General features: G+C 42.1%; 3 protein-coding genes and 2 pseudogenes across 4 annotated transcripts; 3 read left to right on the top strand and 2 right to left on the bottom strand.

Moving 5' to 3' along the window:
• Positions 1-18965: 18965 nt before the first annotated feature.
• On the top strand, positions 18966-22832 carry LOC127345458 (probable glucuronosyltransferase Os01g0926400). The gene is made up of 4 exons (XM_051371938.2): positions 18966-19456; positions 21241-21629; positions 21745-21986; positions 22089-22832. Exons 1-4 carry the CDS (start codon positions 19357-19359, stop codon positions 22603-22605), a joined length of 1248 nt encoding a protein of 415 aa, XP_051227898.1. The 5' UTR covers positions 18966-19356; the 3' UTR covers positions 22606-22832.
• Positions 22833-27663: 4831 nt separating this feature from the next.
• Positions 27664-30557, top strand: LOC127345457 (uncharacterized). Its single transcript, XM_051371936.2, has 6 exons — positions 27664-27940; positions 28649-28820; positions 28918-29268; positions 29448-29636; positions 29731-29913; positions 30031-30557. The coding sequence occupies exons 1-6, from the start codon at positions 27789-27791 to the stop codon at positions 30277-30279; spliced, it is 1296 nt and encodes a 431-aa protein (XP_051227896.1). The 5' UTR covers positions 27664-27788; the 3' UTR covers positions 30280-30557.
• Positions 30558-31961: 1404 nt separating this feature from the next.
• On the bottom strand, positions 31962-35536 carry LOC127345456 (E3 ubiquitin-protein ligase At3g02290). Of its 2 annotated transcripts, none has more exons than XM_051371935.2 (6): positions 35346-35536; positions 34048-34171; positions 33805-33930; positions 32602-33034; positions 32409-32518; positions 31962-32249 (listed from the first exon to the last, which is right to left on the bottom strand). In XM_051371935.2, the coding sequence occupies exons 3-6, from the start codon at positions 33922-33924 to the stop codon at positions 32223-32225; spliced, it is 690 nt and encodes a 229-aa protein (XP_051227895.1). In that variant the 5' UTR covers positions 33925-33930; positions 34048-34171; positions 35346-35536; the 3' UTR covers positions 31962-32222. The 2 variants fall into 2 exon arrangements, with proteins under 2 accessions (XP_051227895.1, XP_051227894.1); XM_051371934.2 differs by having other exon boundaries at positions 34048-34165.
• LOC139838248 (uncharacterized) lies at positions 35113-37130 on the top strand (annotated as a pseudogene).
• Positions 37131-37371: 241 nt separating this feature from the next.
• On the bottom strand, positions 37372-38722 carry LOC139838247 (uncharacterized; annotated as a pseudogene).
• Positions 38723-72089: the final 33367 nt, after the last annotated feature.

Genomic DNA, 72089 nt, shown 5'->3' with positions numbered 1-72089 from the left:
CTGATGTTCCATACTTGTTTTATGACAATACCTACATGTTTTGTTCACACTTTATGTCATTATTATGCATTTTCCGGAACTAACCTATTGACAAGATGCCGAAGTGCCAGTTCCTGTTTTCTGCTGTTTTTGGTTTCAGAAATCCTAGTAAGGAAATATTCTCGGAATTAGACGAAATCAACGCCCAGCATCTTATAATTCCACGAAGCTTCCAGAACACCCGAGAGCCGCCAGAGGAGAGGCCCAGGGCCACCACACATGGTGGCGGCGCGGCCCAAGGGGGGCACGCCCCCCTATTGTGTCACCGCCTCGTCAGCCCTCCGACTCCGCCTCTTCGCCTATTTAAAGGTCCCTGACCTAAATCTTCGATACGAATAAGCCACGGTACGAGAAACCTTCCAGAGCCGCCGCCATCGCGAAGCCAAGATCTGGGGGACATAAGTCTCTGTTCCGGCACACTGCCGGGACGGGGAACTGCCCTCGGAAGGCATCTCCATCGACACCACCGCCATCTCCATCAACGCTGCTGTCTCCCATGAGGAGGGAGTAGTTCTCCATCGAGGCTAAGGGATGTACCGGTAGCTATGTGGTTAATCTCTCTCCTATGTACTTCAATACAATGATCTCATGAGCTGCCTTACATGATTGAGATTCATATGAGTTTCGTATCACTATTCATCTATGTGCTACTCTAGTGATGTTATTAAAGTACTCTATTCCTCCTTCATGATGTAATGGTGACAGTGTGTGCATCATGTAGTACTTGGCGTAGTTTATGATTGTGATCTCTTGTAGATTATGAAGTTAACTATTACTATGATGGTATTGATGTGATCTATTCCTCCTTTCATAGTATGATGGTGACAGTGTGCATGCTATGTTAGTACTTGGTATAATTGTGTTGATATATCATGCACTCTAAGGTTATTTAAATATGAATATCGAATGTTGTGGAGCTTGTTAACTCCGGCATTGAGGTGCTCTTGTAGCCCTACACAATTAGTGGTGTTCATCATCCAACAAGAGAGTGTAGAGTGGTTTTATTATGTGATCAATGTTGAGAGTGTCCACTAGTGAAAGTATGATCCCTAGGCCTTGTTTCCAAATACTGCAATCATCGCTTGTTTACTGTTTTACTGCATCTCTACTTCCTGCAATATCTCCCACATCAACTGCACGCCAGTAAGCACTTTTCTGGTGCCGTTACTACTGCTCATATACATTCATACCACCTGTATTTCACTATCTCTTCGCCAAACTAGTGCACCTATACATCTGACAAGTGTATTAGGTGTGTTGGGGACACAAGAGACTTCTTGTATCGTGATTGCAGGGTTGCTTGAGAGGGATATCTTTGACCTCTTCCTCCCTGAGTTCGATAAACCTTGGGTGATCCACTTAAGGGAAACTTGCTGATGTTCTACAAACCTCTGCTCTTGGAGGCCCAACACTGTCTACAGGAATAGAAGCGCGCGTAGACATCAAGCACTTTTCTGGCGCCGTTGCCGGGGAGGAAAGGTAAAAGGCACTCACACTCCGGTCCCAGGTAACTAAGTTAGTTTCTGGTACCGTTGTAAGTGCTCGAAGCTATTTCCTTTAGATCCTGCAATTGCATCTTTTTGTTTCTTGTTTTTATTTCACTAGTTAGGCATAATGGAAAGCAACATGGAGCTTTTTAATCTATTTCCTGAGTTAAGACACGGATGGTTTGATGCGAAAATTAAAAAACCTATGGAACCTTATTTGCATGCTAGTAGCAATGATATTAGTATGAACTCTTTGAACATCATTGTTGCTAATGGTATGGAAAATTCTAAGCTTGGGGAAGCTGGTTTTGATGAGCATGATATTTTTAGTCCCCCAAGCATTGAGGAGAAAATTTTCTTTGATGATACTTTGCCTCCTATTTATGATGATTATAATGATAGTGGTCCTTTGGTGCCACCTACTATGGAGAGTATATTTTATTATGATTATACTATGCCTCCTACACTTGATGAGAATAATAATGATAGCTACTTTATTGAATTTGCTCCCACTATTACTAATAAAATTGATTATGCTTATGTGGAGAGTAATAATTTTATGCATGAGACTCATGATAAGAATGCTTTATGTGATAGTTATATTGTTGAGTTTGCTCATGATGCTACTGGATATTATTATGAGAGAGGAAAATATGGTTGTAGAAATTTTCATGTTACTAAAACACCTCTCTTTTTGATGAAAATCTTGAAGCTGCACTTGTTTTATCTTTCTATGCTTGTTGCATTATGCTTCATGAATTTGTTTATTTACAAGATTCCTATGCATAGGAAGTGGGTTAGACTTAAATGCGTTTTGAATTTGCCTCTTGATGCTCTCTTTTGCTTCAAATACTATTTCTTGCGAGTGCATCATTAAAACTGCTGAGCCCATCTTAATGGCTATAAAGAAAGAACTTCTTGGGAGATAACCCATGTGTTTATTTTACTACAGTACTTTGTTTTATATTTGTGTCTTGGAAGTTGTTACTACTGTAGCAACCTCTCCTTATCTTTATTTTATTGCATTGTTGTGCCAAGTAAAGTCTTTGATAGTAAGGTTGATACTAGATTTGGATTACTGCGCAGAAACAGATTTCTTGCTGTCACGAATTTGGGCAGTGTTCTCTGTAGGTAACTCAGAAAAATATGCCAATTTACGTGAGTGATCCTCAGATATGTACGCAACTTTCATTCAATTTGAGCATTTTCATCTGAGCAAGTTTAGTGCTCCAGAAAAAATCATCTTTACGGACTGTTCTGTTTTGACAGATTCTGCCTTTTATTTCGCATTGCCTCTTTTGCTATGTTGGATGGATTTCTTTGTTCCATTAACTTTCAGAAGCTTTGTGCAATGTCCAGAAGTGTTAAGAATGATTGTGTCACCTCTGAATATGTGAATTTTTGATTATGCACTAACCCTCTAATGAGTTTGTTTTGAGTTTGGTGTGGAGGAAGTTTTCAAGGGTCAAGAGAGGAGGATGATATATGATTAAGAAGAGTGAAAAGTCTAAGCTTGGGGATGCCCCTGTGGTTCATCCCTGCATACTTCAAGAAGACTCAAGCGTCTAAGCTTGGGGATGCCCAAGGCATCCCCTTCTTCATCAACAATTTATCAGGTTTCTTCTCTTGAAACTTTATTTTTATTCGGTCACATCTTATGTACTTTACTTGGAGCGTCTGTTTGTTTTTATTTTTGTTTTGTTTGAATAAATAAATGCTTGTGTGGGAGAGAGACACGCTCCGCTGGTTCATATGAACACTTGTGTTCTTAGCTTTACTTTTAATGTTCATGGCGAAGGTTGAAACTGCTTCGTTAATTGTTATATGGTTGGAAACAGAAAATGCTTCATGTGGTAAATGGTATAATGTCTTGAATAATTTGATACTTGGCAATTGTTGTGCTAATATAGATCATGTTTAAGCTCTTGCATCATGTACTTTGCACCCATTAATGAAGAACTACATAGAGCTTGCTAAAATTTGGTTTGCATGATTGGTTTCTCTAGAGTCTAGATATTTTCTGGTAAGGGTTTGAGCAACAAGGAAGACAGTGTAGAGTCTTATAATGCTTGCAATATGTTCTTATGTAAGTCTTGCTATACCGGTTCATACTTGTGTTTGCTTCAAATAACCTTGCTAGCCTAAGCCTTGTACCGAGAGGAAATACTTCTCATGCATCCAAAATCCTTGAGCCAATAACTATGCCATTTGTGTCCACCATACCTACCTACTACATGGTATTTTTCTGCCATTCCAAGTAAATACTTCGTGTGCTACCTTTAAACAATTCAAAATGCTTCTCAATTTGTGTCAATGTTTTATAGCTCATGAGGAAGTATGTGGTGTTTTATCTTTCAATCTTGTTGGGCAACTTTCACCAATGGACTAGTGTCTTCATCCGCTTATCCAATAATTTTGCAAAAAGAGCTGGCACGGGGTTCCCAGCCCCCAATTAATTAACTTCATTAATAATTCTCTTCACATGTTTTGCTCTGATTCATCAGTAAGCAACTTAATTTTGCAAATAGACACTCCTCCATGGTATGAGATTGTTGGAAGGCACCCGAGGATTCGGTTAGCCATGACTTGTGTAAGCAAAGGTTGGGAGGAGTGTCATCCATAAATAAAACTAAAGTACATGTGTAAACAAAAGAGAAGAGGGATGATCTACCTTGCTGGTAGAGATAACGTCCTTCATGGGAACCGCTCTTTGAAAGTCTGCTTGGCAAGGGGGTTAGAGTACCCACTACCATTCGTTGACAACAACAAACACCTCTCAAAATTTTATTTTTATGCTCTCTATATGATTTTAAAACTTGAAAAGCTCTAGCACATGATTTATCCCTGCTTCCCTCTGCGAAGGGCCATTCTTTTACTTATTGTTGAGTCAGTTTACCTACTTCTTTCTATCTTAGAAGCAAACACTTGTGTCAACTGTGTGCATTGATTCTTACATGTTTACCTATTGCACTTATTATATTACTTTGCATTGACAACTATCCATGAGATATACATGTTACAAGTTGAAAGCAACTGCTGAAACTTATATCTTCCTTTGTGTTGCTTCAATGCTTTTACTATGAATCTATTGCTTTATGAGTTAACTCTTATGCAAGACTTATTGATGCTTGTCTTGAAAGTACTATTCATGAAAAGTCTTTGCTATATGATTCAGTTGTTTAATCATTGTCTTTACCATTGCTTTGAATCGTTGCATTCATCTCATATACTTTGCAATAGTATGATTAAGATTATGTTGGTAGCATGTCACTTCAGAAATTATCTTTGTTATCGTTTACCTACTCGAGGACGAGTAGGAACTAAGCTTGGGGATGCTGATACGTCTCCAACGTATCTATAATTTCTGATGTTCCATGCTTGTTTTATGACAATACCTACATGTTTTGTTCACACTTTATGTCATTATTATGCATTTTCTGGAACTAACCTATTGACAAGATGCCGAAGTGCTAGTTCCTGTTTTCTGCTGTTTTTGGTTTCAGAAATCCTAGTAAGGAAATATTCTCGGAATTGGACGAAATCAACGCCCAGCATCTTATAATTCCACGAAGCTTCCAGAAAACCCGAGAGCCGCCAGAGGAGAGGCCCGGGGCCACCACACATGGTGGCGGCGCGGCCCAAGGGGGGGCGCGCCCCCCTATTGTGTCACTGCCTCGTCAGCCTTCCGACTCCGCCTCTTCGCCTATTTAAAGGTCCCTGACCTAAATCTTCGATACGAATAAGCCACGGTACGAGAAACCTTCCAGAGCCGCCGCCATCGCGAAGCCAAGATCTGGGGGACAGAAGTCTCTGTTCCGGCACGCTGCCGGACGGGGAAGTGCCCCCGGAAGGCATCTCCATCGACACCACCGCCATCTCCATCAACGCTGCGGTCTCCCATGAGGAGGGAGTAGTTCTCCATCGAGGCTAAGGGCTGTACCGGTAGCTATGTGGTTAATCTCTCTCCTATGTACTTCAATACAATGATCTCATGAGCTGCCTTACATGATTGAGATTCATATGAGTTTTGTATCACTATTCATCTATGTGCTACTCTAGTGATGTTATTAAAGTACTCTATTCCTCCTTCATGATGTAATGGTGACAGTGTGTGCATCATGTAGTACTTGGCGTAGTTTATGATTGTGATCTCTTGTAGATTATGAAGTTAACTATTACTATGATGGTATTGATGTGATCTATTCCTCCTTTCATAGTATGATGGTGACAGTGTGCATGCTATGTTAGTACTTGGTATAATTGTGTTGATCTATCATGCACTCTAAGGTTATTTAAATATGAATATCGAATGTTGTGGAGCTTGTTAACTCCGGCATTGAGGTGCTCTTGTAGCCCTACACAATTAGTGGTGTTCATCATCCAACAAGAGAGTGTAGAGTGGTTTTATTATGTGATCAATGTTGAGAGTGTCCACTAGTGAAAGTATGATCCCTAGGCCTTGTTTCCAAATACTGCAATCATCGCTTATTTACTGTTTTACTGCATCTCTACTTCCTGCAATATCTCCCACATCAACTGCAAGCCAGCAAGCACTTTTCTGGTGCCGTTACTACTGCTCATATACATTCATACCACCTGTATTTCACTATCTCTTCGCCAAACTAGTGCACCTATACATCTGACAAGTGTATTAGGTGTGTTGGGGACACAAGAGACTTCTTGTATCGTGATTGCAGGGTTGCTTGAGAGGGATATCTTTGACCTCTTCCTCCCTGAGTTCGATAAACCTTGGGTGATCCACTTAATGGAAACTTGCTGCTGTTCTACAAACCTCTGCTCTTGGAGGTCCAACACTGTCTACAGGAATAGAAGCGCGCGTAGACATCAAGGGAGCGGCGGCAATGGTGGCTGTGGAGTTTGGGGGATAATGAGGAAGAAGACCCCAAGGGGTATCCTCCCCGAAACATAACCAGCCGCACGGCCGGTCGGGCGCCCAGTCGACCGGGCCTGGCGCTGGCTGGTCCGGCCCAGAGGCCGGTCCGACCGGGCCAGAGACCGGCCTAGGCCAATCTGCCCAGTTTTGTCTCATTTTGCCTCGTTTTGCCCCTATTCTTTGTGCAAATGTGTATAAATGCTCAGATGATGACATGTGCATATAGATAGATAGATGATGATGAGATGAGCATAGACATGGGGTTGGAAACACAAAGTTCTCTAGGCATACCCATTGGAGTGAAATCCAAACAAGATATAAATAGCAACAATGGGCATGATTCAAAGTATATCAAGAATCATAAAAGATTTTGGAATAGTTTTTGCAATAAAATCATTTAGCCTTATATAGTCAAATTAAATTGGAATTGAGGCTCAATGAGGGGCGGGGGATTACTCCCCCTATGTTAAAGCGCAAATGTCATGAGACCTCGAAGAGACATGCTTGGGTCCATATAATGACATTGGGTCTATTTATGTTGCACACATAGGTATGCATCATACCAAGACATGGTAAGATGACAATCCCCATATGTGCTATGCCTCTAAGCTAGAGAGCACGATAAATGCAAGAATATAGTGCAAGAAGTTAATCAATCCAAGTTTTTAGGATCAAGAATACCAAGTTCTCCTCTCAAGTTAACAAACCGGGCTTCATCCAAAGGCTTAGTGAAAATATCCGCCAATTGGTAGGTTGTCCCCACATGAGTGAGATCAATATCCTTATTGGCAACATGATCACGTAGGAAGTGATGGCGAATGTCAATATGTTTGGTGCGACAATGTTGAACCGGGTTATTGGCGATCTTAATTGCACTTTCATTATCACAAAGAAGAGGCACCATACCAAGAGACACACCATAGTATTTCAAGGTTTGCTTCATCCATAACAATTGAGTGCAACAAGATGCCGCGGATATGTATTCGGCTTTGGCGGTGGATAAAGCGGTGGAGTTTTGTTTCTTGGATGACCAACTCACCAATGACCGGCCAATAAATTGGCAAGCCCGGAGGTAGACTTCCGGTCAACCTTATCACCGGCCCAATCGGAATCCGAATAGCCAATGAGTTCAAAGGTTGACCCCTTGGATACCATAGCCCGAGAGTAGGAGTGAGAACAAGGTATCTTAGAATCCGTTTGACCGCCATTAAATGGCTCTCCTTGGGAGCGGATTGAAAACGAGCACACATCCCTACACTTAGCATGATATCCGGCCTAGAGGCACAAAGGTAGAGCAAGGATCCTATCATGGAGCGGTATACCTTTATGTCCACATCCTTCTCACCGTCACACGAGCCAAGTTGCCCATTTACGGGCATGGGTGTCTTCATTGGGCTTGCATTGGTCATGTTGAATTTCTTGAGCATGTCCTTCACATACTTTTCTTGAGAGATGAAGGTGCCTTTTGCAAGTTGCCTCACTTGGAAGCCTAGGAAGAACTTCAACTCTCCCATCATGGACATCTCAAATTTCCTAGTCATCAATAGCTCAAAAGCTTTGTTATGATTGGGTTTAGTTCCACCAAAGATAATATCATCAACATATATTTGACATATAAATAAGCCACCCCCTTTAACCCGCTTGGTGAAAAGGGTGGAATCGACCGTACCCATGCAAAACCCATCATGTAGTAAGAAATCCCTAAGGAACTCATACCAAGCACGTGGAGCTTGCTTGAGACCGTAGAGTGCCTTATGGAGCAAATACACGTGGTTGGGTCGGCATGGGTCTTCGAAACCCGGGGGTCGAGCCACATATGCGGTTTCTTTTAGAGGACCATTAAAAAATGCACTTTTCACATCCATTTGATATAGTTTGAAATTGTGGAAAGATGCAAATGCAAGCAAAAGACGAATAGCTTCAAGACGGGCTACCGGCGCAAAGGTATCCTCAAAATCCATACCTTCTATTTGGGCAAACCCTTGCGCCACTAACCTTGCTTTGTTTCGTATGACAATGCCATTCTCATCTTGCTTGTTCTTGAATACCCATTTGGTCCCAATGACATTGATGCGATGATCCTTGGGTCTCTCAACTAGAGACCATACTTCATTACGAGTGAAACACTCCAATTCTTCTTGCATGGCAATTAACCAATCCGGATCAACTAAGGCTTCTGTACCTTGAGTTGTTCAAAACTAGACACAAAGGCATGGTGTTGACAATAAGTGATAAGTAATGCATGGTGTCTACGAGTTACCACTCCTCTTGAGATGCTACCAAGGACTTGATCTACTTTCATGTCACTTGCCCTTGTAGCGGCCTTGATCTTCCGAATGGTTCCTTCATGATCAATGAATTCATCTCTTGATAGTACACGATCATGAGGGACCACATGAGCTTGATCATGAGTTGAGGATGTTTCTTGATCATCATCATGGTCTTGCTCCGTGGTATGAGGACTTTCTTCTTGTTCTTCGGAATGTGACTCATCTTGAGTGGAGGATGGTTCTTGAGTTGCACTTGATGGTTCGGCTTGAGTTGAGCTAGGCTCCATTTGAGCCGAGCTTGATACTTCTACTCCATCATCTTGATCATCATTATGGACTTTCATGGGCCGGATGTGTCCAATGCCCATATGCTTGATGGCACAACTTGCTCCACTTGGGAGCCATTATCCTCCAAGAACACCATGTCACAAGATACTTCAATAGTCCCAGTGAACCGGTTGTAGTATCTATAGGCGTGAGAGTTCTCCGCATACCCAACAAATATACCCTCTATGGTTCTAGTTTCAAATTTACCAAGCTTTCCTTTGTTGTTCTTAACAAGACATTTGCATCCAAAGACACGAATGTACATGACATTATGCTTGTTATCGGTAAGAAGCTCGTATGGAGTTTTGTTGTGGAGGGGACGGAGGAAGAGCCGGTTGGAGTAGTGAACGGATGTAGAGATGGCTTCTCCCCAAAAGTTGTGGGGTGAGTTGAATTCACTCAACATGGTTCTTGCCATCTCAATGATAGTCCGGTTCTTCCTTTCAACAACACCATTTTGTTGAGGGGTGTATGGCGCCGAAAACTCATGCTTGATGCCCTCATCATCAAAAAACTCTTGCATGGTGTAGTTCTTGAACTCGGTGCCATTGTCGGTCCTAATTGCCTTGATCTCGGATTCATACATACGTTGAGCTTTCTTGGCGAAAGTGATGAACTCTCTATGGGTCTCGTCCTTAGACTTAAGGAGAAAGACCCAAGAGTATCTTGAGTAATCATCAACAATGACAAGTCCATACTTGCTTCCACCAAGAGTATCATAATGTGATGGCCCAAAGAGATCCAAATGAAGGAGCTCCAAAGGCCTAGATGTGGTGACAATACTCTTGATAGGATGTTTCGTCTTGAGTTGCTTTCCGGCTACACATGCACTACAAACATGATCTTTCTCAAAAGAAATGCCGGTTAGTCCCACAATGTGCTCACCCTTTAGGAGTTGTTTAAGATTTCTCATGTTAACATGACCAAGGCGGCGATGCCACAACCAACCTTCGTCATGTTTGGCCGCCATTAGACATGTGGAGGGAGAGGAGCTCTCTTTCGAGAGGTCAACCACGTAAAGGTTGTTCTCCACATATCCAACAAGGACCAATTTGAGATTGTCACTCCTAAATACTTTCACACAATAATTAGTAAAATATGAATTGTAACCGGCATCGGCAAGGTGATATATAGAAAGTAAGTTATAGCCAAGGGATTCAACAAGCATAACCGTCTCAAGGCACAAGTCCTTAGAGATTGCCACCTTGCCATACCCAAGTACCTTTCCCTTTGAGTTGTCACCAAAGGTGATGCTTGACTTCTTGTTGATATCTTCAATGAATTGATCAAGCACACCTCTTCCTCTGGTCATATGATTGGTGCATCCACTATCAAACACCCATTTTGGACCACCGGAGGAATACCCCTACAAAATCAAGTAGAGGATTTAGGAACCCATCTATTAATGGGTCCCTTTGCAATGGCAGCAATATCTTTTGGTACCCAAATTGAGTACTCTCTATAAGCATAGCCATTAGGAGGGCCAACATAGTTAGCATAGACATCACCATAATAATCAAAAAATAAAGCATAGTGATTGTTTGGCCCCGTGCGGTCACCACTACTGGCTTTGCCATTTGAAGCTTTGCCATTGTTAGTGACCTTCTTGTTCTTATCTTGAGCGGGTTTCTCCTTCTTGTAGTTTTTCTTCTTGTAGGACTTGGGAACATATCCAAGTCGAAACTTTTGATTGTTTGACCTTTGCTTACTCAAGAGGTCATCCAATCCCATCTTGTTCTTGGCGGTGGTGAACTTTGCAAGTTCCTTTGTTAACCTAACATTTTCCACAAGAATAGATGCTTGCTCACAAGAAGATTCATTAGGATGATAGTCGAGACCATATTTGGTCACCAAGGATTCAAGATATGCATTGGTCTCAACATGCAAAGAGAGTTCCTCTTGTAAACGAACATGTTCCTCAACAAGTTTAGCATGCTCACTAGTAAAGGAGGTGGAGGAACAAGCAAGCTTTTCAACAACAATGGGATCCTTCATTGATCCAAGAGCCTTTTCGTAGGTTTCTTGGAGTAGGTCATGATTCTCTCCAAGTTTCTTGAGCTCATCCTTAACAAGCTTGTTAGCTCTTTCAAGGTGGTCAAGATCCCTAGTGAGAGAAGCATGAGCAACTTCAAGTTCCTCCTTTGAGGCATTGAGCTCTTGAGTCAATGATTGAGCCCTATCAATGGTTTCTAGGTCCTTAACTTTATCAAGTTCATAAGTTTCAATTTGTTGCTTAAGACCTTGAGATATGCACCTTTCGGTTTTTAGCTCTTGTCTTAGGAGATTGAATCTCCGATCTTTTTCATTCAATTGATATTCTAATTCCACAAGGGACTCATCCTTTTCTTTGAGGGAGTCCATCAAGAAATCAAACTTGACAAGAGCTTCACCACGAAGGGTGCATCTAACATTATAAAGTTCCTTAAGCACAATTAATTCCTCTTGATTTTCAGTTTCATCATCAAGAACACTAGATAAGGAAGGTGGGGATTCCATTACCTTGGTTTCTCTTGCCATAAGACAAGAGCCAACGGTTGTAAAGGAGGGAGAGCCATCGGAGTCATCATCTTGAGTTATTCTTGCCATGAAGGAAGAACCAACATCATTCTCCATGGAGTAATCCTTGGAGTAGTCATATGTGAAGAGTGACCCGGGCTTAGAGAAAGCCAAACCGGCCACCCCGGCCTCCTTCTCCTCATCTTCCTCTTCTTCATCGGACAAGTACTCGGCTCCAACAAAAGCTCTTCCCTTGTTCTTCTTGTATCGATCGTTGATTGGGTTTGGCTTCAATCTTGGCTTGACCCCTTTGATGAACTTTGGCTTGTCTACCCTTTTCTCATAAGGGCACTCATTTGCAAAGTGGTTATCTTCATCACAGTTGTAGCAAGTCCTCTTCTTCTTGTCATTGAGGAGCATTGGAAACTTTGCCTTGTACTTCTTGGCAAAGAAAGCAAAGTCGGTAGCAATGTCACTAGTTGAAGTCATCTCTTCATCTTGTTGAAGTTCATGGTCTTCTTCTCTTCCATGGTCGGCTCTAGCTTTGAGAGCAAGGTTGTGTGACGCTTCATGGTTGTGTGAGGCTTCATCAACACGGTTCATTGCCATGAGCCTCTTTCCGGCTTTGGCCATGTTTTCATTGGCGGCCACATAGGAGACTAGATCATCGGAGTTGAGATTGGCGCTCTTGGTCATGATTTGCAAGTTGAGTGCAAGGTTGGTGTCTTCTTGCTTGACAGCAATCATAGCAATGACCTTGGACTTTATGAATGCTTCATTCATCTCGAAGCCGTCATTGTACTTCTCAACACCAAGTCCCTTGACCCTTACTCTAAGAGCACCAAGCTTTGCATAAGCATCGGCCACAGATTCTCCTTCTCGAATCATGAACTGATGGGCCTCTTGCTTTGCGGTCTCATAAAGAGCTGATTGGATCAAATCGGTTCCCTCTTGGAGTACTATGATTCGATCCCACAACTCTTTAGCGGAGTCTATGTCATTGACTTGATCAAGGAGCTTGCGGTTGATGCCACTCCTAATCTTGTCACGTGCAGAGGCATTGAGTTGACGGTTGTAGAATTCGGTGGAGGTCAACCGAATGGGATCTTGTGGCACTCGGTATCCATGAACAATGATCTCCCATAACTCTACACTGCAGCTGCGAATATGAGATTCCATAGCAGATTTCCAAAAAGGAAAGTGAGTTCCATCAAAATGGGGAACATTCCCACTATGGTTTATATGAGGCATGGGTGAAGTGTTTTTGGGATAGTCATGGTTGACTTCATGAAAGCTCCCTAGGGAGGCCGAAGCCCCACTAGGAGGCCCACTAGTCAAGTTCTTAAGCATGGCAGACATCTCCGCCATTTGGCTTTGTAGTTCATCCTCCTTTTTCTTCTTCTCGGCATCATATGCCAAGAATCTAGATTTCATCTCTTTAACCGAAAGGTTAGAGTCTTCATCTAGACCCTCGAATAGTTTTTCCATCTCACTCTTAAGGCGGTGAAGCCCTTAATAAGAGTCCAGGCTCTGATACCAATTGAAAGTATAGAGATGGTAAACCTAGAGGGGGGTGAATAGGTTTCTACAGATTTTAATTCTTTCTTTGCAATATTAGGCTTTGCGGAATATAAAGGTGAGCCTAATGCAAACTAGGTGAAACAACCTATATGAGGATACAACTAACTCAAGCACGAAGGCTCTCATAGGCAGTTAAATCACAAGTAAGGAGTTCGGTTAGAGATAATCGATAGCACGCGGAGACGAGGATGTATTCCCGTGTTCCCTTCCTTTGCAAGAAGGTACGTCACGTTTGGAGGGGTGGAGGTCCCACGAAGGATTCCCCACGCCACGAAGGCTCACCCTATTCTCCGGAGCCTATCCCACGAAGGAATAGCTCACTCACTTGTGGTAGACTTTGAGGTAGCCTCCAAACCTTCACAATCTTGCCCGGAGCAAATCCACAGCCCGGATGCTTCCGGACTCCTCTTGCCCACCTAGGGTTTCCAAGGAACCCTAGGAAGCAAGCTTCTCGATGAATACAAGGGGGAATGAGATTTGGCTTGGTAGAACAGTAGATCGGGTCCTCCTCTAACGTTTCCTCGGAGGGATTTGAGTTTGGGTGGAGGAGGAGGGAGATCTGAGGCTTTTGGTGTTTCTAGCAATGGAGTATGAGTAAGAGAGCTCAAGAACAGCTTGTAGTGTAGTGTCTAACTATTCAGAGGTAGGAGAAGGGCTATTTATAGTGTTCTTCAAAATATGGCCGTTGGTCACTTGCCACATCATCCTTTCTCCCGACAAACCCGGTCAACCGGACCACAGACCGGATCGTCTGGTTCAGAGCCCGGTCGGACCGGACCAGGGACCGGACCAGCCAGTCCAAACCGGTCGGCAGGCCGAACCCCGACCGGGGTCACTTTGCGACATCCAGGAGCTCGTCCGGTTGGCGCCCGGTCGACCGGTCGGCACGCCGGGCCCTCCGGTCTGTAGGCCGGCTGACCGGGCAGCAGACCGGATCAGTTCAGCGCACGGTTGGTGCCCGGTTGGCGCCCGGTTGACCGGACGGCACGCCGGCCCGGCCGGTCGGGAGGCCGGTCCAACCGGGTTGCAGACCGGATTCCTGCTGTAGACCCCTTTTTGATTGTTGTTGAAATGGGGGGTCTCCTTTAGCCTTCTTGTTCCTTTGATACACCATTTATGCCTCTTTGCCTAATACCTGAGATTATCCTTATATACATGTATTAGGCCAAATACTATAGCACGGTGTCATTGTTACCAAAATAATGGATAAGGGTAAAATACCCTTACACAAAGCCATGTATCATGGTGGAAGTTTCAGTTTGGACATTAATCCTCAATCTCTTATGAGAATATTATCTATTGTTGAATGCTTATGCATTAAAGAGGAGTCCATTATCTGTTTTCTATGTTGTCCCGGTATGGATGTCCTCAAGTTGAGATCTATCAAAAACAAGAAATCAAATGCGATGTATCTCCTTGGACCTTTGTACAGGCGGCATAGAGGTACCCCTTTGTGACACTTGGTTGAAACATATATAATGCAATGATAATCCATGGAAATCCAAGCTAATTAGGACAAGGTGCGAGCACTATTGGTATTCGATGCATGAGGCTTGCAACTTATAGGATGTCTTATGCATAACACATATGAATTATTACTACCGTTGACAAAATTGTTTCTATGTTTTCAAAATAAAAGCTCTAGCACGAAAATAGTAATCCATGCTTCCCTCTGCGAAGGGCCTTTCTTTTACTTTATGTTGAGTCAGTTTACCTACTTCTTTCTACCTTAGAAGCAAACACTTGTGTCAACTGTGTGCATTGATTTCTACATACTTGCTTATTTGCATTCATCGTATTACTTTGTGTTGACAATTATCCATGAGATATACAAGTTGAAGTTGAAAGCAGCTGCTGAAACTTATATCTTCCTTTGTGTTGCTTCAAAACCTTCTATTAAGAATTTATTACTTTATGAGTTAACTTCTATGCAAGTCTTATTGATGCTTTTCTTGAAAGTACTATTCATGAAAAGTCTTTGCTATATGATTCAGTTGTTTAGTCATTGTCTTTACCATTGCTTCGACTCACTTCATTCATCTCATATGCTTTACAATAGTATTGATCAAGATTATGATAGTAGCATGTCACTTCAGAAATTATCCTTATTATCGTTTACCTACTCGAGGGCGAGTAGGAACTAAGCTTGGGGATGCTTGATACGTCTCAAACGTATCTATAATTTCTGATGTTCCATGCTAGTTTTATAATAATACTCACATGTTTTATATACACTTTATATCATTATTATGCATTTTCCGGCACTAACCTATTAACAAGATGCTGAAGCGCCAGTTCCTATTTTCTGCTGTTTTTGGTTTCAGAAATCCTACACATGAAATATTCTCGGAATTGGACGAAACAAAAGCCCAGGGTCTTATTTTCCACGGAGCTTTCTAGAAGACCGAATGAGATACGAAGTGGGGCCACGAGGTGGCGACCCCACGAGGCGGCGCGGCCAGGAAGGGGCCCGCGCCGACTTGTGGGGTGGGGCCCTCGTGCCTCTCCCGACTCTGCCATTCCGCCTATTTATTCCCTCCATCGCGAAAACCCTATTACCGAGAGCCATGATACGAGAAAACATACTGAGACGCCGCCGCCGCCAATCCCATCTCGGGGGATTCAGGAGATCGCCTCCGGCACCCTGCCGGAGAGGGGAATCATCACCCGGAGGACTCTACATCACCATGATCGCCTCCGTACTGATGTGTGAGTAGTTCATCCTTGGACTATGGGTCCATAGCAGTAGCTAGATGGTTGTCTTCTCCTATTGTGCTATCATGTTAGATCTTGTGAGCTGCCTATCATGATCAAGATCATCTATTTGTAATGCTACATGTTGTGTTTGTGGGGATCCGATGGATATGGAATACTATGTCAAGTTGATTATTGATCTATCATATATGTGTTGTTTATGATCTTGCATGCTCTCCGTTGCTAGTAGAGGCTCTGGCCAAGTTGATACTTGTGACTCCAAGAGGGAGTATTTATGCTCGATAGTGGGTTCATGCCTCCATTGAATGCAGGACGTGTGACGAGAAAGTTCTAAGGTTGTGGATGTGCTGTTGCCACTAGGGATAAAACATCAATGCTTTGTCTAAGGATATTTGTGTTGATTACATTACGCACCATACTTAATGCAATTGTCTGTTGTTTGCAACTTAATACTGGAAGGGGTGCGGATGCTAACCCGAAGGTGGACTTTTTAGGCATAGATGCATGCTGGATAGCGGTCTATGTTCTTTGTCGTAATGCCCTAAGTAAATCTCATATTAGTCATCATGATATGTATGTGCATTGTTATGCCCTCTCTATTTGTCAATTGCCCAACTGTAATTTGTTCACCCAACATGCTATTTCTTATTGGAGACACACCACTAGTGAACTGTGGACCCCGGTCCATTCTTTTACATCTGAATACAATCTACTGCAATCATTGTTCTCTGCTGTTCTTTGCAAACAAACATCATTCTCCACACCATACGTTTAATCCTTTGTTTTCAGCAAGCCGGTGAGATTGACAACCTCATTGTTAAGTTGAGGCAAAGTATTTTGATTGTGTTGTGCAGGTTCCACGTTGGCGCCGGAATTCCTGGTGTTGCGCCGCACTACACTCCTCCACCAACAACCTTCACGTGGCCTTCATCTCCTACTGGTTCGATAACCTTGGTTTCTTACTGAGGGAAAACTTGCTGATGTACGCATCACACCTTCCTCTTGGGGTTTCCAACGGACGTGTGCTTCACGCGTTATCACAGTCGAATACTTTTCCGGCTGAAACCCTCGAGATCTACTTGCTCTCTATTTCCAACTAAGCCCTAGTCTACAATCTGTAGGCATTGACACCTTGTCACTCAACCAATATATTGAACATTTGTTAGTTGGCAGCCTCATTTTTTGCATACAGGGGAATACCCCAGCGCCGCCAATGCGCCAGCCCCAACTACCAGTGGCACACCTATAGCTACTAGTAGTGGCGCACCATGTTTGGGGGAAGGGAGTGAGACGAGGGTGAGGGGGATTTATGGCCCGTGTCACGGCGTGTCGCGCTCCTTCTCCACGCGTGTGTGTGAAGTGTCCACTGGGACACCAGGAGGAACGGTCGATTCGAGTGTAGCACGTGGGCCTGGCCCAGACTGCTTTGGCATATGCGGGCCATGATGCGGAGGAAGTCAACTATCCAATCGTCTAGTTTTTTTTCTTTTGCTTCCCAAAACATTTTTGAAGGTAGTGTGGCCTACCAATCGTACCCGAAGAGTCTCACCTAGCCATATTGCATGGCCGTGTAAACGCCTAGGTAACCAATGAACCAAACGAGAACCAACCTGTGTTTGGAAGGTTAGGAGGACTTTAAATCCCATATTTGACACTTTGGTGTCTCATAAATGCGGAATATTCTTCGGTGGGAGACGACGTTCCCATCAACAGCGAGACTCCTATGGTGACTTCGTCAATCTCAAGACCCGCCGAATCAGTTCTTCGACGCAGTCTCTTGGAGATGCTCATAAGGGTAGGATGTGCGTACGTGCATTCATATGAGTGAGTGTGTGGGCCGTATGTGTGAGCGTTTTTGTTTGTACTGTGTTTCGCAAAAAATTTTTTAAACCAAACACACCTTGTAAGAGCTAGCTATTGGTGCGCTACGTGATAGTAGTACTATGCCAGTGAGTTATGCGTGCAGCGTACACGTCTACACGATTCGTTGAAGAAGGACACATTTGCAAGCAAGATGTACATATGTCCCGGGAGGTGTTTGGCTCAGCCGTGCATTTTACTCCTACGCGTTCGCCTTGCTGGCAACCGGAGTAGACTGTTTGCTTCGAGCTGTGGTGGTGCGTGGTGGTGGTACCGAAATGCGCGCGCGGCCAACGGAGCGGTACACAAGCCGCTGCACGGTCCGAGCTTGCACACAGACTTGCATCGTACCGCTTGTAGCACTGCATGCATGCATGGACCGACACATGACACACGCTGAACGATTGATCGGCGAACGTTGTGACACAGGTGGCAAGTACTGGTGCGTGCACAGCCCTGCGGCTGCGAGGAGCCAGGTGGAATGCGCTGATGCCGCAACCTGGTTTGAGATTCCTGCTCTCTCGATCGGGCTGGGCTTCTCCGTGAATCGGCTGGCCGAGCATCACAAGCACGTCACGATCGGTGTCACATGATGATTAGATTTCTTTAAGCGAGCGGCAACCCAACCACTCGTACACTCGTACCTAACGGCACGGCGCACACACACAGACACATGCTTTCCTGTTTTCCAATATATTTTCTATCCACCTTGCTTTACGCCTGCCTTTCCAGCTCCAGCTCCAGCGTCACGCAGTCACGCGCCTGCCCGCCTGCCTGCGTGGATGCGTGATTGAGAGAGAGCATCAACCAAATTCACAAGGACATGAATGATTCCGCATGCAGTCTCGTGACTCCCTCCCTCTTGATAATAATCCATGCCACTTTCCTTAATTAATTAGGCTCTGATGGTCGTACCAGCAGCACGATGGCACAACGTGGTTGGCATCACCACATGCTGGAGGAAAACAAGTTTATATAAAACTGAAAAGGGCAAGGAGCACTCCTTCCCATACCATCGCATCACATCCACGATCAATCAGTCCAAGCGGAGAGGGAAAAGGATTGTTTTGCGCTTGAGGAGAAGCAAGACGCAGTGGTAATTAGACAGACGGTGTCGGTTGATTCCGTCTTACGCCAACGCTCCCACTAGACTCTAGACTCCCGTGGTCATTCGCTGTGTACGTTGCTCAAGTCTTCGTCTGCGAGCATCAGCGGAGTTGTATATTTCCCACTGCTCTTCGCCACCTTGACCCACTCGCCCCCCACTGCTCTTCGCCACCTTGACCCACTCGCCCCTCGCCTCGTCGTTTCACCACGGCCGCCCGCACCGCTCCTCCTCCGCCGATCCCCTTGTCTTTTTTTTTTTTTCTATCTCTCCATCTCCTTCGTCACCACGCTCCTACTACTCCCTCCATCGGGACGGCTTTCAGCGAGTGAGAGGGACAGTCCACCAGCACCTACGCCGACAGGGACGACTCCCACTGCCGCGCGTTTCGACAAGCAACAGCGGCCTGCTGCTGAAGCAGGAACCACCTCAATTCCCGCTCCACCTCGCACATACAGCTGCTCCGGCCGGCGGCGGCGTCAGCGCGAGCGTGGGGGGTCTTAATTCGCGCAAGCTTCCAAAGAGCTAGCGTCGGTGCCTGACTGCCAGCTGTAGCGGAACACGGCTTTCTCAGCAACGCCAATGGGGGCGACAGCCGCCGCCGCGGCGGCGGTTCTGCTCCTCGCCGTCGTCGCCTGCAGCGCCGCCGCGCCGCCGCAGCTCAAGCACGCCACGATCTCAGGTACTGTCTCCCCTCTCTCCCCTAGTTCCTCTGCCTCCCTCCTACTCCTCCCGGTCCTGAATTCCGCCGTCAGAGCCGAGACGCCCCCACAAACCGTGTCCCCTGACGGGAAATCGGAATTGACCCCGCCAAGATTCAGATTTCCCCTGCTCCGCCGCCGCGCACCGCAATGCCGCGCCCAATCGCTCAATTGGTACTACCAAAATCGAGTGCCAACCCTGCTACATCGTGCCATCCACGCCACCCACCGACGCATACATCCAATTCCTGCTCCGCCGCATCCGCATTCCTCCGGCGCCCCCGGTTTTGAGCCAGTCCCGTGCAACCGCAGCAGCCTGTCGCTCGCTCGCTCGCCGGGATCGGTCATGCGTGCCACCTACATTGCGCCGGCGAGCTACCTGCGATCCACCATGTGCCCGACTGCCCGGTACCTGACTGACCGACGCCCACTGCAATCAACACACTGTACCGGCAACCAAGTAAGTACCAGCAGGCAGCAGCGGCAGTAATCACCAATTCCCAGCCGTTGCTGGTCGGTGGATACTACTGAATTCCGCAGTTTCCGTGAATTAGTACATTGCATTGCATCAAATGCTTCGACACAGACGCGGTGATCATAGCTCGGTGACGAGCGTCGTGACTCTGGGATCTCGTTCCCTGTTTCCCCTTTCTGCATCGTCTCCTTCACGGCCACTCCTCGGCCGTGCTCCCGCTTCACTTATTCAGGGAATCGATGCCACTATTAGCATTTCTTGCAACCAGCACTACCGCTGCCCTGTACCTAACCTTCACAATTTCCTCCATCGGATGCATTTCAGCCAAAACATACGAGATATGGAAATGATTCGTAAAGGGAGCTAAATCCAGCAGCACTGGTCGTCCACTCACTCACTCCGCTAGCCGATGGATATCATAACATCACGGATTCCCTTGCCTGTTTTTTTTTCCCCTTGAACCTGACATGCTAACCACCAGATTGGTTATTGAAAAGGGGGGTAAATTTAGCTTGTTATCATTAAAGTGGGAACTGATTGACAGGGATTGATTTATTTCTGTACCATGTGGGCAGGTATATAGTATATTGTAGTTGTTCAACTTTTTTTTGTGGATGAAACAACTAATCAGTCATTTTCACCAACTATATATTCTCTTCATAACTAGTGATTTGGTATGCATATGTCCACCCGGTTCCCTCCGAATTGAATTGTATGTACATGGTACTGAATACTGAAACTAGTTCTGTCAAGGTTCCATTGATTTCAAGACGTGAATGAATTGTCTGATTGCTTAGCTTAGGATATTTTCTTCTTTTTTCTTGGTTTGTAGGTTAACTCTGTTTATATATTGTAGTTGTTGAACCTTTTTTGTGGATGAACAACTCATAAGTCATTTTTCACCAACTATATATTCTCTTCATAAGTAGTGATTTGGTATGCATATATCCACCCGGTTTCCTCTGAAGTAGATGGTACCGGATACTGAAACTAGTTTGACAAAGGTTCCATTTTCGTGCACATTTCAAGACGTGAATGAATTGTCTGATTGCTTAGCTTAGCATGTTTTCTTCTTTTGCTTGGTTTGTAGGTTAGCTCTGTATTTGGTTTCTTTCTCCCTAGGCTAAGCTTTGCAGCTGTTTTGTTTGGTACGTGTCCTTGCAAGTTCAAGTGTTCCTTCTTTTAATACAAAATGGCGCACATTTCGACGCATGTCCGAGAAAAAAATAAACTGAATCGACTGATTGCGCATCACGGCGATTTGATTCCAAACATGATGAATGGCTTCAGGGAACGCCGGTAATGTGCTTCAAGACAACCCGGTGGGGAAGATCAAGGTGTTCGTGTATGAGATGCCGAGGAAGTACAACCATTACCTGCTGGAGAAGGACGGCCGCTGCCTGTACCACATGTTCGCGGCGGAGATCTTCATGCACCAGTTCCTGCTTGGGAGCGCGGTGCGGACCCTGAACCCCGAGGAGGCGGACTGGTTCTACACCCCGGTGTATGTGACGTGCGACCTGACGCAGCAGGGGTTCCCGCTGCCGTACAGGGCGCCTCGGATCATGAGGAGCGCCGTGCAATACATCGCGGCGACATGGCCTTACTGGAATAGAACCGAGGGGGCAGACCACTTCTTCCTCGCTCCTCATGACTTCGGGGCATGCTTCCACTATCAGGTAAGCTCATATTCAGCACTACTGGATTTCATCAACGGCAATGCAAGATCATCAGAGTAAGCAAAACTGAATTTTGTGTTTAAACAAACTGAAAACCTGTTTGTTCCTTATTCAGGAGGAGACTGCGATTCAGAGGGGGATCCTGCCGGTGCTTCGCCGCGCGACGCTGGTTCAGACGTTTGGGCAGAGGAACCATCCGTGCATGCAGAGTGGCTCCATCATCATCCCTCCCTACGCCAACCCGCAGAAGATGCAGGCTCACCTCATCTCCCCTGGCACGCCTCGGTCCATCTTCGCCTACTTCCGCGGCCTCTTCTACGACATGGGCAACGACCCCGAAGGTGGCTACTATGCGAGGTAACAAAGGAAATGCTACCATGATGATCAGTGCTGATGCAATTGCGAATGGAATGATGGAACATGTATAGAACACGAAGCTTAACGATGACCGAAATGCAGGGGCGCTCGTGCGTCGGTGTGGGAGAACTTCAAGGACAACCCTCTGTTCGACATGTCGACGGAGCACCCGTCGACGTACTACGAGGACATGCAGCGCGCCATCTTCTGCCTGTGCCCGCTGGGGTGGGCGCCGTGGAGCCCGCGGCTGGTGGAAGCCGTGGTGTTCGGGTGCATCCCGGTGATCATCGCCGACGACATCGTGCTCCCCTTCGCGGACGCCATCCCCTGGGAGCAGATCAGCGTGTTCGTCCCCGAGGCGGACGTGCCGCGGCTGGACTCCATCCTGGCGTCGGTGCCGCCCGAGGACGTGGTCCGGAAGCAGCGGCTGCTGGCCAGCCCGGCCATGAAGCAGGCGGTGCTGTTCCACCAGCCGGCGGCGAGGGCCGGGGACGCCTTCGACCAGGTGCTCAACGGGCTGGCGCGCAAGCTGCCCCACGGGAAGGGCGCGTTCCTGCAGCCCGGGGAGAAGGTGCTCGACTGGAACGCCGGCCAGGAGAGCGACCTCAAGCCCTGGTAGACTGAGAGCCCTGTATGTAGATCGCGCCTGTACATTTCAGTTTTCTTCAGACCACACTTGTTCTTTCTTTTTTGTCCCGTTTCGTTCGTTATTTCTTTCTTTTTTTGCGTGTATGCAGCAGCAGCCAGCAGAGATAGAGAAGCAGCCAAGCGTGAGGTTTGTACGTGTCGATGGTTTGCGATGTGTGATTTAATTTAGCGTTTAGCAGCCTTGCTGTGGTTTTGCTCGATCCTCTTTTACAACCTGCTGCTACGTCGAAGCAAAAAAAAGAAAGAAATGGAATCGGCTGTTTGTTTCCCTCCGAGTTCTGACGCGTGCACCTAGAACTGAAATTCTCCAGGGAATTTGTCAGGAAGATGCAGACAGTTCCCGCTGACAGGGAAGGGAATGGGAAAAGTAACAAGAACCGTACGTGGTCTCTGGTCTGAACAACCTGACGAGGTACACATCGCTGTGATCTTTCGGGACGTCAGTAGGGGTGGTGACGAGCTGCTCCGCCCCGTCAAGTCAAAGCAGCCCCGCCCCTCTGATTTGAGAGAAGCCGCCGCGACGATGTTGACAAACAGAAGCGATCGGGGTGGCCGGGTGGACTTTGTGTTGCAGCTAGCGTCGCGCTCGCGGCGATGGCCAAACGGGCAACTGGCCATTGGGTTGGGGTCAAGTTTCAGGCCCTTGGCCCTTGGGTTTTGTTTGTTTGTTCCCCAGCCCTGCATTTGATTGTGAAACTCCTTTTCTCTCGTGTTTTTAAGTCCATCGATATTTTTAGAATCTTCAATAGTATAAAAAAAGATTATAGGTAAACCTCAATGAATGACCAACAACCCTCATCGAGGAACATAAACATAGATCAAAATAAACATCGACCAAATTCAAAGAGATATGCTGGAGAAAAACCTTGACACGTCCTCCAGTGAAGCACAGCTAGTACAGGGTTTAGACGAGGAGGCCTTCATCTTCAAGGAGTCGCCACCGCCACACGTTCGTGAGTAGGACAAAAACCAAAAACATGAAAACGGAGCCCTCCTACTGACAAGGACGTAGATCCACCACACCTCCATGGCCCTAAGGGCACAGGAGGCCAGACAGATCAACGCCGTCGCTAAAGGGAGGCAGGGAACCCTAATCATCTAAGTCTCTCTCCATCTCTAAAACCACTCACCATTATCTCTTGTGACAAAGAATTGCGGCAACCTAATCAAACTTTGTGGACGACGCATTTTGCACCCACCTCGTTCTTAAATGAGTTTTAAACGTACTTTAAATGCAAAAAAATCCAAAGAAAAATGATGTGCGTACATCTTGATTTTCTATATGCTCGTAGAGCCGTTTCACAAAAGACCGATATTTTATGTGTAGTGTGGCAAAAAGAAAAGAAAATGGTGCTTAAAAAAGCTATTCACGAGACATTTTCTTATTTTTTCCATGCGGGACACAAAAAATGTTGATTTTTCGTGAAACTTGGCCTTCACACATAGAATGTAAAAGTTTACACACACAAAATTTGTTTGGATTTCTTTTGACATCTTAAAGTGATTTTCCTCGTGGTAGGAGCATATACATCCAAGATCAAAAGCGAATTTCCGAAACTTTATTTTGCTTTTATCAATAGTGTTGGCACGCTTATTGACATGGATAGAGCATGTTGAGACCCTTACACTAGTTCTAGGTCGACCAAGAACTTAGTTAGTTTTAGATTGACTCTATAGCTGCTCTGTATTAGATTTGCATCGTTATTCGTGCACATGAAAATTGGACATGAGTTATGCAATTGCATATCTTTATTTCTAGTTGCATACAAATTACATATTTTCTCCGTCCAGAAATAAATTATTCGAATTTATTAGACTTGCAAAGGTACACACTAAAACACGTCTTGGTACATGCGAATCAGGATAAAAATCTGAGTCACCTATTTCCGGAAGAAGGAAACATAAAATTTGGTGATATCATGTGACCCAAATTTAAGTTTAGGTCAGCCGTCAACCAAGGACTAAAACTAGCCGCGTTCTAATGAGTAAGTAGAAATGCGTTTAGATATCTCGCGTTCATGTCAAGAAATGCGCCATTGAGCATTGAGCAACCAGGGCTGGCTCTAGGATTTGGAGGGCCCTAGGGCAAATTCTATAAATGGGCCCAATTTAAACTACGTGCATGCTAGATGGGCTTAAATTTTTTTCTTCTACATTTTCCTATATGCACTGTGAAGAAATAATGGGCCCCCATTTGGTTGGGCCCTGGGCCGTCGCACTTCTAGCCCTGGGCCAGAGCCGGCCCTGTGAGCAACGGTAGGTGCCGAGGTACCTCGCGAGAGGGTGGGGGAGCCCTCCGTCCGTCACAGTGTCACCTGTGTATCGGCGGCTAGGTGCGACGCACCTGATAGAATACCAACTCGACGAGGGGGCCAGACTGCTGCTGTTTTTTTCTTAATTTTTTTTAAGAACGCTGAAGCTTGTTGGACTTTTCCTGCGCTCAAGGGGCGGGGCACTTGCTATCACTTGCCTTGCTTGCATCAGCATTACGCTCTAGGCCCCTGACGGCTACGGGCACGGCTCTATGGCGTCAATACGAGGAATGACAGGGACCTAAGTGCATCTAGTTACGCACGAATTATCATGTTAATGTTATCCTGCTTCTCTTTTGTTAGGCGTACCTTTTCGCGGCAGGAATGGAGATGAGACCTTAACATCGTCAACCACCACCAATCACAAAAGCCACCAACCCACCATTGTTCCCTCAGCTTGACAACTTATTCTCTCCGAATCGAGGCATGCCTAGGCAGCACTAGATTCGAAAATACGTGAATGGTCATGGCTACTCGGGGAAAATATCTAGTGATACCACACCTTAAATGATACCATGATACCACTATTCAAAATTTGAATTGTAAGTGTCCAAAAATTCGAAAACAAATTTGTGGCTGTTCACAAGATGTGTGTTTACATTTTATAGAATTTTCAAACTCAAATTCAAAATACACAAACAGAAACAAAAAAGACAAATACTATGTGAATAGTGCCATTTTGTGCTTTTGTCTTTATGTGACACTATTCATGTTGGATTTCTCTTTTTTGTTTCTCTAAGGGTGTTTCGAATTTGGTTATACAAATTACAGGACATGCAAACACACATCTTGTGAACATGTAAAATTTTGTTTCCGATTTTTTTGATACTTAGAATTCAAATTTTGAAGAATGGTATCATGGTATCAAATAAGGTGTGGTATCACTAGATATGTTCTCTCGGCTACTCATGAACACAGCTTTCATTCCATTCTAAAAAAAACCGTTTTTAGATGTTACAGAAACTTTTGAAATAAATCAGGCACATAATCTTACCGGAAACTTACTCGTGGAAAATTCCGACAAGAATTTCGACTGTATGTGACACCCACAATGGACTTTCTGCAATGCAGTTTTCGATGCTTGTACTATTTCGTAGGCAATTTATCGTTTTCTTTCAAGTTACATACTTCTGTATTTGAGCTTCAAACTTTGTGTGCACATACCTACGTATAGTCTCTACATGCACGATTTATTCTGTACTTCGTTTTGTTTATCAAGTTTTTCTTATACAAAAATGCCAAACACTCGAGTTCATGAGTACCCATGTTTGAAGAAATATAGGGTTACACTGATTCATGATCATGTAATGGTAATATGAGTACTCGTACGGAATTCAATTCAATGGTAGAGAAGTGAATCCGCCCCTGCAACTCATCAAATCGGCCTTCTTTTCTGCTCCGTGTCGCCCAAACTACATTTCCCTAGTGAAGTCGCTTTCACAGATATAGACGATAACCTAATTACTTGGCACAGACAGATGGTATTGCCTACATAGACATCCGTGTGTTGCTTTTGTGACTAATTGGCAGTGTCGACGTTGTTTGTATGCAGTCTCTATGGTAAGAAATTTATGTGTCACATGTTAGAGGGTTAAATCATGGTTCCCTCTAGGAAATTTCTCTGTGGTACCTATCATCGTCGACAACGAGCCAACCCTAACCTAACTTTATTTTCAAGGAGGAAGGAAATAGCCACTTCACCTTTTCCGTAGAACATGGCATTGTTACTTTCATGGATAAAGAGGATGCCCTATCCCCTCTCTGGCAGTTTCAAGCTGTTCGAGTTAGTTGTTGTTGATGCTTTATTTAAGTGTGGCATATTGGCTCCAAGAGCATGAGTTTTTCAAAGTTTTTATTTTTTTCTCACATATGCATGCAGACAATATTTTAGAAGCTTAGTAAATCTACTTTGAGTTTGAGAAACTTAAATACAACATTTGATTAGTTCTTTTTAAATATTGGGCTCAGCGATGAATTATAGAGGTTTAAGCTACGGTTCACTCCAAGCCATTTCTCTGGCACCTATCATCGTCGACAACGAGCCAACTCTAACCTAACATCATTTTCAAAGAGGAGGGACATAACCACGTCACCTTTTCCATAGAACATGGCGTCGTCGTTTTCATGGAGAAAAGAGGATACTCAACCCCCTCTCCCGTGGTTCCACGATGTTGGTATTATTTGTTGTGGTTGCTTATTTAAGTGTCACGTATTGGCTCCTAGAGCATGAGTTTTTCAAAAATCTGAATTTTTTTTCACACGTATGAATGTAGACGTGTTCCATATATTTATAATTCTTTAGTTTACAATGCATTAGATTAAAAATACTGTGGATGCCTAAATAGTAAAAGCTTAAAATACAACTCTCGATTTTTTCGATAAAGAACTCTCGATTATTTGTTTTAAAATACCAGCCTCGCTAAGGTTCGAGATCATATTGTTTTTTTCGTTGCTTTTTTGGCCTTTTGGTTGTAGAGGAAAAATGGTACTCCTACTGTACAAGGTATCCATCGAGGAGCGGATCATCATGGCACACGTTCACATGCCTCCGCGTACACACCGCAGCCTCCAAACGGCTCCTCACAACAAACATGTGCGTGCACGGCTGATCCTCTGCCCCATCACCATTCGTCCTCATCATCATCTGAAATACGGTGAAGCACAGGGTGCTAAGCGCAAAAGCGCGCAGCTATTTAACGATGAGGACGAACGGTAAGTGGGAGAGAGGGAGCCGCCGTGTCAGCAGTCACCTTCCGCTAAACCTCGCAACAACCCCCGTGACCAACCCGCCGCCGCCTCACCAACCCCGCCCGCCTCGGAAGCAACGCCCGCCGGAGCCACCATGGCCGGCACGCTGCCCAAGCTCGCCGCGCCCAGGCCGGCGGCCGCCGCGCCGCTCCCCTCGCAGTCCCTCCGCTCCGCCGCGCTCGCCTTCGCCCCCTCCGCCCGCCGCTTCCGCGTCTCCGTCTCCGGCCGCGCCAGGAGCCCCGTCATGTGAGCCCTCCTCTTCGCCCACCCCCCCGGTTGATTAGATTCGCGATCCCGTTAACTGGCTTTGTATTTTCAAATTTTCACAATTCGAATTGGGGTGGCTGGGTTGGATCGCGCCCTGCTGCTCTGCCGCCGCGTAGATCGAGCGGCGGCCCGGCTCGCCGGCTCGTGAGGCGGCGAGACGCTCGGATCCGCGCGCGGCGTCGTGGTCCTCCGAGCGAGGCCTGCGGGCGCCGCATGTGCGGCCGTCCGATTGGGGGATGGACCATCTCGGTCAACTCGATCGAGATGGCCCGTGTTGCCGTGCGCGGATCCGTCACTAGATAGATATGTGGTGGCCAAGTAGTAGTGCAGTACTATGTAAGCACGACGGCAGGTTGGTTGTGGCTACACGCCAGAGCAAGAGCCGTCGCTTCTGGCTTCTCCCTGCTTGATTGACAGCGACAAGCATAGCCTCCCTCCCATGTTGTGCATCCTTTTCTGCTATTGATCTCGTATCACTTGCATTTTGTGTTAACCAATATTGCAACACTAGGTTGCCGCCACCTCATGTGTATATACAGCGTTTGCAGTGCTCATGATCATGAATACTAGAAAGTTCCTTTTGCCCAATAAAGAAAATAGGAAGTTCATTTTTTGCGTGTGTATGTGATGCAGCAATAATTTGGATGTGACACTAGTTCTTTGTCCCTGATGAAATGCGAATTTCAGTGCGATGGCTTCCGGCAAGGAAGGCAACGGCGCCGCGACGAAGAGGACCACGCTCCATGACCTCTACGATCTCCAGGGTCAGTCCCCGTGGTACGACAACCTTTGCCGGCCCGTCACCGACTTGCTGCCCTACATCGCCAACGGTGTCCGTGGAGTCACCAGCAACCCGACGGTAGTCATCCGTTACCGTTTCTTTTTCTTGTACGCTGTATGGATTGTTCATGAGCCCGCGACGTTCCCTGCTAACTGTGTCCCCCTTCACAATACAGATTTTCGAGAAAGCTATCTCGACATCCAATGCATACGATGATCAGTTCAAGCAGCTTATATCGGCTGGGAAGGACGCGGAGAGCGCTTACTGGGAACTCGTCATAAAGGATATCCAGGACGCGTGCAAACTTTTTGAGCCCATCTATGATGAGACTGATGGAGCTGATGGTTATGTCTCAGTGGAGGTGTCTCCTAGGCTGGCAAATGAGACTCAAGGCACTGTTGAAGCTGCAAAGTGGTTACACAAGGTGGTCAACCGCCCCAATGTGTACATAAAGATCCCGGCTACTGCAGAGTGTGTTCCTTCCATCCAGGAAGTCATCGCTAATGGCATTAGCGTCAACGTTACTGTAAGTGCTGAGCTCTGGCTTTGCTGTTATTATCTTGTTTTTCCGTAGTTGGCAATGTTTATCATATGTGCTATTTTACATTTGACTGCTTATGATATCGCGATGTGTGAACTGTTTTGTGATTGTATTTTACTTTGGTGCTAAACCTGTTGCTCACATGTTTATTGATGTTGCTGCAGCTTATCTTCTCGGTTGCAAGATATGAGGCTGTTATTGATGCTTACATTGCTGGGCTCGAGTCTTCTGGTTTGAGTGACTTGTCCCGTGTGACCAGTGTAGCATCCTTCTTTGTCAGCCGAGTTGACAGCTTGATTGACAAAAATCTTGAGAAGATTGGAACACCTGAGGCTCTTGCCCTGAGGGGAAAGGTAGAGACAATTGAAACAACCTGTCACCTGGTAGTAGGGCTTTATAAATTACTAGAATCTAAGTTCTGAAATCTGACCACCTTTATTCTCTCAGGCTGCTGTAGCACAGGCGAAGTTAGCAAATCAGCTTTACCTGAAGAAATTCTCTGGACCGAGATGGGAGGCTTTGGTGAAGAAGGGTGCCAAGAAGCAGAGGTTGTTATGGGCATCCACCAGCGTGAAGAACCCAGCTTACTCTGACACTCTTTACGTTGATCCTCTCATTGGACCTGACACGGTGAGTTTCAATAGCAAGTTGCCTTACCTTATTTGCTGGGGTCATACCTTCTTAATTTTACACAGATTGAGATTTTTAGAACGCTTCCTAACTACTTGCTACCCTTTTCACACTTAGGTCTCTACCATGCCCGACCAAGCTTTATCGGCATTCCTCGACCATGGCACAGTTGCTAGGACAATTGACGCGAATGTGTCAGAAGCTGAAGGCATATACAGTGCCCTGGAGAAGCTGGGCATCAGTTGGGAAGAGGTTGGGAAGCAGCTGGAGCATGAGGGCGTGACCTCCTTCAAGAAGAGCTTTGACAGCCTGCTCACGAGCTTGACGGAGAAGGGCAACGCCCTCAAAACTGCCGCCAATCTGTAGGTGCTAAAATTATCGGATAGAATGGTTTGCTACCAGCGGTTGCCAGCGAATGATTACCGAATAAATGCCAGCTTGCTGGCTCTCCTCTTCCCATTTCGGAAATGAAAAGCTCCCAGTTTTCTGGGTCAGCATTTGTATTCTAGGCGTGCCTGGCCGTCATTGTGTAACTGTAACCGAGGCTTGTTGCTTTGCAACAGCTGCTATGCGTTTCCTGATCAATGGTTTTTGAGCAAGTGATTCGAATATGTATATTTGAGAATGCATTTTTCTTTGCTGTATTCGTACCTCCACATAATTATGAGAATTTTGGCAACTGATCTCAGTAATTTCTTAAAATAAACCAGACCCATGTTCTGTTTTATGTCTTGACACTTTGATCCAGCTAAATAATAATTTAGGAGGAACCAAAAACGAATCCTTCCACCATTTGAAAGACTAATGAACTATGCTGAAATTTGTCTTTATATGTAGCTCACATCATGTGGGGAAATAAATATAGCACCTGCAAAAGCCCATCCAAAATACGCACATCACAGTCGAGCTAGGGGGTATTTTGGATTGGTTTTTACAGGCGCTGCATTTTATGCTTGGAGACTTCAAGATGGGGCAGCAATGTTTAAGCCTACTCAGGTGAAGAAGTCTGGTGGGAAGTGCCAGCTATATTTCTCTAACTCTGTGGATTTATCGTCGCTTATTGGATGCATCTCTTTCAAGCATTGAGGCCTAGGGAAGCCAAAGAAGTTGCTCATGAACTAGGTAGAGTTTGTTTCTCTAATAAAGATTCGTGTAATTGGGTCGATGAACCCCTAGTTTTATTCTTTGTGAACTCATAAATGATGTAACTATTGTTGGCAATCAATAAAATCCCAGAGCCCTGCTGTTTCGAAAAAGAATGGCCTTCACCCCATGAGCTCATGATTAAAAAATTGAAAACCATTATATCTAATTCTACCGTTTAAGTGGCAGGGAAAAAATATATTCAGATATTGGACATGAAAAAATCCAGCATGACTTGACCATGATTTCAGCACACATAAGAACATGACCTCGAGAAAGTGATCAGATTCGATTGTGAAGAACTATTATTTACAGACTCTCCAGCATCCCATACTGCAGATACTCACACTCAAGCATCCTATACTGCAGATACTCACACTCTAGCATCATATACTGCAGATACTCACATCATGTGGGAAAATAAATAGCCCATCCAAAATACCCACATCACAGTCTGAGCTAGGGGGTATTTTGGATGGGTTTTTACAGGCGCTGCATTTTATGTTTGGAGACTTCAAGATGGGGACACAAAAAAATGACTTCCAAGATGGGGCAGAATGTTCAAGCTGAGTCACTGCATTTTATGTTTGGAGACTTCAAGATGGGGCAGCAATGTTCAAGCTTATTCAACTGAAGTTGAAGCCTACTTGAGTGAAGAAGTCTGGTGGGAAGAGTGACAGCTATGTTTGCTGACTGTGTGGATTTATCTTCACTTATTGGATTAATGTAATTGGCTCAATGAACCCCCTAGTTTTATTTTTTGTAAACTCATGGAAGATGTAACTATTGTTGGTAATCAATAAAATCCCAGAATCCTGTTGTTTCCAAAAAGAATGGTCTTCACCCCATGAGCTCATGAATAAAAAATTGAAAACCATTATCTAATTCTACCTTATAAGTGGCAGTGAAAAAATATATTCAGATATTGGACATGAAAATCCAGCATGACTTCCATGATTTCAGCACACATAAGAACATGATCTCGAGAAAGTGATCAGATTCGATTGCAAAGGACTATTATTTACAGACTCTCCAACATCCCACACTGCAGATACTCACACTCCAGCATCCCACACTGCAGATACTCACACTCTAGCATCCTATACTGCAGATACTCACTCTCTCTCTTTCCCTTCTCCTGATGCAGCCGGCGCGCAAGTTTTTTCTCAGGGGCTCTCACAAAACTCCATTTCCTGCAATTTCGTCATATTAAAGGAGTTGTCAGATACATAGGGAAATACACTTAGGATAGGAACTGATTATAGGTGAGCTGTGGTGGCAAGACAGCATCAAGTTAACAATTTCGATATTTCTTTAGCTTGAAATATAGTCTGTAGCATAAACTGTCTTACCTTCCCACAAATTGGACAGGTATCACTTCTCTCCATCCACTCATAAATACAACTTAGGTGGAAATGATGGGAGCATTTAGTTATAATCTGCGGATTTTCCGGGGTGTACTCTGCACAATGAGCAAGCAGTGAGAAAATGTTCACACACCATCACATGGCCACTGTATTCAGACAAAAATGCATGTAAACAAACCTTCCAGACAAGTAGGGCAGACATCTTCGTCTTCTGAAGTGACAACTGTGTAACTGCTGTTATATGCTTTTCCAGATAGACTCTTAGTTGACTCAGAACGACGTACTTTATGTTCACCCTCAGGTTCAGTGCTGCTCCATTTCTTTTGAGCAGCTAAATGTTCGACACCAGAGCTGCTGCCGTTTCTTCTAAGAGCTGATGACTCTTCTTGTGTGAGATTTATAGACTTTTCACGCCTTGATACCAACCCCTCTCTTTGAACTCGGGCATATCTAGGGTCAGTGTCATATGGGAGTGGTCTAGAAACAAGGTGAAAAGTTTCAGACAGTGAACTATCGGCTACATTAGTACTTGGATTAGTGGACGCCGATGGAGCAACTCCTTGAGCTGGGTTGCTTGGCCTAGAGTCAAGCCTCTGGAACGCTGCGGTATACTACATAGACAACAGAAAAGTACTAGAGTTAGTCTGTTAGAATAAATGTTCGATAGTAAAAATAAATTATCATATTCATATCCTGAGTAATCACTGAAACAGCCATACATGTTTCAAAATTGTTTGTGATTCCTCTCTACTACGAACATGTCTAGACAATGCCCACACACCATAAGTCATGCGTAAATGTGGTTGAATGCAATCAAAAGATCAATACTTATGCAAGATCAAGGATCACCAATGGCCTCTCTACCATATTTTGCCTCTTCATAAATGTTTTGTACCCAGCTGATCATTGTACTGATGTGCCAGTGTGCTATCTAAAAAGCTCCTACACATAAGGTTGCATTGTGCTAATTGCCATGATAATATCATGCAATCAAAATAGCAGTGGCATCTGGGCTCACCCTACAAAATGTCCCGACAGAAAAATATATGCGACTGTTCAACATTACCAGGTTGTTTGCAGCTTTTACCGGCAGTCATTAGTCAAGAAGAGTAGATATTTGATCAACATGCTACAATAAGACTTGAATGCCCCTAAAGATTTGGCTTTTGATAGGACCGCATGGAAATCAGCAATCCATGTGCCGGAATCTTAGTTTACTTATTCTTTTTTCTCTCTCCTTGTTTTCGTTTCCTTATGTCTCCGTTGGGTTTCATACTAGCCTACCCCAACTTGCTTGGGAAAAAGGCTTTGATGTTGTTGTTGTTGTTGTAAATGCGCAGGTGTAATCATAAGTGGTTACAAGATTAACAGGTAGCCTTACCCCGCCAAAAATGTTTTGGACAAAATGCCTTAGGGATAAGCATTGTCTATAGACAGGATTATTTGGATGAACATATTCATCAAAGTCATCAGTGCAAAGGCAGCAGCAAAATCCACCCATTATTCACTGCAAATAGCAAAGGCCGGAAGTATCAATTGAATATGGAAATTTAGAATGCATAGACGAACTTAAGTGTCATCGAACCATGGGTTGCCATGGGTAAAAAGAGGTCTCAAAAAATACCTCTGGTCTTGTCCCTTTACAGAAAGTAAATGGTTGATATTCAACTGTGGAGCCAAAACCTTATTTCAAGGCACTCGTGAACAGCTACGAGTTTATCAGCACCGAACATCCTCTAAAACTGCAACTAAACAAAATGGAAAGAATTATATAATGTTACTATAATGCTGTAGAATTATGATATTTACTTAGTATGTCTAACCAAACATGGAAACAAAATCATAACGGAGGCCTAAAAATTGTCCATACTTCATATGACCAGTTTTCTACTTCCATGTGCCAGAAAAGGCATAGAAACAAACATTAACTTCTTTTAGATCATAACTTTTATTTATTCTTCTCATCGCGTCTCTGGGTGATACAGCCATTAGCTATTTGGTGCATGAAAGAAAGAGAAAGTAAAGATTGCACGGAACCACAATTGCAATCAACAGGCTAGACTCAGTACTACAAAGTAAGTAGTGCACACCATAGTAAATGTGCATTGTTGACGACAGTAGAGAATGAAGAGGACAGTTGGTCCACAGATGCAAGGACCTGGAGAGATAAGGGAATTGGCATTCTAAACGTAAACTGAAGGCGTGAGTCCTAGATGCCAGACAAGAGAATGGAATGGACACCTATAATCAAAACCAATGAAAGGACTGTAATTGTTAAATGGCCAATCCTCAAACAATATTCTTGTTAGTTACAGGTAACTGGTCTGGACATTGGTTTACCGAGTGCCATGGCGCAGATCAAGCCTCTGAGGTTGTCCAGATGAACATGCACTATTCGGTGAGAATCACTACACTCACTTGAAAGTATTTCTCTATTTACTCGGCCTGCTTCAAGGAATCAGCTACTCCCCCCATCCCATAATATAAGATGTTATTACAACCAATACATTTATCATCTCATTTCCAATTTCATCATTTTGATTCCACGGAACAAATGCGTTAATTAACAATGCGACTGGCTTGCAGACGAACTACCAAGTCAAACAAATCGGCCCTAGTAGCTAGCAAGAAACCTACGAGTGGAGAAGAGAGCGTGCGTGGGAGGGCATTGACGTCAAAAACGTATGGCATGGGACTGATCCACATCTCGGCCGGCCGGCCGGCCGTCACGCAGGCAACCGAATCGGCGCCGGCACCCGGATCGCATTCCACGGCAGGAGAAACAGCGCGCAGGCGAGGCACGGGGACGAAAGGTTCCTCGTCTGAGGACGGGGCAGGCGGGCAGCGACAGCGGAAAGAGCACCGACAACGTAAAGCGGCGGGGCGGCGCGGGGCTGGGGAGGGAGGCGTCGAGGAGCTCACCTCTCATGCGGCGCGACGAGACGGGATCGAGGCTCCGGCGGGAGGGATGACGGAGCGAGCGGCGACGGCGATCCTCTGCTTCAGGGCAGGATTGGGGAGCGGCGAGGGGAGAGGGGAGTGGAGGAGACAGTGGAGTTTGGGGGAGGAATGGCGAGGTGGGACCGAGAAGGAAGGAAGGAAGGAGGGCCGGTGCGCGTGTGGACTTTTCACTTGGGTCGCCCGTGTGCGGTGGGGTGCGCTGTCGCTGCAAGGTCAGTCCCCAGTCCAAGTTGGTACCATTACTCCATGTTTGGGGGTGATAATTTTTTAGGGTGTTTGTTTTTTATAAGGTTGTTGCCATATGCTGTTTAGACTTTTCAAAGTATGTGGGGGTAAATGTAAACATAATTATGGTCATGTTTGTGTTTTTTACAGCATAATATCTCTTTATTAGTAGTAGTTTGTAATAGTGAAAAGGGCATTTTCCTTGCTAACTCGTTTTGTTGTTGTTAACGACAACAAGATTAGAGGATTAAACCATGTGCTTGAGGTAGTCTAGGGCGCGTTTGGTTCACGTTTTCGCGTAGTCAGCCTCCGAAACAACGCACGTTCTTGGCCCAGTGGAGTTTGGCCCGTTGGAAACGGTGCAATGCAGGTTGATAAATTCTAATGTGTGAGTCCATATGAAACTAATATTTTTGATTTATGGTTGAATTTTTAGGAATGAAAAAATGTAAACAACGAGCCAAATGGAGTCACCAAATGGAAGTATACCTCATTAGACTCCTAACAGATTACGATGTGCCGGCTTTTCGGACACAAAATGCTTGGAGCAATGATGTATGGACACATATTGTTTGTCGAATGAATCAAAAGTTTGTTGTGTCATTTAATGTTAAGCAAGCCAAACAAAAGGAGCAAGATTTCAAGAAATACTATTGTAGTGTGAAAGATTTGTAGGACGAAAGTGGCTTTGGATGGGATAGCGAGAGAAATATGTAGAGGCACCAGATAGTGTTTGGGCCTGCTCGTAGGAACAACAAGGATGCACTCCAATGGAGAGACAAGTCATTTCCCTTTTATGAAGATTTAGTTCCACTCTATGAAGGTCATATTAATGTACTTCCCTTGTATTCCCCTTGCAGCATGCACTTGTACCTAATTTTAATTTTTGTAAAAAAATATTTGAAAATTATTCTTTAGGTCGTTATGCGAAGGGAGAACTCTTCAAGGTATGGACCATTATGCTAGCAAGGCAAAGAATGCACCGGTTTATTCATCACTACCGATACAAGTGACTAATTTCTATGAATCACAATCGCCTACTATGCCAATCACGGGACTATCAAATATGCCATTTACTTTAGATGAAGAAGTTGAGGAGGACAATTTGGATTCTCCCCCATATTTATCTACACATCTGCAACATGTGCAAGCCCAACCAAGATCCACATAGGCAGAGAAACCTAACACTAGGCGTGGGAAAAGACAGAAAGCAACCTTGATGAAGGATTCCAGGAGAAATATCTAAAACTGAAGAAGGAAGAAATTGATCGATTTGATGCCATTGAGGAGAAGAAGCTAGAGGATCTATACAACATCAACAAGTGCATCACTGTGATTGAAGGGTTAGATGGTATACAACTAGGTGATATGCTGATGACATCTGACATCTTCAAATGCAAGGAGAACAAAGAAGTTTTCTTATCATACTCTACTTCTGAACTGTGTTTGGTTTGGCTTAAAAGATAAATTGCACGTGTACATGAAATCAGCAAGATTAGAAAAATGATGGTGATGCATTAAGACCAGAAGGTTATATATTAGGGAAGGCGACATATGCTTTTGTTCAGTTTAGTATGGTCATAGAGTTGACCTTAATGGCTTAGTGCGGCACATTTTGGTAGGTAGTCATGATACTTTTGTTTACGCATGCAATAGAACTTGCAATATTATTGCAGACTTAAAGTACATGGTGATACAACTTGCATGTCATATTACAAGCACATGAGTGGTAGCTGAATTTGGATGTTGTACTGAAAATATGCTAAGATCTATGTGATACATAGTCTGCCAACATTTGCTATGCTATGCCATCTCTCGGTTGCTTCCCAACTTCTCTAGAGTAACTAAATGTGTGTATATCACTATCATAGTTGTGGTCTCCACTTGGCATATCAACAACTTGTCCAGATAAATCTACATATTAGTATTCTCAGGCCAAGAAAAATCTCCATTATGTTGGCTTGTGAAATTGTGCAACACGCAACTAGCAACTGATATGTCAATTTGTTTGGTAACTGAGTAATGTGAAGCCACTTTCAGTATTGGAAATCTCATTTTAAGTATACCTATAATTCTCTCGATATGGTTTCTAAGTTGTGCATGCCATAGGTTGAATAATTCCTTGTAATTCTTGGCCTTTGGCGAGCTCTTCCTTGATCTTGTAAGTGATACCTAGTACCACGATATGGAGCAAGGAATTGTGGTGTATTCGCATAGCCAACATCTACAAGATAAAATTTTCCAGGAGGAACTTCAAAACCATGGTTAAGTGCATCTTGTAGCACTCTTTCACCTAAAGCCGATCCCTCCCAACCAGCATGCACATGCACAAACTTCAAATCAAAATCACACGCCACCGTAACATTCTGTAAAATTGTTTGCTTCCTATTTTGGTATGGTTCTTGCTCATGCACTGGTACTTTCAGTGGAATTTGTGTACCATCTATAGCGTCGATGCAATTTTCTCTTCTACTGAGACATCTCTTCCATCAACAAGGCGGTTTCTCTCGCGCAATTTCTTAACCAAAGCTTGAAATATTTTAATCTCCATTCTGAAGTGCCTTTTGCATAGGTCATCATGTCCATCTAAGATTTCAGTTAAACGACGTTCACATGTAAGTACTGAAGTGTGCATATCTCTTCTTGAAGGTTGTGATGAGTTCACTGCTAAAGTAGGAAGAAAAAAAGCGCAAACTCATCCTCATTCTCTGATCTACGACAGTAGCTTGGATCCATTGATGCTATGGCAAACAAGCCTATGAAAAAATTGTTGGTTACATTACGACATGATCAGATATGAAGATGAAACGATGTAACTCTATCATGTTAGTCATCTGCTTGAAGGTGTAACTAAATTGAAACTGAAGATGCAAACCTCACGGCTAACGGCTAGTAAACATTTGCAGGAAAAGAACTAACCTCTGTTTGAAGACTTGATCAGTCTCATTGTCATTATCATCTACATGAATGCCAAAAATATTTGCCATTTGAATGTCAAATATTGGTGCAATGACCAAATCTGTCCAGTCAGTTATCTCAACTGTATTCCAATCAATAGATACAACCTTTTCAGCATAGTTAACTGCCTCGTGCATTTGCATTAGCCTCCCCATTTAACACTTCCAACTCGGTAACTATAGGCATTATCTGCCTTTGTGCAGCCCAATCATCATCAACCATCTGACAACATGCCAACTTCCACTACAAGAAAAGTTCTGATAGACAACGTCCCAAAATCGTCCGCTAAGGGGTATTTTTCGTCGCCCATGGGCCTAACCCGACGATATGGGTTCTGTTGTCGAAACTGCGTCAGGCAAAGTCCTACCACGTTTTTTTTCGGTCTGTCGCGCTTGGGCGCCCTTCCGCCACGGAAAATCGGACCGTTGCAGAAGTGTTTCCGGGAGCCCGTTGACTGCTGATGTCATGCAAACTGCCACGTGGCAGACACCGTTAACTGGCAGTTAACGGCGTTAACCGGCTAAACCCCGTGGTAGATGGTAGGCCCGCACGAGGCCTACCACGTCTTAAGCGGGCCGGCCCATTAAGTTTGCGGGTCGGGCCAGCTGACTTAGTTTGACCGGTCAACTATATAGCGGGGCTGGTCCATTAGTTACGTGGGCCGGGCCTAACCTCTCAGGTTGACTGGTCAAAACTTTAATGGGCTGGCCCACTAAGCATGTGGGCCGGGCCGAATGCACTCGTTTGACCGGTCAACAGGCAAAAGGGCCGGCCCAAAAGGCATGTGGGACCCACTCTCCTGTTATCGGGCTGGCTCATTTACAAAGTGGGGTCCACCTTAAAGCAAGTGGGCCAGCCCAAGAAGTTACTAGGCCGGCCCAATTAGAATGTGGGTCCCACTTTCCTGCTATCGGGCCGGCCCATTTAGCACGTGGGGTCCACAATAGATCAAATGGGCTGGCCCAACAAGCCAGTGGGCCGGGCCAAAAACACCGGTGGGTCCCACTTTCCTGTTAATAGGCCGGCCCATTTAGTACGTGGGGTCCACCATATAGCAAGTGGGCCAGCCCAGCAAGATGGTGGGCCGGGCCAAAAACACATGTGGGTCCCACTTTCCTTTTAAAGGGCCGGCCCATTTAGTATGTGGGGTCCACCATATAGCAAGTGGGCCGGCCCAACAAGAAAATGGGCCGGGCCAAAAACACAGGTGGGTCCCACTTTCCTGTTAAAGGGTCGGCCCATTTAGTGTGTGGGGTCCACCGTATAGCAAGTGGGCCGGCCCAACAATATGGTGGGGCGGGCCAAAAACACAGGTGGGTCCCACTTCCCTGTTAATGGGCCGACCCATTTAGTATGTGGGGTCCACCGTATGGCAAGTGGCCCGGCCCAACAAGATAGTGGTCCGGGCCAAAAAAGACAGGTGGGTCCCACTACTGTTAAAAGGCCGGCCCATTTAGTAGGTGGGGTCCACCACAAAAGTTTTTGGGCTGGCCCAACAAGTTAGTGGGCCGGCCCAATTAGTATGTGGGGTCCACGGTAAATCAGGTGGGCTGGCCCGACGAGTTAGCAGGCCGGCCCAATAAGCAAGTGGGCTGGCCCAATAAGTAGTGGGCCAGCCCGTTTAGTTAGTGTTTATATGCCGGCATAATAGGCGCTTTAGGATTTTGCGGGCCGGCACATATGTGATTTCGCTTAATTGGGCCGTTTAAGTGATGGGAATTTGTGATTTACTGAGAATATTTACGCAGCACATGATTTCTGTCGGATAGCCTCACTTACCACAAGCACCAAAGAAAAAATGCGTGAAAGAACTATAAAAACTAACTAAATATTACATCAGCTGCAAGGCTTTGAAAAAATATTACAGAACCCAGAGAAATTGAATGGTAATTAAACCTAGCAATACAATGAAGCGATCCGGCAATCTTTTAAGTTGTCCATGCACCACCTATATCTGAAACAAAGACATTACAAGTTAAGACAGCAACAATGGAAAGGCAAAGACACTACAATATTGTTTGCCAAAGAATTTGGAACTCATCATTTCATCGTTATAACAAGATCATTGTAATGCGCATAATAAGCAAACAAAGAGTGCATGCCGCATACCAACAGCCAATATAACAGAGCATGTTAGAATGAAACAGCAGACTTACTACTGTCGAGTCCCATGCAAACCAACATGTTCAAGGAGTACAAAATTGGCATGAACAACATAGTAGCAGGCTATAAATTTTGTAACAACGACTGAGCAAGATGAAGTTATGATGGCTACATCTACAGAGCAGGGAATGTATACCAAAAATAGAAGTTACGATGGCAAAAGCTAAAGAGGAGGGAATGTGAACCAACATGTGCCAAGTGCAATTACTTCATTTTGACCGTGAACTAAATAATACTCCTGAACTTATAGTGAAGGGGATGCAAATCAAGATGTTTTGGGATATAAACTTGTAATGAGCAAACAAATAGAGGATAGTTAATGCTGGAGCTTAGGATGGACCAGATACAAAATATAGTGGGATCACCTGTGAACTTGTATAAGAGGGAATGCAAACCAATATGTTCAGCATTCCATATGTGAGCGTCATGCCAAGTCAGAGAAACAAGTCAATAATGCAGCTTTTGAAGAACAAGATGGCACGCAAAATTATTATCTAGTAGTATGACAAGTTTATTTGTACTACAGGCTAGATAGCAGAGTGATAGCATGCCAAACTAAGTCCTTACTTTGTTAGCTTACAGTGAACTAGATACAAAACAATGGCATCACCTGTAGTACAGGGAATGCAAGCCAACATGTTCATGGAGTAAAAAATTGGCACAAACAACATAGTAGCAGGCCATAATTTTTGTAACAACGACTGAGCAAGATAAAGTTATGATGGCTAGATCTACAGAGCAGGGAATGTAAACCAAATATAGAAGTTACGATGCCAAAAGCTATAGAGCAGGGAATGCGAACCAACATGTGCAATTACTTAAAATTGGCCATGAAATAAATAATAGCAGGATGTTACTATAATAGCTAGGAATAAAACAGATAGGAGTTATAATGGCATCACTCATAAACTTGTAGATAAGGGAAACAAATCAATTTGTTTCGGGATATAAAGTTGTAATGAGCAACACATATAGGATAGTTAATGCTACGGCTTAGGATGGACCAGAAACGGAATATAGTGGGATCACCTGTGAACTTGTAGAAGAGGGAATGCACACCAATATGTTCACCATTCTATATGTGAGCGCCATACCAATTAAGATAAACAAGTTAATATTGCAGCTTTTGAAGAATCAGATGGCAGACAAAATTATGATGGAAGTAGCTGCTGTGACGAGTTCAAATAAACTTGTACTGCAGGATGGCAGAGCGGTAGCATGCAGGAACTAATAGCAGGCAGTTACTTTGTTAGCTTACGACGAAGTAGATAGAAATAACAATGGCATCACCTATAGTACAGGGAATGCAAACCAACATGTTCAAGGAGAACAAGATTGGCATGAACAAAATAGTAGCAGCCTATAATTTTTGTAACAACGACTGAGCAAGATAGAAGTTATGATGGCTACATCTACAGAGCAGGGAATGCAAACCAAAATTTTCAATCGCTTAAAGTTAGCAATGAACTAGAAAATAGCAAGGTGTTACTGTCATATCTAGGAATGAACTAAAAGAGCTTCAGACAAACAAGCATCTAAACCCAGAACATGGCGCTAAAACAAGGGACTTACATTAGGAGAAGCACTCTGTGGGAGTCACAGCAGATCTTCCTGGGGTTGATAGATCCGGTGATGAAGTACGCTACATGTGCTACTTGGGGTTGGAGAGACGGCCATTACAATTCATGGTTACTCATCTCATCTGCAAAAAACGTAACGGCGCGTCGTTAGCACAAACAGGTTCCCCCAAGATTAAACAAGAACTTGCAGGCAAGCAATAGAAAAGCGACAGTAGAAGAGTTTAGATCATGCACGGCGCCGGTGAAGCAGATCCGGTTCATGCACAGCGGTGTCGGTGAGCAAGATCCGATGCGGTGGACGACGGATCCAGCGAAGCGGCTCCGGTGGGGTGGACGATACCGCAGCTGAAGCGACTGCGGTAGACTGCTGGATGAGCATATGGTTTCGAGGTTCGGCGGGGATGATCCGGTCCGGTTGATGACGGCGTCGATGAAGCGGCTCCGGCAGGCAGCCGGATGACGAGGATCGCGAGGCCGCGGGTAGGCCAGGGAAGTCCGGTGGGGATGTTCCGGTGCGGTGGTCGTGGAGGTGGGAGAGAGGGACTTGGGAAGTTCCTGTGGGTGGTCTGAGGGAAATGAATTTTTTTTGCGAGGGTTTACGGGCTAGGGAGATGGTGATCCAAAAAATGACGGGCAGACCCCCCCACCAACCGACTTTGCTGTCATCTCCACAGGGGTAGAATGGGAATTTGTAAGCGTGTGAAATTTTTGTATTTTGTGGGCGGGAAGTTTTGCCGCTATGAGATTTTGAATTTGGCTACCGTCCAACTATAATGATAAAAAATTGTGAGACCGTACTAGTACCTCTGTTCAAGGCCGAGTGCAAAATCAAATCATCATCACGTTGAATACAGGTTACTATCATCGTGATCTATCTTCTTATCCCATTCAAAAACCCGTCTGAAATATTTCAGGATTGGCGGGAGATTTTGCCGCCCGACTGAGATTTGATTTTGAATATGGCTATGGTCAAGTAATATAATATAAAGACGGTACACCTGGTTAAGTACAGTACTAATTGCTCTGCTCCGGTAGTCAAGGCCAACAGCCACATCAAGCCATCATCATTACAAACAAAATCAGTCAAATCTAGAAGCTAGTATAGGAAAAATTCACAGCAACATAATAAATCTAGAAAACTAAGTACGGAGTATAATACATAAACTGCATACAATAGCCAAAAGCGGCCAATAACAATGTTAATGTTCACGACAAACTAATCTGAAAATAATACAAGACGCAATGTATGGCCAACATGAAGATTAGGATACCCCAGGATGAATGAATCTGATCTTCATTCAGCATATATTTCTTCGTCACTCCATTCTCTGATCTGAAGGAAATATTCATTGAACTCCTTCCGTCTGCAGTGTGCAGCCAATACATCCTCCAAACGGTATGGCCTTTGTTCATTTCTCATACCGTAGTTTCCTAATATATCCACACGTATTGGCCACTCATCCCAGGCCTTTATATCATCAAAGTACTCTTTGATATAACCCAAATCTGCGTAGTAGATGCAGCCAGGTCGAAGTGTCGGGTGCACTCTGGTGTCGACGGAGATACACCGGATATAATGGACGAAGAAGGCACGACTGCCAATGTTATTGACAGCATGGAGAGAGCGGCTCTCAGTGTCCACACGGTAGACCAATGATTGACCTTCCTCCAAATGCTTGTTGTCCAACAACACAAGCAGCAGAGCACCATCCGACTTCACATGGTAGAACTTGTTATTTCCAAGTTCTGGAAATGAAAATAGTGTATCCATGTTGAATGTGCTCGCGCGCTGCTCCAACTGGACATTGTTGGTGCACACTAATTTTCCGAACTCAAAATTGTTCACAGCTATTGCATACAATTCACCATTGAATGGGGTAATGCAACGCAGAGAATGGTGCTCGGTCGAAAATCTTCCTTCTCCCCAATCTTCATCTATATCCTTAGTTGGAGTGCTCTCATCGACCCAAGCAATTTCCGCCGGGTAATCTTTAGAAACGAAGACCATAGTCGGGGACTTCATTACAGCGACTTGTAATAACATATGGCATATGCGCCTCAAACCTAGTATTCAATGTCTTTGTGAGTGGGTTTAGAAGCCGTATCTTGTGCGGCTGGTTCTTCTGGGCAAGCACGATGACACCACGGCAAAAGCCGACGAAGTAGTATCTAAAATATATTGATGAAGATAACATTCAGCACTAAGATGTTTACGATTGAAAACAAAAATAGATTAACTCTATAGATATGGAGGAATTTGAACCTTGCATGAACTTCCGTTAGGTCGATGGTGACGTAGCGGGATGTGCGGAGGTGGAGGCAGGTGAAATCAGCAGCGCGTGGAAGGGCGTGTTGTACCATGATCCATTCGTGCAGGTGCACGTCGGGCTCAGGTAAACCCGAGCGCCAATTTCTACAAACTTGCCTCAAAGCAGAGTAGGTGTCCATGTACTCCTCATTCGCCAGTAAGCAGTCCCCGATCTTGTGAAGTGGTCCGTCAGCCCTGAGAGAGGCCCAGTCCACGGAGGCGCTGCGCTTGGATGCGCCGCCCTCGGAGGCGACGGTCTCGGGGGCGACGGCCGCCGGCGCATTCTTCTTGTCCATCGCCGGCAGGGAACGCGCGTAGGGCGGTTGGTGTTTTTTCATTCGATTTGGAGAAGTTGATGGGACGTGAGAGGCGTGGTTGCGTGCGTGAGTGAGAATGAGACTGTGTGCAGAGGGAGGGACAAAGGGGCTCTGTACATGCAACGTGACGGTTGGTCTCGGCAGTTTCTCAAAAAAGCTAGACGTTTGGTCTCAACACGCGCACCACCTAACCGCTGCGCACCACGACAAGCGTCCGTGGTACTGCACGTCTGCACCGTTACGTGTACTCAGTTCTACCATCGAGCCTTACACTGGAAAAATATATGTACTCCGTACTCAGTTTTCCCCTCGAGTATTAATACTGGCTAGTGCAATATACTCAGTTTTACCCTCAAGTGGCTGGTCAACAGAGAGTCACCAAATGGGATTAAGCTATCTAATTGAGTAATTTCATGCGCAAAAAAATAAAATCATAGTGCCTCCTACTCATAGAGTCTTGTTAAGAAGAGGAGGTATAACACGTGGAAAACAGAATAGCACACCACAGGTCCGAAATGATGGAAAGGGCTAGGCAATCCACTTATTATAGATCTCAACAAAAACCACATGGAACTAGTATATTAAACTTATGCAGTAGCCAACGCTACCAAAAGTCAGAAGTGCAGGCTGAGTCCCAAAGGAACAACACAATACGGAAACTTGCAAACTTATATAAAAGGGGCTATGCAACCCACTTATACACACATTAACAGCCATCCTCGTGTGTGACAAGAGAAATTCAACACTGGATTCGGAGGTAGGCACATGAAGCTTTACAAGGGCCAATGGGGCACCAACAAATTAAGGATGAATTGAACCACACCGTCAACAATTCAAACTCGAGACCTTGGCTCTAATACCATTTAAGTTCAAACTGATTGAAAAGGCTAGGCAACCAATTTATAAAACATCCACAGGAACAACTACCAAGTTGATCCCAGCCGCAGATAAATGCATCCACCAAGAAAATAGGAACATTGCCTCAGTCTCAGGAAAAATTTCACAATACCAAGGTACTCACATGTCAATGTCAGTGTTCATCTCCAATTATCTATGGCATTTTATTAGTCTTTGAGAGATTATAACGAACTTGATTGGCCTCCTGCAGTAGGGCATCACAGGCTTCTGATCTCGATCTTGATACGTCTCCGACGTATCGATAATTTCTTATGTACCATGCCACATTATTGATGTTATCTACATGTTTTATGCACACTTTATGTCATATTCGTGCATTTTCTGGAACTAACCTATTAACAAGATGCCGAAGTGCCAGTTCATGTTTTCTGCTGTTTTTGGTTTCAGAAATCCTAGTAACGAAATATTCTCGGAATCGGACGAAATCAACGCCCAGGTTCCTATTTTGCCCGAAAGCATCCAGAACACCCGAGAGCCGCCAGAGGGAAGCCCTGGGGGCCCCACACTACACCCTGGCGCGGCCAGAGGGGGGGCCGCGCTGCCCTATGGTGTGGTGGCCCCAGGCCCCCTCCGAGGCTGCCATTCCGCCTATTTAAAGCCTCCGTCGCGAAAACCCTGACACGTTCGACGAAACCAGAGAAAACCTTCCAGAGCCGCCGCCATCGCGAAGCCAAGATCTGGGGGACAGGAGTCTCTGTTCCGGCACGCCGCCGGAACGGGGAAGAGCCCCCGGAAGGCTCCTCCATCGACACCACCGCCATCTCCATCACTGCTGCTGCTCCCATGAGGAGGGAGTAGTTCTCCCCCGAGGCTGAGGGCTCCGCTGTAGCTATGTGGTTCATCTCTCTCCCATGTACCTCAATACAATAATCTCATGAGCTGCTTTACATGATTGAGATTCATATGAGTTTTGTATCACAATTTATCTATGTGCTACTCTAGTGATGTTATTAAAGTAGTTTTATTCCTCCTGCACGGTGTAATGGTGACAGTGTGTGCATCCGTGTTAGTACTTGGTGTAGGCTATGATTATGATCTCTTGTAGATTATGAAGTTAACTATTGCTATGATGGTATCGATGTGTTCTATGCCTCCTTTCTTAGCATGAAGGTGACAGTGTGCATGCTACGTTAGTACTTGGTTTAGTCTTATTGATCTATCTTACACTCTAAGGTTATTTAAATATGAACATTGAATTGTGGAGCTTGTTAACTCCGGCATTGAGGGTTCGTGTAATCCTACGCAATGTGTTCATCATCCAACAAGAGAGTGTAGAGTATGCATTTATCTATTCTGTTATGTGATCAATGTTGAGAGTGTCCACTAGTGAAAGTGTAATCCCTAGGCCTTGTTCCTAAATACTGCTATTGCTGCTTGTTTACTGTTTGACTGCGTTACTACTGCTGCGTTACTACTGCTTGTTTACTGTCCTGGGCAAAGCACTTTTCTGGTGCCGTTGCCATTGCTCATATATATTCATACAACCTGTATTTCACTATCTCTTCGCCGAACTAGTGCACCTATTAGGTGTGTTGGGGACACAAGAGACTTCTTGCTTTGTGGTTGCAGGGTTGCATGAGAGGGATATCTTTGACCTCTTCCTCCCTGAGTTCGATAAACCTTGGGTGATCCACTTAAGGGAAACTTGCTGCTGTTCTACAAACCTCTGCTCTTGGAGGCCCAACACTGTCTACGGGGAAAAGGAGGGGCGTAGACATCAAGCTATTTTCTCGGCGCCGTTCTTGGGAGGAAAGGTAAAAGGTACTCACACTCCGGATCTCGGCTACTAAGCTATTTTCCGGCGCATTGTAAGTACTCAAAGCTATTTCCTTTAGATCCTGCAATTGCATCTTTTTGTTTCTTGTTTACACTAGTTTGGCATAATGGACAAGAATGAGCTTCTTATGCTATTTCCTGATTTAAAACATGGATTGTTTGATGCGAAAATTAAAAAACCTATGGAATCTTATTTGCATGCTGGTAGTAATATTAGTATGAACGCTTTGAACACCATTGTTAATAATGATATAGAAAGTTCTAAGCTTGGGGAAGCTGGTTTTCATGATCTTTTTAGTCCCCCAAGCATTGAGGAGAAAATTTTCTTTGATGATACTTTGCCTCCCATATATGATGATTATAATGATAGTGGTCTTTTGGTGCCACCTACTATGGAGAGTAAATTTTGTTGTGATTATACTATGCCTCCAACACTTGATGAGAATAATAATGATAGCTACTTTGTTGAATTTGCTCCCACTACAACTAATAAAATTGACTATGCTTATGTTGGGAGTAGTAATAATTTTATGCATGAGACTCATGATAAAAATGCTTTATGTGATAGTTATATTGTTGAGTTTGCTCATGTTGCTACTGAAAGTTATTATGAGAGAGGAAAATATGGTTGTAGAAATTTTCATGTTACTAAAACACCTCTCTATGTGCTGAAATTTTTGAAGCTACACTTGTTTTATCTTCCTATGCTTGTTACTTTGCTCTTCATGAACTTGTTTATTTACAAGATTCCTATGCATAGGAAGCATGTTAGACTTAAACGTGTTTTGAATTTGCCTCTTGATGCTCTCTTTTGCTTCAAATACTATTTCTTACGAGTGCATCATTAAAACTGCTGAGCCCATCTTAATGGCCATAAAGAAAGAACTTCTTGGGAGATAACCCATGTGTTATTTTGCTACAGTACTTTGTTTTATATTTGTGTCTTGGAAGTTGTTTACTACTGTAGCAACCTCTCCTTATCTTAGTTTTGTGTTTTGTTGTGCCAAGTGAAGCCTCTAATTGAAGGTTGATACTAGATTTGGATTTCTGCACAGAAACAGATTTCTATCTGTAACGAATCTGGGCTGTTTTCTCTGTAGAAAAATCAGAAAAATATGCCAATTTACGTGCGTGTTCCTCAGATATGTACGCAACTTTAATTAGTTTTGAGTTTTCTGATCTGAGCAACGGAAGTATTTATTAAAAATTCGTCTTTACGGACTGTTCTGTTTTGACAGATTCTGCCTTTTATTTCGCATTGCTTCTTTCGCTGTGTTGGGTGGATTTCTTTGTTCCATTACCTTCCAGTAGCTTTGAGCAATGTCCAGAAGTGTTAAGAATGATTGTATCACCTCTGAACATGTGAGTTTTTGATTATGTACTAACCCCTCTAATGAAGTTTATGAGAAGTTTGGTGTGAAGGAAGTTTTCAAGGGTCAAGAGAGGAGGATGATATACTATGATCAAGAAGAGTGAAAGCTCTAAGCTTGGGGATGCCCCGGTGGTTCACCCCTGCATATATCAAGAAGACTCAAGCGTCTAAGCTTGGGGATGCCCAAGGCATCCCCTTCTTCATCGACAAATTATCAGGTCTTGAAACTATATTTTTATTCGGTCACATCTTATGTGCTTTGCTTGGAGCGTCTGTATGTTTCTTATTTTTGTTTGTGTTTGAATAAATTGGATTACATCATGCTTGTGTGGGAGAGAGACACGCTCCGCTGTTGCATATGAACACATGTGTTCTTAGCTTTTAATATTCATGGCGAAGTTTCTTCTTCGTTAATTTGTTATATGGTTGGAATTGGAAAATGATACATGTAGTAATTGCTAAAATGTCTTGGATAATGTGATACTTGGCGATTGTCGTGCTCATGTTTAAGCTCTTGCATCGTATACTTTGCACCTATTAATGAAGAAATACATAGAGCATGCTAAAATTTGGTTTGCATATTTGGTCTCTCTAAGGTCTAGATAATTTCTAGTATTGAGTTTGAACAACAAGGAAGACGGTGTAGAGTCTTATAATGTTTTCAATATGTCTTTTATGTGAGTTTTGCTGCATCGGTTCATCCTTGTGTTTGTTTCAAATAACCTTGCTAGCCTAAAACCTTGTATCGAGAGGGAATACTTCTCATGCATCCAAATCCTTGAGCCAAACAACCACTATGCCATTTGTGTCCACCATATCTACCTACTACATGGTATTTCTCCGCCATTCCAAAGTAAATTGCTTGAGTGCTACCTTTAAATTTCCATTCTCCACCTTTACAATATATAGCTCATGGGACAAATAGCTTAAAAACTATTGTGGTATTGAATATGTACTTGTGCACTTTATCTCTTATTAAGTTGCTTGTTGTGCGATAACCATGTTCCTGGGGACGCCATCAACTACTCTTTGTTGAATATCATGTGAGTTGCTATGCATGTTCGTCTTGTCTGAAGTAAGGGCGATCTACCACCTTATGGTTAGAGCGTGCATATTGTTAGAGAATAACATTGGGCCGCTAACGAAAGCCATGATCCATGGTGGAAGTTTCAGTTTTGGACATATATCCTCAATCTCATATGAGAAAATTAATTGTTGCTACATGCTTATGCATAAAAGAGGAGTCCATTATCTGTTGTCTATGTTGTCCCGGTATGGATGTCTAAGTTGAGAATAATCAATAGCGAGAAATCCAATGCGAGATTTCTCCTTAGACCTTTGTACAGGCGGCATAGAGGTACCCCTTTGTGACACTTGGTTAAAACATGTGCATTGCGATGATCCGGTAGTCCAAGCTAATTAGGACAAGGTGCGGGCACTATTAGTATACTATGCATGAGGCTTGCAACTTGTAAGATATAATTTATATGATACATATGCTTTATTACTACCGTTGACAAAATTGTTTCTTGTTTTAAAAATCAAAGCTCTAGTACAAATATAGCAATCGATGCTTTCCTCTTTGAAGGACCATTCTTTTACTTTTATGTTGAGTCAGTTCACCTATTTCTCTCCATCTCAAGAAGCAAACACTTGTGTGAACTGTGCATTGATTCCTACATACTTGCATATTGCATTTGTTATATTACTCTATGTTGACAACTATCCATGAGATATACTTGTTACAAGTTGAAAGCAACCGCTGAAACTTAATCTTCCATTGTGTTGCTTCAATGTCTCTACTATGAATTATTGCTTTATGAGTTAACTCTTATGCAAGACTTATTGATGCTTGTCTTGAAGTACTAATCATGAAAAGTCTTTGCTTTATGATTCAATTGTTTACTCATGTCATATACATTGTTTTGATCGCTGCATTCACTACATATGCTTTACAAATAGTATGATCAAGGTTATGATGGCATGTCACTCCAGAAATTATCTTTGTTATCGTTTTACCTGCTCGGGACGAGCAGAACTAAGCTTGGGGATGCTGATACGTCTCCGACGTATCGATAATTTCTTATGTACCATGCCACATTATTGATGTTATCTACATGTTTTATGCACACTTTATGTCATATTCGTGCATTTTCTGGAACTAACCTATTAACAAGATGCCGAAGTGCCAGTTCCTGTTTTCTGCTGTTTTTGGTTTCAGAAATCCTAGTAACGAAATATTCTCGGAATCGGACGAAATCAACGCCCAGGTTCCTATTTTGCCCGAAAGCATCCAGAACACCCGAGAGCCGCCAGAGGGAAGCCCTGGGGGCCCCACACTACACCCTGGCGCGGCCAGGGGGGGGCCGCGCCGCCCTATGGTGTGGTGGCCCCAGGCCCCCTCCGAGGCTGCTCTTCCGCCTATTTAAAGCCTCCGTCGCGAAAACCCTGACACGTTCGACGAAATCAGAGAAAACCTTCCAGAGCCGCCGCCATCGCGAAGCCAAGATCTGGGGGACAGGAGTCTCTGTTCCGGCACGCCGCCGGAACGGGGAAGTGCCCCCGGAAGGCTCCTCCATCGACACAACCGCCATCTCCATCACCGCTGCTGCTCCCATGAGGAGGGAGTAGTTCTCCCCCGAGGCTGAGGGCTCCGCTGTAGCTATGTGGTTCATCTCTCTCCCATGTACCTCAATACAATAATCTCATGAGCTGCTTTACATGATTGAGATTCATATGAGTTTTGTATCACAATTTATCTATGTGCTACTCTAGTGATGTTATTAAAGTAGTTTTATTCCTCCTGCACGGTGTAATGGTGACAGTGTGTGCATCCGTGTTAGTACTTGGCGTAGGCTATGATTATGATCTCTTGTAGATTATGAAGTTAACTATTGCTATGATGGTATCGATGTGTTCTATGCCTCCTTTCTTAGCATGAAGGTGACAGTGTGCATGCTACGTTAGTACTTGGTTTAGTCTTATTGATCTATCTTACACTCTAAGGTTATTTAAATATGAACATTGAATTGTGGAGCTTGTTAACTCCGGCATTGAGGGTTCGTGTAATCCTACGCAATGTGTTCATCATCCAACAAGAGAGTGTAGAGTATGCATTTATCTATTCTGTTATGTGATCAATGTTGAGAGTGTCCACTAGTGAAAGTGTAATCCCTAGGCCTTGTTCCTAAATACTGCTATTGCTGCTTGTTTACTGTTTTACTGCGTTACTACTGCTGCGTTACTACTGCTTGTTTACTGTCCTGGGCAAAGCACTTTTCTGGTGCCGTTGCCACTGCTCATATATATTCATACAACCTGTATTTCACTATCTCTTCGCCGAACTAGTGCACCTATTAGGTGTGTTGGGGACACAAGAGACTTCTTGCTTTGTGGTTGCAGGGTTGCATGAGAGGGATATCTTTGACCTCTTCCTCCCTGAGTTCGATAAACCTTGGGTGATCCACTTAAGGGAAACTTGCTGCTGTTCTACAAACCTCTGCTCTTGGAGGCCCAACACTGTCTACGGGAAAAGGAGGGGGCGTAGACATCAGATCTCAACATGTCAACTTGGTTTCTTAACACATCTGCTGTAGCTCGTTCTATTTGGAGTTGTTCCTCCAGAACTTGTGCAGAGAAAGACTTGGACTTGGACTGCAAAAACCCAGCATTTCGCAGGAAAGTGTTTTTGGTGATATCTTTATTTTTAAGTACCATGGTAAATGTCTCCATACATTCTCCTAGAGTTTTTTCCATACCGTCTTTCCCGGGTTTTGCCATCTCCAATTTCATATTTGCCTGAAAAGTTTTCAGTCGTGTAAAAATTAAAGTTATTACAGAGAAACATGCAGACGGTAGATTTAATGTGTATGAACTACTTTTAATCCTACAAGTTGGTATGCCTGATTACACATCAAATGCATTTTCACAAAAACGCCTACAAGATCATATTGACATGCCCATTATTGCTCCTACAAATTGGCAAGTGTGTCGTTAAAAAATTTAAATCATAAAGAAGACTTACAATAACACTTTCTGCGAGTTCTCCTATCACATTATGTTTGTTCTTCTGGCATGCCTCAAACTGCTCTGCCAGAGTCATCTCTTTGTCTGGTTGCATGTTGTTTGCATGATCTACTTTCTGCATTTTTGTACAATCATATAGAAATCAAATAACGTGGTTAAAATGGAGGATGGAAATATAACATGCACATGGAGTTCTACACAATTTACGAGTAACATATGTAGCAGTACAGACCAACGGGGCATTACTTTTTGCCAGAGATGCCCAACCAAGTGACGAGATCCTGTACGGCTTGGTAAACGTTGTTTCAAGCGGTTAGCCTGGTTCCTTTTAGACAACGTCTGCAAAAGGAGACTAGTGAGACACTGGCGCAAAATAAGTATTCGGATTTTAATCTGGTTTCACGGTCCTTATAAGCCATACCACATTCTTTGGATCAGACCAGTGCTTGACAAGATCTCCCCACTGCTCGTCGATCATACGAGTGCGAGGAGACTTTGTTCGAACATTGGCGATAATCTGGCCGATGAAGTATGTCGCCTTAAGCTTATAGCGGTCTTTGGCGCAACAATTCTTTGAATATGGAAGCGATGACAAACTTTACATCCTCATTATCCTCATCGAATTCAAACCTTAACTGCTCACAACGGTGGAATGATTGGTGAGTTATATAGCATAGAAACAACAGTAAGCTACAAGAAATGGGACAAATCAATGTGGAATAATTTATCATTAGCAGGAGAAGCATGACTTACATGTAAATTATGCACTAAACTCTCGAACTGTGAAGGGGTGTCAACGTGCTGCTTCCACAATGGAAAGGTAGGAAGTTCATTCCTGATAAAATAGCCAATATGTGATACAAGATATGAAGATTCATGCGGATGAAGTGGCCTTCTTCCACCTACAATAGATGTGATGCGAAATCTTGAACCCATTCCGGAAATCTTAGCTGCAAGTTTTCTTCCTACCGTTGGCCCCCTCGTTTTTATTGATCGTGGCGAACCTACCAAGTTAAGCATTACATCAAGCTATCATGGTATATAGATACATAAGGGAGCATTAAACTACAAGTCTTGAAAAAAGTATTACCTGTTTTGGCGGGGGTCGCATCTTCCGGAGTGGCGTTGTCTTTCGCAGGACTAAGGGTCGGAGGGAGATCATTACCAGTTTGCTGGTGTTGTGGCAGCACTGTTTGGACATTTGAGGCTGTATCATATGGGACTAGCATCATGTGTCCTTGGCCATTATTACGTACCACCACTCCTGATGGTGCCAATTGTTGGCTCGAATTTGCTGTGGAAACTGGTTCCGTTGGCAATTGTTCTTTGAGAAAACGTATGTGTAGCTGGTGGTTGTGGAATGTGTGGGCTGGTACATGCTGGGGCTACTTCTGTACGATTCGATGGTTTGTGGTTTTTACGAGACCTTTTCTTGTTATCATTCTCGGCCTGTTCGCCACCTCGTGTCGGTCTTTTGTTAGACCTTGTAATAGGAGGAGCAGCACGAGCATCGGGCTTAACCCTTTTTTTATTACGCTTTGTCACCCATCCTCCGGTATCAGCTGAGGTTCTGTTGAGTGTTCTTCCTCCTGTTCGTTCTTGAAAAGTTCTTGCCGAATCTGCAGATGCTGTCACACATAAATGATATTTCAATGTACAATATTATATGATGATGATATGCGAGATGGAATGGAAAAACGATAAGGCAACATATGCCAAAACATATATGATGCGTTAACTAAGCGGGAAAAATTGTAGTAATGAGATTGAACATGGCATGGGTAACATATTTGGTAGGACTGGGATACAACAAATGGAAGTTGGGACAAATAATTCGATGACGGAGACGGAGAAAACTCACCTTGTTGTGTTGCAGAGGATAGTCGACCAGGGCATCTTCCTGAGTCAGCTCGCCATCACAATCAGCAGGATCAAATTCTGAATCAGAGGAATGTTCTGTATCCTTTGTGAGGGAGGTGGGTGGCGTTTTTGCACTAGACCTTGTAGAAGGATGTAGTGTTAGGCCCAACGAGGCTGCAACTCGGCTATTATGCAGGATAGTTTGCCTCCGTTGCTCTTCGTACTCATTCTCGAGTGGAGGACCTAACATGCATTGGCGAGAAATGCAGATGAGATTTATCATGGAACTGTGCATATAAGAACAAATTAATAGTAGCAGTGAGACTGCTCAAAAGGTGTAATGACAAACAAACTATGGCTAAAAAATAATTGATGTTCATATTGTCAAGCTTCATGCACTAGCCAACGCAACCGGAAGTCCGGACTGATGGAAAGGGCAAAGAAATTATGGCTCAAAAATAATTTACGTTGGGCAACAGAGGGCAGCAGCAACAATTTTTAGGATAAGTATGAATGTCAAGCTTCATGCAGTAGCCAACGCAACCAAAAGTCCGAACTGATGGAAGGGCTAAGCAATCCACATATACACTCAAACACATATAAGTGTCATTTCATGCCAATGGTTAACCATATGGAATGGTGTGTGCTTAATATAATTGCCTAGGGTCTTCCAAGTTCCAACAGATCGGTCTATTGGATTAACTTGCTAGAGCATGCAATTCGAAATGGTATCAGACCTACAAGGTCCTGAGTTCAAATCCTAGCAAGTAGCAACGCAGTATTCAAAATAAATATTTGCAGCCTTCCTAAAAAAATATCTAATGATACATGCCTAAGGCTCGGTCTATTGAATGAGCGGTTTTATCACTTAGCACCACAAGTTGGGGATTTTTTATCACAAAACACCAACATTGGGGGAAATTATTTCACATAACACATTATTTGTCATTAGTTGGCTTGACAAGAGCATCACCCTACAGCGTGACACCAATTTACAGTACGTGAGCATGTTTGCAACAAACAAATGAATTTTGGTGTGAAATTTTGTAGACACTCTGTGGAAATGAGAATATGAGTCACACTTGTTACATATGCTACACACATAATGAATTACCATATGACAAATATCCATTGAAATTATAACCACACAAGAACATGAGATTTGGGTAATATATTACGTACCGGCCATAAGGTTTTGATAATGTGTACCAATACAACTACCCTGGACATAAGATTTTTTCGAATTGTCTGGACATAAGATTAAACAACTAGTGTTGACAAACAGCTTTGTATTTAGCGTTTAACAGCAAATACCACAAAATAAAGTCTAATTGTCTTTCACCTGCTGTCACTCTTAAACTGACGGTGGCCTGAAGTCACTAATGGGCTATCAAACAGAGATCATGTATTCTGCGAAACAATTACCCCAAATGTTGATGTTTTGTGATACAAATTTCTAGGGTTGTGGTTGTGTGATAAAATAAAATCCCGAACTTCTGGTGTTAAGTGATAAAACCTCATTGGATGAACTGGCTAGAGCATGCAATTCCACATGGCGCACACAGAGTTGCAAATAGAAAAAAATACAGGCAGTTTAATACTATCAATAAATTGCTCTGTTAGCTTGACTGCTATCACAACCTTTGTAAAACGTACTACCACCATCCCGAAGTTTTTACCAAAAATCATTATTAACATGCAAAATACAAATTTAATATCATTAAATATAGAAAACGAATATATTTTTGTACGGTATCTACAAAATATTATATTTCTTGATAGATTGTTCTGAAAGTTTGGTCAAACTTTACTTGGTTTGACTTCTATAAATAAGCCTTCAGGTTTGGGGTGGAGGTAGTATACTTCAAACCCCAAAAAAGTACCACACAGAAGTGATATTTGGAAAAGAAAAGCGTAACGAAAGCGAACATAAGCTCTGCCTCTCCATGAGCAGATGTAAGGTTACGATCAGCAGAGTTCCGAGATTAAAAAAAAATGCAGTTTAATACTATCAACAAATTGCTCTGCTAGCTTGACTGCTATCATAACCTTTGTAAAATGCATACTTCAAACCCCCAAAACATATCACACAGAAGTGATTCTCGGAAAAGAAATGCATAGCGAAAGCGGACATAACCTTGATCTTCCTCTCGATCAGTAGATGTAAGGTTGAGATCTCATATAGCTACGCGGCAAACAACTATCTACACTGATCTAATATCAGCAAGAATGCATTGCAAGAAAGCAACGAAAACTAGTGTCAGAAATCAAATGCATATAATAAAAGCGGACATGTAAAGTATTCATCAACCTTCGTCTGAGGCTAGGGCGGATTTACTCTTTGGTTGGGGGTGGTCGACTTTGGGGCCACGTTTTTTGCCCATCTCGATCTCCGGTGAGGTGGACTACAGAGTCGGGGAAGCAGATCCGGAGTAGATATGGCGCGGTCAACGTCGGCGTCGACGAAGCTAATCCGGCTTGCTAGACAGCAAGGGAGGTTCACCGGTAAAACGTGGTCGGTCACTACGGTGGCCGGTGAGGAGGCAGTGATGGTGAGGAGGGGCGGTGGGGCACGGCCGTCGTCGTGGGAGTGTGCCTGGTAGAAGCATGAGAAAGATGTGGTGTTCGAATTGTGTTCTACAGGGAAATATCCTTTGTTAACCGATGTTTTATAGGCCGACGGGCAAACCACAGGTTTTGGGGTAGCTTGAAAATGGGATGCGCCAACAATTTCGGCGCGTGTTTTGCGGCAGAGATGAAAGTCACCCATAAGAAACTTTCCTCATGAAATACCTTTTGCTTGTTGGTTGGTCGTGTGGACAACATATATAGTGGGAGATGCCCATAGCTAGCTAGGCCATTCATATCAAACTCGAGTGATTATCACTAAGTTTACAATGAATATATTTCATGACACTCGCTATTGGCCGGATAGTAGAAAATATATTTCATGAATATCCCATATTAGTTAATTTATATTATTTCAATTGCTAAAATATTTTCATATTCGTTTAGAGTTCTTTTCATATTCTTTTAGAGTTCTAAAAAACATACTACACAATGACAATGGATATTACCACTACCTTCTAGGTCCCGGCCATCAGATTTAGGGCTCCTCTGACTCATAGGATTTGCATAGGAATTGTGTAGGATTTGGTTCCTATGGAAAAATTTCCTATACATGTTGTTTGATTCATAGGAATATATCCTATAGGAAAAATTCCTATGGAAATCTTGTACTCCTATAGGAAAAAAACATTAGCTCATACCTCATGAAAAATTCCTATAGGAAAAAAACATTAGCTCATACCTCATGAAAAATTCCTTTGCTTCAATCAAACACACTTCATCTTCCTATGGGATTCAAATAGACATGCCATTCTAATCCTATGACTTTCCTATTCCTATGCTTTTTCTATCCTTGAATCAAAGGAGCCCTTAGAGAAAAGTAGCTTAGCCAGAGATTTAGACCTTTGTGCAACAAATACATGAGTTGGTGATATGTGCAAAATAACAGGTGAAGTGAGTGTTCTGTGCAACAATGACAACAATAAGTGGAGTTTCGTGCAAAGGATAAAAGGTGCAAAAGGGATCACAAGGAAGGAGAAAGAGAAAGGGAGAGCAGTGCCTCACGGGGCCGCTGTTATTTATGGTGAAAAGAAATGCTTCACTTTTTCAGTGAGTGATGTTGACTGGCACACAGGGTTTCAGTTCTGTAGACCTACAGTGCATGCTACGCGCCTGTCTAATATTCTTTTTTTTTCAGCGACAAATGGGAGAGAGAGAGAGTCTTGACGATGCGTCTTTACTTGGCAAAGAAGATTGCTGGGAGTTTGCCTACCTACCGCACGGACTTGTGCTCACTGATGTGTGGGACCTACACGCATGGGAACCACACGTAAGTGACCGACCTACTTTATCCTAGGGGTGCCCGTCAAGCTAATACATAGTCTGCAACATGAAACCTATTCGCTTATAAAATCTGAACTTTGAAATCCAATTTAATTTAAGTCGATCTATTATTGGTCATATCAAGTATAAAATTACATTCTGAAACTTGTTCAACGCTTTCTCATAAATTATTATGGTAGTTTTTTAAAATCAAATACTAATTGATTTGAGATAAAAACATATATTACTGCACAACAATGGGATATTAAAATATATATTTGTAAATAAAAATAAGAAGTCAATGTTGTGGTAAGTTAGGAGGTTCAAAGGGTAAACCAAATATAACGTTTTGTTCAATCTCATAGTTAATATTACCAAGTTTGATTCTCCCTGGACAGCATTGTTTGTTATAGTGTTCCCTAATTGGGCATGGTGGTGCATCTTGCCATTTCTAACACTATTGATGACTAGACTTTTCAAGTTTTCAGTATATAAAATCGTTTTTCATTTTCTAGATGATAACATATGTTTATTTTGTGCATGGGGTAGATAAAATATGGGTCAAAATGGCGCATCTACATTTTTAAAATAAATTAGGCCATATTTTAATGCCAATTCCCAAATTTACGGTTTTTAGTGCTTTCTAGCTAGTTTCGCACATTTAAATGACTTTATGCTGATTTATTGAAAGTAATTCAAATTTGAATTGTAGGTGTGTTATAACTTGGTTCTACAAGTCCCCACAAATCATTTTTAGATACATATTACTTACTATATATAGAAACCAGTGATAGTACTAAAATATTCAACCTCTTTGCAAGAATAATCATGTCGACCATTTTGACCTGGTTTTGAAATAAATAAATGAAAATGAAGAAAACCTCAAAAATGAAACCCTTCCGCATGGAGTGTGCTTGTATGTGTTAGTTGACAGGGAAAATAATAAACATGTGATAGGGTAGTGAAAAACAAAATGTCTTCACAAAGCGGACTATCGTGTATGAAGTTTCCTGGTTTGCAAGCCAAATGATATAGTTATGGCCATATTTGTGGCACAGTTTGTTACAATGTGCCCAAATTGGGCATGGTGGTGCATCTTGCCACTCCCAACAATGTTGCTGACTAGACTTTTCATTTTTTTTGGTATATACAACTCTTTTTTCAATTTCTAGATGACAAAATAGGTTTATTTTGTGAATGGGGTACATAAGATACGGCTCAAAATGGCGCCTCTACATTTTTAAGATAAATAAGGCCACATATTAGTGAAAATTCCTAACGCTTTACGTTTTTTAGTGCTTTCTAGCTAGTTTCACACATTTAAATGACTTTATGCTGATTTATTGAAAGTAATTCCAATTTGAAATGTAGGTGTGTTATAACTTCATCCTATAAATCCCCAAAAATCATTTTTGGATACATATTACTTACTATATACAGAAACATGTGGTAGGGTAGTAAAACAATGTCTTCACAAGACGGGCTATCGTGTGTATGAAGATTCATGTGCTTTGGTTTTCATTTTTTGATTTTTTCTGAATGTTTATGCCCATTTGAATCTTGGTCAACAAATCCTAGGTTTGACCAAGATTTAAGTAAGTTTAAAACACATGAAAATGAAAAGGTAAGCCTGGATCCTTCTTAGTCACTCTAAAATGAAGCTTTGGGGGGTCTAGAAATTTCCATGTTTGAAACCCAAAACCATTTCTCTTCATGCTTGACTTCATAAGAAAAAACTAGTTTAGGATTTTAGGGGGTAGATACATGATTTGCCGGGTTTGAATATGTCTAGACATGCTTGTTTATCAACTTGAATGCTTACTATATGACATAAGAAGACTATATGTGCGTTGGTTTTTTATTTTTAAATTTTTTTCTGAATGTTTATGCCCATTTGAATCTTGGTCAAGTCCTAGGTTTGACCAAGATTTTAGCAAGTTTAAAACACATGAAAATGAAAAGGCAAGCCTAGATCCTTCTTAGTCATTCTAAAATGAAGCTTTTGGGGGTTCTTGAAATCTCAATATAATGTTTGAAACCCAAAACCACTTCTCTTCATGGTTGACTTCATAAGACAGAGTTCAGGGTTAGGAGTAGATACAAGATTTGTCGGGTTTGAATATGTCTAGACCTTGTTTATCATCTTGAATGCTTACTATATATATGAAGTAAGAAGACTATGTGCTTTGGTTTTTCTTTTCTTTCTTTTTTGTTTTTTTTTTCTGAATTTTTATGCTCATTTGAATCCTAGGTTTGACCAAGATTTAAACAAACTTAAAAGATGAAAATTAGAAGGTAAGCCTGGATCCTTTTTAGTCACTCTAAAATTAAGCTTTTGGGTAGTTTTTCAAATTTCCATGTCTGAAACACAAAACCACTTCTCTTCATGCTTGACTTCATAATTAAGACAGAGTTAAGCGTTAGGGGGTAGATAAATGCTTTTTCTGTTATGAATATGTCTAGACCGGCCATGTTCATCAAGTTGAATGTTGCTTACTATATATGACATAAGAAGGTTATGTGCTTTGGTTTTTCATTTTTTTTGATTTTTTTTGAATTTTTATGCCCATTTGAGTCTTGGTCAAATCATAGGTTTAACCAAGATTTAAACAAGCTTAAAACATGAAAATGAAAAGGTAAGCCTGTATCCTTCTTAGTCACTCTAAAATGAAGCTTTGGGGGGTCTAGAAATTTCCATGTTTGAAACCCAAAACCATTTCTCTTCATGCTTCACTTCATAAGAAAAAGCTAGTTTAGGGTTTTAGGGGGTAGATACATGATTTGTCGGGTTTGAATATGTCTAGACATGCTTGTTTATCAACTTGAATGCTTACTATATGACATAAGAAGACTATATGTGCGTTGGTTTCTTATTTTTAAATTTTTCCCGAATGTTTATGCCCATTTGAATCTTGGTCAATCCTATGTTTGACCAAGATTTAAACAAGTTAATTTAAAACATGAAAATGAAAAGGTAAGCATGGAACCTTCTTAGTCACTCTAAGATGAAGTTTTTGGGAGGTTTTTGAAATTTCTATGTTTGAAACCCAAAACCACTTCTCTTCATGTTTGACTTCATAAGACAGATCGAGTTTAGGGTTAGCTAGGGACATGGTAGATACATGATTTTTCTTGTTTTAATATGTCTAGACCATGCTTATCAACTTGAATGCTCATTATATGACATAAAAAAAAGGCTATGTGCTTTGGTTTTTCATTTTCTGGTTTTTTGAATTTTTATGCCCATTTGAATCTTGGTTAAATCCTAGGTTTGACCAAGATTTAAACAAGTTCAAAACATGAAAATGAAAAGGTAATTAAGTCTGGATCCTTCTTAGTCATTCAAAAATGAAGCTTTTGGGGGGTTCTTGAAATCTCAATGTTTGAAACCCAAAACCACTTCTCTTCGTGGTTGACTTCATAAGAAAGAGTTTAGGGTTAGGGGGTAGATCGATACATGATTTGTCGGGTTTGAATATGTCTAGACATGCTTTGTTTATCAACTTGAATGCTTACTATATGACATAAGAAGACTATATGTGCGTTGGTTTTTCATTTTTTTGTTTTTTTCTGAATTAATGTTTATGCCCATTTGAATCTTGGTCAAATCCTAGGTTTGACCAAGATTTTAGCAAGTTTAAAACATAAAATGAAAAGGTAAGCCTGGATCCTTCTTAGTCATTCTAAAATGAAGCTTTTGGGGGGTTCTTGAAATCTCAATGTTTGAAACCCAAAACCACTTCTCTTCATGGTTGACTTCATAAGACAGAGTTTAGGGTTAGGGGTAGATACATGATTTGTCGGGTTAATTTGAATATGTCTAGACATGCATGCTTGTTTATCAACTTGAAATGCTTACTATATGACATAAGAAGACTATATGTGTGTTGGTCAAATCCTATGTTTGACCAAGATTTAAATAAGCATAAATCTTGAAAATGAAAAGGTAAGCTTGGATCCTTCTTATTCACTCTAAAATTAAGCTTTTGGGAAGTTTTTGAAATTTCCATGTTTGAAACCCAAAACCATTTCTCTTCATGCTTGACTTCATAAGACAGAGTTAAGGGTTAGGGGCAGATCGATACATGCTTTTTTTTGTTTTGAATATGTCTAGACCTTGTTGATCAACTTGAATGCTTACTATATATGACATAAGAAGGCTATGTGCTTTGGTTTTTCATTTTTCTGGTTTTTTTGAATTTTATGCCCATTTGAATCTTGGTCAAATACTAGCTAGGTTTGACCAAGATTTAAACAATTTTAAAACATGAAAATGAAAATTCAAGCGTGGATCTTTTTTAGTCACTCTAAAATGAAGATTTTTGGAGGTTCTTGAAATTTCCATGTTTGAAACCAATAGGACTTCTCTTCATGCTAGACTTCATAAGATCGACCGACTTTATGGTTAGGGGGTAGATACATGCTTTTTCTGTTTTGAATATGCCTAGAACTTGTTCATCAATTTGAAATTTCCATGTTTGAAACCCAAAACCACTTCTCTTCATGCTTGACTCCATAATACAGAGTTTAAGGTTAGGGCCAGGGTAGATACATGATTTTTCTAGTTTGAATATGTCTAGACCATGTTTATCAACTTGAGTGCTCATGCATTATATGACATAAAAAGGCTATGTGCATTTTTTTATTTTTTATACCCATTTGAATCTCCTTCAAATCCTAGTTTTGACCAGGATTTAAACAAGTTTAAAACATGAAAATATGTGCATCTCTATAAACCATAAACCCTAAACCTAACTATATATAAAAAGATGAACAATCCATGCTTTTCGATTGCCTTTTTTGAACCACCTTTGGCTGGATTTCAAATTGTGGGGGGGGGGGGGTAGGGGACGAGTGTGTTTCTTTGGATGCCTCTCTCGTATTTGCTAGTTTTGGGGGGTCACAAAAATTCAGGGTAGCATCATGCCCACCCCCCTCACAAATATTCGACCCCTTTGCATGGATAATCATGTCGACCATTTTTACCTGGTTTTGAAATAAATAAATGACAATGAAGAAAACCTCAAAAATGAAACCCTTCCGCATTGAGTGCTTATAGGTGTACTAGTTGACAGGGAAAATAAGAAACCTGTGATAGGGTAGTAAAAAAACAAAATGTCTTCACAAAACGGACTATCGTGTATGAAGATTCATGGGTTTCAAGCCAACAAATGGCGTAGTTATGGCCATATTTGTGGCATAATTTGTTAAAATGTGCCCAAATTGGGCATGGTGGTGCATCTTGCCATTCCCAACAATGTTGCTGACTAGACTTTTCAACTTTTTGGTATATAAAAACTCATTTTTCATTTTCTAGATGTCAAAATAGGTTTATTTTGTGAATGGGGTACATAAGATACGGCTCAAAATGGCGCCTCTACATTTTTAAGATAAATTAGGCCACATATTAGTGAAAATTCCCAACTCTTTACGTTTTTAGTGCTTTCTAGCTAGTTTCACACATTTAAATGACTTTATGCTGATTTATTGAAAGTAATTCCAATTTGAAATGTAGGTGTGTTATAACTTCGTCCTATAAATCCCCAAAAATCATTTTTACATACATATTACTTACTATATGTCTAGACCTTGTTTATCTACTTGAATATGCTTACTATATATATATATGACGTAAGAAGGCTATGTGCTTTGGTTTTTCATTTTTTTCCTGAATTTTTATGCCCATTTAAATCTTAGTCAAATCCTAGGTTTGACCAAGATTTAAACAAACTTAAAACATGAAAATGAAAAGGTAAGGCTGGATCCTTTTTAGTCACTCTAAAATTAAGCTTTTGGGTAGTTTTTGAAATTTCCATGTCTGAAACACAAAACCACTTCTCTTCATGCTTGACTTCATAATTAAGACAGAGTTAAGCGTTAGGGGGTAGATACATGCTTTTTCTGTTATGAATATGTCTAGACCGGCCATGTTCATCAAGTTGAATGCTGCTTACTATATATGACATAAGAAGGTTATGTGCTTTGGTTTTTCATTTTTTTGATTTTTTTTGAATTTTTATGCCCATTTGAGTCTTGGTTAAATCATAGGTTTAACCAAGATTTAAACAAGCTTAAAACATGAAAATGAAAAGGTAAGCCTGTATCCTTCTTAGTCACTCTAAAATGAAGCTTTGGGGGGTCTAGAAATTTCCATGTTTGAAACCCAAAACCATTTCTCTTCATGCTTCACTTCATAAGAAAAAACTAGTTTAGGGTTTTAGGGGGTAGATACATGATTTGCCGGGTTTGAATATGTCTAGACATGCTTGTTTATCAACTTGAATGCTTACTATATGACATAAGAAGACTATATGTGCGTTGGTTTTTTATTTTTAATTTTTTCTGAATGTTTATGCCCATTTGAATCTTGGTCAAATCCTATGTTTGGCCAACATTTAAACAAGCATAAATCCTGAAAATGAAAAGGTACGTAAGCTTGGATCCTTCTTAGTCACTCTAAAATTAAGCTTTTGGGAAGTTTTTGAAATTTCCATGTTTCAAACCCAAAACCACTTCTCTTCATGTTTGACTTCATAAGACATAGTCAAGGATTAGGGGGTAGATACATGCTTTTCTGTTTTGAATATGTCTAGACCTTGTTCATCAACTTGAATGCTTATTTTATATGACATATAAGAAGCTAGGCTATGTGCTTTGGTTTTCATTTTTTGATTTTTTCTGAATGTTTATGCCCATTTAAATCTTGGTCAAATCCTAGGTTTGACTAAGATTTAAGCAAGTTTAAAACACATGAAAATGAAAAGGTAAGCCTGGATCCTTCTTAGTCATTCTAAAATGAAGCTTTTGGGGGGTTCTTGAAATCTCAATATAATGTTTGAAACCCAAAACCACTTCTCTTCATGGTTGACTTCATAAGACAGAGTTTAGGGTTAGGAGTAGATACATGATTTGTCGGGTTTGAATATGTCTAGACCTTGTTTATCATCTTGAATGCTTACTATATATATGAAGTAAGAAGACTATGTGCTTTGGTTTTTCTTTTCTTTCTTTTTTGATTTTTTTTTTCTGAATTTTTATGCTCATTTGAATCCTAGGTTTGACCAAGATTTAAACAAACTTAAAACATGAAAATTAGAAGGTAAGCCAGGATCCTTTCCTAGTCACTCTAAAATTAAGCATTTGGGAAGTTTTTGCCATGTTTGAAACCCAAAACCACTTCTCTTCATGCTTGACTTCAATAAGACAGAGTTAAGGGTTAGGGGGTAGATACATGCTTTTTCTGTTTTGAATATGTCTAGACCTTGTTCATCAACTTGAAGGCTTACTATATATATATGACATAAGCAGGCTATGTGCTTTAGTTTTTCATTTTTTTTTTGAATTTTTATGCCCATTTGAATCTTGGTCAAATCCTAGGTTTGACCAAGATTTAAACAAGATTAAAACATGAAAATGAAAAGGTAAGCCTGGATCCTTCTTAATTAGTCACTCTAAAATGAAGCTTGGGGGGGTCTAGAAATTTCCATGTTTGAAACCCAAAACCATTTCTCTTCATGCTTGACTTCATAAGACAAATCTAGTTTAGGGTTAGGGGGTAGATACATGATTTGTCGGGTTTGAATATGTCTAGACATGCTTGTTTATCAACTTGAATGCTTACTACATGACATAATAAGACTATATGTGCGTTGGTTTCTTATTTTTAAATTTTTCCCGAATGTTTATGCCCATTTGAATCTTGGTCAATCCTATGTTTGACCAAGATTTAAACAAGTTAATTTAAAACATGAAAATGAAAAGGTAAGCATGGAACCTTCTTAGTCACTCTAAGATGAAGTTTTTGGGAGGTTTTTGAAATTTCCATGTTTGAAACCCAAAACCACTTCTCTTCATGTTTGACTTCATAAGACAGATCGAGTTTAGGGTTAGCTAGGGACATGGTAGATACATGATTTTTCTTGTTTTAATATGTCTAGACCATGTTTATCAACTTGAATGCTCATTATATGACATAAAAAGGCTATGTGCTTTGGGTTTTCATTTTCTGGTTTTTTGAATTTTTATGCCCATTTGAATCTTGGTTAAATCCAAGGTTTGACCAAGATTTAAACAAGTTTAAAACATGAAAATGAAAAGGTAATTAAGTCTGGATCCTTCTTAGTCATTCAAAAATGAAGCTTTTGGGGGGTTCTTGAAATCTCAATGTTTGAAACCCAAAACCACTTCTCTTCGTGGTTGACTTCATAAGACAGAGTTTAGGGTTAGGGGGTAGATCGATACATGATTTGTCGGGTTTGAATATGTCTAGACATGCTTTGTTTATCAACTTGAATGCTTACTATATGACATAAGAAGACTATATGTGCGTTGGTTTTTCATTTTTTGTTTTTTTCTGAATTAATGTTTATGCCCATTTGAATCTTGGTCAAATCCTAGGTTTGACCAAGATTTTAGCAAGTTTAAAACATAAAATGAAAAGGTAAGCCTGGATCCTTCTTAGTCATTCTAAAATGAAGCTTTTGGGGGGTTCTTGAAATCTCAATGTTTGAAACCCAAAACCACTTCTCTTCATGGTTGACTTCATAAGACAGAGTTTAGGGTTAGGGGTAGATACATGATTTGTCGGGTTAATTTGAATATGTCTAGACATGCATGCTTGTTTATCAACTTGAATGCTTACTATATGACATAAGAAGACGATATGTGTGTTGGTCAAATCCTATGTTTGACCAAGATTTAAACAAGCATAAATCTTGAAAATGAAAAGGTAAGCTTGGATCCTTCTTATTCACTCTAAAATTAAGCTTTTGGGAAGTTTTTGAAATTTCCATGTTTGAAACCCAAAACCATTTCTCTTCATGCTTGACTTCATAAGACAGAGTTAAGGGTTAGGGGTAGATCGATACATGCTTTTTTCTGTTTTGAATATGTCTAGACCTTGTTGATCAACTTGAATGCTTACTATATATGACATAAGAAGGCTGTGTGCTTTGGTTTTTCATTTTTCTGGTTTTTTTGAATTTTATGCCCATTTGAATCTTGGTCAAATACTAGCTAGGTTTGACCAAGATTTAGAAATTTTAAAACATGAAAATGAAAATTCAAGCGTGGATCTTTTTTAGTCACTCTAAAATGAAGCTTTTTGGAGGTTCTTGAAATTTCCATGTTTGAAACCAATAGGACTTCTCTTCATGCTAGACTTCATAAGATCGACCGACTTTATGGTTAGGGGGTAGATACATGCTTTTTCTGATTTGAATATGCCTAGAACTTGTTCATCAATTTGAAATTTCCATGTTTGAAACCCAAAACCACTTCTCTTCATGCTTGACTCCATAATACAGAGTTTAAGGTTAGGGCCAGTGTAGATACATGATTTTTCTAGTTTGAATATGTCTAGACCATGTTTATCAACTTGAGTGCTCATGCATTATATGACATAAAAAGGCTATGTGCATTTTTTTTATTTTTTTATACCCATTTGAATCTCGTTCAAATCCTAGTTTTGACCAGGATTTAAACAAGTTTAAAACATGAAAATATGTGCATCTCTATAAACCATAAACCCTAACCCTAACTATATATAAAAAGATGAACAATCCATGCTTTTCGATTGCCTTTTTTGAACCACCTTTGGCTGGATTTCAAATTGGGGGGGGGGGGTAGGGGACGAGTGTGTTTCTTTGGATGCCTCTCTCGTATTTGCTAGTTTTGGGGGGTCACAAAAATTCAGGGTAGCATCATGCCCACCCCCTCCCTTCACGCGCGGAAAAAGTGTTAGGCGAGTAGTAAAATGGCATGAACAACAAGTTACAAGTAAAATTTTGAATATAACCAGAATGTACCAATTGATAGATGAGTTAACTTGGCTTCATGAAAAAAAAGTCATGTAAATGAGTTAACTTGGCTTTCCTACCCTTGAATCCATAGGAAACTTTGTATTAATACAGCATAATGATCACCCGAGTTATTACACCAACAGGTCTATCACTTACGTGTGGTTCCCATGCGTGAGGTCCCACACTCCAGTGAGCACAAGTCATGTGTCGTCGGTAGGCAAACTCCCATCTTCTTTGTCAAGAGAAGACACATCAAAACTCCCCCTCTCTCTCTCTCTCTAGTTATCCACCTCCGCTGGCTGCTGGTTTTGGCATTGTGTTTCTACCTCAGCTCGGAGGCCATGGTATGCACGCACTGTAGCCATGGCGATTTGGTCGCGCTAAGTGGTTCGTCCCCGGCTGCGACGAGGATCAATCTGGGCGATGGCTGTTAAGGACCCGATCGCATTTCTTGCTTTCAGCGTGGGGTCTTCCATGTAAAAGTTAGGGATTTAGATGAAATTTCCTGTTTATTCTGTGTCTTGTTGTAAACTGTGCTCTGGTGCGTATTGGAAGTCTGGGTCCTTCAGGATCCTTCGGTTGTCCCTCTCTCTAAAAAAACCATCTCTCTCATTATCGGCCTCGCTCGCTCGCTTGCACCTCCTGCGCACTGACAAACCCTGAAAAAGGTCAGACACCATAAATAAGAGGCCCCCCTCACTTCTCTCCCTTCGTCTCCTTCCGTGTGATCCCTCTTCCTCCGAGTTTCACTGGACGGGCAAACACATGTGCTGCCTACAAATATTCGACCCCTTTGCATGGATAATCATGTCGACCATTTTTACCTGGTTTTGAAATAAATAAATGACAATGAAGAAAACCTCAAAAATGAAACCCTTCCGCATTGAGTGCTTATAGGTGTACTAGTTGACAGGGAAAATAAGAAACCTGTGATAGGGTAGTAAAAAACAAAATGTCTTCACAAAATGGACTATCGTGTATGAAGATTCATGGGTTTCAAGCCAACAAATGGCGTAGTTATGGCCATATTTGTGGCATAGTTTGTTAAAATGTGCCCAAATTGGGCATGGTGGTGCATCTTGCCATTCCCAACAATGTTGCTGACTAGACTTTTCAACTTTTCGGTATATAAAAACTCATTTTTCATTTTCTAGATGTCAAAATAGGTTTATTTTGTGAATGAGGTACATAAGATACGGCTCAAAATGGCACCTCTACATTTTTAAGATAAATTAGGCCACATATTAGTGAAAATTCCCAACTCTTTACGTTTTTAGTGCTTTCTAGCTAGTTTCACACATTTAAATGACTTTATGCAGATTTATTGAAAGTAATTCCAATTTGAAATGTAGGTGTGTTATAACTTCGTCCTATAAATCCCCAAAAATCATTTTTACATACATATTACTTACTATATGTCTAGACCTTGTTTATCTACTTGAATATGCTTACTATATATATATGACGTAAGAAGGCTATGTGCTTTGGTTTTTCATTTTTTTCCTGAATTTTTATGCCCATTTAAATCTTGGTCAAATCCTAGGTTTGACCAAGATTTAAACAAACTTAAAACATGAAAATGAAAAGGTAAGCCTGGATCCTTTTTAGTCACTCTAAAATTAAGCTTTTGGGTAGTTTTTGAAATTTCCATGTCTGAAACACAAAACCACTTCTCTTCATGCTTGACTTCATAATTAAGACAGAGTTAAGCGTTAGGGGGTAGATACATGCTTTTTCTGTTATGAATATGTCTAGACCGGCCATGTTCATCAAGTTGAATGCTGCTTACTATATATGACATAAGAAGGTTATGTGCTTTGGTTTTTCATTTTTTTGTTTTTTTTAATTATTATGCCCATTTGAGTCTTGGTCAAATCATAGGTTTGACCAAGATTTAAACAAGCTTAAAACATGAAAATGAAAAGGTAAGCCTGTATCCTTCTTAGTCACTCTAAAATGAAGCTTTGGGGGGTCTAGAAATTTCCATGTTTGAAACCCAAAACCATTTCCCTTCATGCTTCACTTCATAAGAAAAAGCTAGTTTAGGGTTTTAGGGGGTAGATACATGATTTGCCGGGTTTGAATATGTCTAGACATGCTTGTTTATCAACTTGAATGCTTACTATATGACATAAGAAGACTATATGTGCGTTGGTTTTTTATTTTTAAATTTTTCTGAATGTTTATGCCCATTTGAATCTTGGTCAAATCCTATGTTTGGCCAAGATTTAATTAAACAAGCATAAATCCTGAAAATGAAAAGGTACGTAAGCTTGGATCCTTCTTAGTCACTCTAAAATTAAGCTATTGGGAAGTTTTTGAAATTTCCATGTTTCAAACCCAAAACCACTTCTCTTCATGTTTGACTTCATAAGACATAGTCAAGGATTAGGGGGTAGATACATGCTTTTCTGTTTTGAATATGTCTAGACCTTGTTCATCAACTTGAATGCTTATTTTATATGACATATAAGAAGCTAGGCTATGTGCTTTGGTTTTCATTTTTTGATTTTTTCTGAATGTTTATGCCCATTTGAATCTTGGTCAAATCCTAGGTTTGACTAAGATTTAAGCAAGTTTAAAACAATGAAAATGAAAAGGTAAGCCTGGATCCTTCTTAGTCATTCTAAAATGAAGCTTTTGGGGGGTTCTTGAAATCTCAATATAATGTTTGAAACCCAAAACCACTTCTCTTCATGGTTGACTTCATAAGACAGAGTTTAGGGTTAGGAGTAGATACATGATTTGTCGGGTTTGAATATGTTTAGACCTTGTTTATCATCTTGAATGCTTACTATATATATGAAGTAAGAAGACTATGTGCTTTGGTTTTTCTTTTCTTTCTTTTTTGATTTTTTTTTTCTGAATATTTATGCTCATTTGAATCCTAGGTTTGACCAAGATTTAAACAAACTTAAAACATGAAAATGAGAAGGTAAGCCTGGATCCTTTCCTAGTCACTCTAAAATTAAGCTTTTGGGAAGTTTTTGCCATGTTTGAAACCCAAAACCACTTCTCTTCATGCTTGACTTCAATAAGACAGAGTTAAGGGTTAGGGGGTAGATACATGCTTTTTCTGTTTTGAATATGTCTAGACCTTGTTCATCAACTTGAAGGCTTACTATATATATATATGACATAAGCAGGCTATGTGCTTTAGTTTTTCATTTTTTTATTATTTTTTTGAATTTTTATGCCCATTTGAATCTTGGTCAAATCCTAGGTTTGACCAAGATTTAAACAAGATTAAAACATGAAAATGAAAAGGTAAGCCTGGATCCTTCTTAATTAGTCACTCTAAAATGAAGCATTGGGGGGGGGTCTAGAAATTTCCATGTTTGAAACCCAAAACCATTTCTCTTCATGCTTGACTTCATAAGACAAATCTAGTTTAGGGTTAGGGGGTAGATACATGATTTGTCGGGTTTGAATATGTCTAGACATGCTTGTTTATCAACTTGAATGCTTACTATATGACATAATAAGACTATATGTGCGTTGGTTTCTTATT

This window comes from Lolium perenne, chromosome 3 (assembly GCF_019359855.2).
Source record: "Lolium perenne isolate Kyuss_39 chromosome 3, Kyuss_2.0, whole genome shotgun sequence".
In the NCBI taxonomy this organism is placed as follows: Eukaryota; Viridiplantae; Streptophyta; class Magnoliopsida; order Poales; family Poaceae; genus Lolium; species Lolium perenne.
The sequence above is the reverse complement of the archived record's forward strand: the minus strand, read 5'-3'. Positions and strand labels throughout refer to the sequence as shown.

Coding starts and splice junctions, on each gene's coding strand:
- LOC127345458 (XM_051371938.2), top strand. CDS start 19,357: ATGGGGGCGACAGCCGCCGCCGCGGCGGCGGTTCTGCTCCTCGCCGTC. Junction 21,630..21,744: donor GGGCATGCTTCCACTATCAG/GTAAGCTCATAT, acceptor TTCCTTATTCAG/GAGGAGACTGCGATTCAGAG. Junction 21,987..22,088: donor GAAGGTGGCTACTATGCGAG/GTAACAAAGGAA, acceptor ACCGAAATGCAG/GGGCGCTCGTGCGTCGGTGT.
- LOC127345457 (XM_051371936.2), top strand. CDS start 27,789: ATGGCCGGCACGCTGCCCAAGCTCGCCGCGCCCAGGCCGGCGGCCGCC. Junction 27,941..28,648: donor CGCGCCAGGAGCCCCGTCAT/GTGAGCCCTCCT, acceptor TGCGAATTTCAG/TGCGATGGCTTCCGGCAAGG. Junction 28,821..28,917: donor GAGTCACCAGCAACCCGACG/GTAGTCATCCGT, acceptor TTCACAATACAG/ATTTTCGAGAAAGCTATCTC.
- LOC127345456 (XM_051371935.2), bottom strand. CDS start 33,924: ATGGGTGGATTTTGCTGCTGCCTTTGCACTGATGACTTTGATGAATAT. Junction 33,035..33,804: donor TCCAAAACATTTTTGGCGGG/GTAAGGCTACCT, acceptor TTGTCTATGTAG/TATACCGCAGCGTTCCAGAG. Junction 32,250..32,408: donor CCTGTCCAATTTGTGGGAAG/GTAAGACAGTTT, acceptor ACGAAATTGCAG/GAAATGGAGTTTTGTGAGAG.